At 42.4% G+C, this 72089-nt stretch overlaps 3 protein-coding genes across 7 annotated transcripts in view; 1 reads left to right on the top strand and 2 right to left on the bottom strand.

Moving 5' to 3' along the window:
• Nucleotides 1-37875: 37875 nt before the first annotated feature.
• Nucleotides 37876-43934, bottom strand: khdrbs1b (KH domain containing, RNA binding, signal transduction associated 1b). The gene is made up of 9 exons (XM_054764482.1): nt 43637-43934; nt 42791-42915; nt 42071-42187; nt 41661-41807; nt 39514-39635; nt 39212-39425; nt 38979-39046; nt 38629-38687; nt 37876-38544 (listed from the first exon to the last, which is right to left on the bottom strand). Exons 1-9 carry the CDS (start codon nt 43731-43733, stop codon nt 38438-38440), a joined length of 1056 nt encoding a protein of 351 aa, XP_054620457.1. The 5' UTR covers nt 43734-43934; the 3' UTR covers nt 37876-38437.
• A 13074-nt stretch (nt 43935-57008) lies between these two features.
• zgc:91944 (uncharacterized protein LOC436941 homolog) lies at nt 57009-66512 on the bottom strand. 3 transcript variants are annotated; one of them, XM_054763010.1, is made up of 11 exons: nt 66257-66512; nt 65598-65719; nt 63419-63857; nt 63097-63182; nt 62108-62218; nt 61472-61675; nt 61194-61350; nt 60692-60774; nt 58770-58865; nt 58587-58705; nt 57009-58516 (listed from the first exon to the last, which is right to left on the bottom strand). In XM_054763010.1, the coding sequence occupies exons 2-11, from the start codon at nt 65677-65679 to the stop codon at nt 58391-58393; spliced, it is 1503 nt and encodes a 500-aa protein (XP_054618985.1). In that variant the 5' UTR covers nt 65680-65719; nt 66257-66512; the 3' UTR covers nt 57009-58390. The 3 variants fall into 3 exon arrangements, with proteins under 3 accessions (XP_054618985.1, XP_054618986.1, XP_054618987.1); XM_054763011.1 differs by having other exon boundaries at nt 65598-66512; XM_054763012.1 differs by lacking the exon at nt 61472-61675 and having other exon boundaries at nt 66257-66511.
• Nucleotides 66002-72089, top strand: part of LOC129172865 (transmembrane protein 54-like) — a 33900-nt gene continuing 27812 nt past the window's right edge. For 2 of the 3 annotated variants that reach the window (XR_008567108.1, XM_054763018.1), the window contains exons 1-4: nt 67660-67778; nt 68364-68560; nt 70234-70293; nt 71120-71311. Coding sequence is in view for 2 of the 3 variants with exons in the window: in XM_054763018.1 (XP_054618993.1) it covers nt 67766-67778; nt 68364-68560; nt 70234-70293; nt 71120-71311 (462 nt within the window). In the remaining variant the exon portion in view is untranslated. Of the gene's footprint in view, nt 66376-67659; nt 67779-68363; nt 68561-70233; nt 70294-71119; nt 71312-72089 lie in introns of those variants that run through there. The other variant, XM_054763019.1, reaches the window with a different exon arrangement.

The following is a 72089-nucleotide window of genomic DNA, read 5'->3' as shown; positions in this document are numbered from 1 at the left end:
GTAATTTGCCATTTGGCTAGGAACTGGGCCGTCAGCTCGGGGCTAACTCTTCAGCTTCGGGCGCCGTGATAATCTCTCCCTTTGAAGGCCGGCCAATCCAATCCCATGGCTGACATCGCCAAGACGGACTCCACAATTCTGACCTTTATGTTGCGTCGGCTAATCTTTCTCTAGGAGAGATATTGGCAGCACGCTAAACAAGCTTACCCATCCTCCACGCGTCCACCCTCCCTTTTCTATGTTGTCATCTTCTTGCGGAAACACCCAAGGCCTTCTCTACCCCTTCTTCCTCACAATGCTGGGTTTTGGATAAATGCAGGAAAAGTCACAAAGCCCTCTTAGTCACTTGACATTTACCAAAAACCTGCTGTTTCTGCCGTTGGCTTAATGTTCAAGGTGTGTCCAAATGACTCTGCTCTGCTCTGTTCTGTTCCCAAGGAGCTTATGAGCATGGTCGTTTAGGGCTTTTCCACACCTTCAAATGACTTGCTTTAAAAGGTCCAGCTTGTACAATAGACGAAACGCAAACTTGCACTGACACACTTCCTGGAATCCATCCCATGTGAGAGGCAGAATTGAACTTGGAAACTAGGAACTAGGAACTAGGACACTAGGACACTAGGAACGAGGAAACACCAATCCCACCCAGCATAGAATGCAACATCACAACACAATACTACAGAGCCAGTTTACATAAAACTCTCATCATTATCTGATTTATGAAATCATCGGACTATTTTTTATAACTAATCATGCAAACAGCCTAATCTGATGCGTTTCATCGGATAACAGCTATAACGGCGCCTTGCAGGACTTCAAAAGAGAGCTGATAATGGAATGAAAGCAGGGTTTTTCAATTATTACGTTTCTGACGTGCATGTAACAGGTCAGACCCAATTATTGCAATTGTCAGTAATCCAATGTAAACAGGCTCCTAGTCTTCAATCTTGATGAGACAGTCCTCAACTGATCTGGAACCAACCTCTCTTAGTTACGTAGAGCAGCAAGAGAGGACAACCAAAATTGTAGACTCCAAGCCTTGTAGGGACAAAGTGTCTCAACGGTTGTTAGCAAGTTAGCAAAGAAGAGAGGAATTATGATGCTAGTCATCAAACAACTCTCGAGCAGCCAAGCTTTTTATTACAATCTACTTCAAAAATATTTGAGTCTTGAGGGGTCGTCCTATGGTCAGCGTCCTCTTATTTTGGGTCAGCTGCATTGTATCTTAGCAAGCAGTCATACAGAAACTGGAAGAGAGTTGCACAGCTGCCCAACGCCTAAATAACAAATCTGTCAAAGACTGAAGCATCGATAAAGACTGATCCTCTTGACCAGTGGCATTTTGTTTTGGCCTGTCAACCTCCCTGCCGCCGTCTCTTTCATCCCCACCAGACCAGACCCACACCGGGCGCGTGTGGCTCAACATGAGCTTGGAGACCTCCAATCTCCCGCTATTTGGCTACACGGGCCCAATCAACACTTAACTCCCACCCGGCTGAGAAGCAGCCGACTCTGAGGACAGGACTGGGTGTGATAGCAATATAAATAGCGGCAGAGAATGTGGGGGAAGAAACGAGGCAGGTCCTTAGTGAGAATCCTAAATTTACCCCGATGCTCTGTCAAGAGATCTGTGTCACATCCAAGCCCTGAGATACATACAATTTTAATACGAGAGACAATTTTAGCGGTGTCTCTAGCAGAAACACTGCTGTACATGATAAAGGTAAAAACAATAAATCAAATGTATCATGTTATATTACACCCCTGGGTATATGTCTTTTTTTCAATAATACTTTAAAATAGTTCTCCATTTTATCACACTGTCCTTGCTGACTACGCCTACTTCTCGGTAGAATACAATCAATCCAAAGCAGAGCAGTGATAAATGCAGCTTTTAACCAACGACCACATTGTGATAAATAAGCGCATAAGTAGACAGACACAGCAAAGTCCGTCTTGATACAATCGACAATGAAAACAGCATTATACTTTAACGACCTGAATCTGGAGAGAGTTTGACTTTAACATAACAACGCCTCACCATCTTCATGTTCCTATTAGGGCTGCCAAAAATAGCGCGTTAACGGCGGTAACTAATTCATTTCGTTAATTTTGTTAACATTTTTAACACACGCGCATCATGTCAAGCCACACCTCTGTTACGACGGCACACGAGGCACAGTGCCCCCACAGAGTCTGCCGCTCTTTTATGACTTTATTCTGGCCCGTACACCATATGTGTACCTGCAACTCACATGTCTCTGGCCCGCTCGTCCTGGGAACACTTCTTCACTTTAGACGACCGAGAGATGCATTCACGGACATTCCGAAAATCACAATATCTTTCAAATGCGTGTATGTGTGGTCTAAATAAAGAAAGACAGCAGGTGGATATTCTTGTCTCTCACTAACGTAACTTACTGCGCAAGTACAATTTGCTGCATTTAAGTTGCTCGGAAATCCCTGAAAATACCTCTACACTAAGTTAAGTTACGTGGTGTCTTTGAACGCAACCCTTCGTGGCTCATAATAACGCGATTGAAGTGATTCCGAATGATCTGCTGCTATTAAAGAGTCTAGCGTCAGGTAAATACATTTTCAGACATGCGTGGTACCTTTTAGCTTGATTTAAACTTTCACTTCATTTGGAGCTCTTAATACATACAAATATATATCATTGTGTCCTGCCACCACCATTTCACACACAGTGACAAATTAATCCTGATTAATTAATTTGAAAACGGTGATTAAAGTTGATTAAAATTTGTAATCATTTGACAGCCCTAGTTTGTATACTATGACATGTTTCTCAGCATTAGCAGAATATGCTAACAGCTAATAAGCTTCATTCAACAGCCCTCTACAAGTATTGGAACAGCGATGTCAATTGCTTTGAACTGAAAACTGAAAACATTTGGGTTTGACATCAAAAGATGAATATGAGGCGTGGGGCCCGTAGCCTGAAAGGAGGATTCAGACATCCAGGATAAACGACTGAGCTGAGCTCAACCAAACCAAAACAAGAGCGTCTAGTCTTAATTGGTTGCACGGTCCAGGCCAGCGTGCACAGACACGGATTAATCAAGCCGGCTGGAACCAATCCCAGATCGGTGCGCATACGCGGCTTCCTTAAATTGACCCCGCTATCGATCACAACGTCACTGATTCAGCATGGCAACGACAGCGGCGTACTTTCCCCCGTCGGAAGCGGAAATCCTCATAGCTTATGAGGTGGTAACAGACAAATAAAAAGAAAGGCAACACCCCCACGGTCATAAAACAGAGAGAAAGCGTGGCAAAGTATTGCAGGGGCGATCTGCAATACTTTGTGTGTAAGTAGTGCACAAATACACACTCACTGCTCCGCTGAAACCATCATAATTGAAATCCACATAGTTAATTAATGTTATGTTTGTTGATTGTTCAACACATCAGGAACGGCGGTGCACAGTAATATCTATCAACTCTTGATTGCTTTATTAGCACATCACCATTACACGCTCGTAGCTTCAATAGCGTGTACACGTTCGGTGATGGCAAACGTTGAAATCATGACAGTGGGTGTCATGGGTGTTGTACGCACGGGGAGAACATGCAAACTCCACACAGAGATGCCCAACGGAGATTCGAACCCGATCTCCTGTCTGTGTGGCCAACATGCAAACCACTAGGCCACTGTGCGGCTCACTGTTACACGTATGCATATTAAAAGTATCAATATCACAACAAACCTAAAGCTACTCTATTTTATTTGTTCCGCAATGTGTCCACACACATTTGGGTCACTTTTATAGTTGTGCATGCAAAGTAGGTAATAAATAAGCAAAACGGACAGCAAGAAGAGAAAAGCAGTTTTGCTGAAGCAGATTTAAGTGAATAAGTTGACACATGAGGGGTGAAACGGAGAGGCAGCAGTATTAGAGTAAGCTAATGTCGAGCAGCGGCAGTGGAAACTAAGACATCATTGTGAGCAGAGGGTCAAGCGAAATGATGACAGGAGAAAGTCCAGTCCAGTCCACTGTTGACTACCTGCATGCACACGCAACATTTGGACTTTTCACACAGCACTGGAGCCCACCAAAACAATGTTGATGCAATCAGAGCTAATTGTCCGCTAATGGCTCCCTTTCCACTTCCCTTCTCTAATTGGCTGGAGCACCATCTGCACACACACTCAGACTCACTGCTCGTGCAGGAACCATGTCCCGTATGCCTCGCAGTGAAAAACACCCACAACGGCCATCAGTTCCGCTCTCTAAAACACAGCAAATAAGAGCGTGACAGTCAAACAGGTACAGTTGCTACTGTTACGGTTATAACGCTAACCATATTATCATTTGTTGCCATAAATGTCCTCATGTTCGCCACTCAAATCTGCTGACAAGCCCGTTACTGCGCCATCTGATGGATCTCTCCTCCACAACTTCCTTTTTAGCTGACCTATCTTTATTCCCCGGGAATCTCTGCTGTTGTCTCATAAATCAGATTTGTTTTTCCTTCGTCACCTTGCAGGAAATCTTTTTTTGTGTCCACAGGCAGCCAAAGGTGAAAGGGATACAGCAGCAACAGTGCTTCAAGCTCGGCTGTTACCATGGCAACCACCTTTACCTGAGCTCACCTCAATTGGTGGGTTTTTCTTCCCACTGGATGTATAATAAGCCCTGGATGAAGTAGAAAGCCACGGTGGACAAGGAATATGTCCACAAAAACAAAAGAGGAGACGTGATGGAGCTCTGTCAATACGACTGAAAGTAAATCAACTTGTTTTTCCCAATCGAGCTGATGTGAGTAAACGCAACCACCGCCTCATTTCCTTGAAATAAAATCACTCGTTTGTCCCTATTGACAAAAAAAATGCAAGCTGCCTAAAATCGATCGCTACTGGACCTTTTAGGTTGTCTTAGAAGACGTTTTGCCTCTCATCGGAGCAGGCTTCATCAGTTCATCAAAAAGTCCTGTCAGACTAGAGCTGTCCTATCTAGTCTTTGAGCATGAGCTGATGAAGCCTGCTCGGATGAGAGGCGATACGTCCAGCTGTGATCGATTTCAGTCATTCACAGGCACTTATTTGAGTAGCAAGGAAAACAGTAAAATTGTTGAATTTTGCTGCATGCTTTGAATGGGGAAAAGGTAGTGACATCTGGTGGACAAATATACTCATTAAATATTGAAAGCCAGTAGTCCACATAGGAACCTTAACAAATGAGCAATGCAGTAGTTGATGTCAAAGGAAAACTGTACTTTAAAAAACAATTTTCATCCAAATCATCCACAATCCTAATGTGAAACATGAATACTGAATAACTACTTTTCTGGCGTAGTGACACCTCGCCACACCGCACAAGCTATTACAAAGGGTCACAGCATATACAGTATCGAAAACAAGCTTTTTGGAGGTGTTTTAATAGCGGGCTTTCTAGGCGGAGCAGGTGTGTCTCATTACGTGCATTATTTATCTGCCTCTTTTGAGCTGTTTTTATATCTTTACAAGAGACAGGAAAGAGCTGAGGCATTTGTGTTCATGTCTTGCATAAGGATTGTGGATGATGGGCAAAATTCCCAAAAAGCGCAGTTTTCCTTTAAGACAAACGTGGCACCAACAACGCCGTCGATGGTTTTCAATGGGACATTTTTAGTCATGAGGTAGAAATCTGTAACTTGCTGTGTTTGCTTTGCCAGTTCAGGCAAATTTAAGGGGAAATTTAATGAATGACCTGAAAATGAAATACTAGATGTCAAGATCAGTGTCGGGTCAGTAAATAATAAAAAGACCGTTTGGACCGTTTGGATGTCGTCTGGTTGAGTCTGCTTTCATTTTAGACAAAGTAGTTGTTTTTAGGCCAATAGGATGTATTTTTATACAGTGTTCACAGTCTTTTTATATTGCTAATAGTCTGGAAAAAAGCAATGTGCCCTTAACTACATACAGTATGTTTGTGTGCAGCAGGCTGTAGATTATTGTGCCACAGTGTTGTGTTGTGCACCTCATCCCCTGGTTGCGACAGGAGCAGATGTTAAAGCTCAGGCTGGCCGCGGGGCTTAAAACGCAACGCCCATCAAACGAAAACCATTTCTCCCCGTGGACAGCGGCTCTGCAGGCCAGTTTTGCGCTTCATCCAGCATTCTTTGTTCATCAGGAATCCTCTGCTGATGCCGGAGAAAAACCTGAAAAAACCCCAACAAAAAACGGGGCAAATGAGCCGCCCTAAACTGGGACAAATATGGCCACTTGCGCTACAAAGGATATTTTTGTAGATGTTGTCTCTCTTGTGCACATAGTCCGTCTGGCACTAGACCTTGGGAATAAATTGACTTGGGCTTCCTACGTAATACAAAAAGCTTTTACTCTGACAGACTCACCCACGTGTCGGTGTTCTGAGGATGTTCCCTTTTAAAAAATAGATTTCTTTGTAGACAGTTATACATTTTGTTATACATTTTGAACAGAATTTGCTATGTGTAGGCAGTTCCATCAAAACTGACTAGAAAGCCCGCATTTCGCAACTAAAAACTAAATGAACTGTAAATTCCTATTTAACATGTTCAGACGCGTCCATATATTACCAATTCACAGCGCACGTTATCTCAAGTCATGGGGAAGCAACCCCACACGAGCAAACACTTGGCAACGGAGGCAAGGAAAAAAACACGAATGTTATCAAATCATTTGTTGCTCTTGATTTTTGATGCGAAACTCGATTCGTTTTACTGACTGGACTTCTTATGAGTCACCCACTGGACAGGGTACTTGATTCACTCGTGCAGGAACTCGCACATGTGGAATAAGTTGTGAATCGGGTACCTGAGCCACTCGAATGACTTGTCACAGAGCGCATGCAGAGAAACCTGCGTGACTCGGGTACGGTACTCAATTCACAGGCGTCTAGCATCAGTGCGGTATCGCGTCTATGAGGAAGGGCACCTCTTCTCTCAAAAGTGCAGCAAACAAGTGAGGGAATGATAAATGTTTCTCACGTTTCTCACTGCTTGACTTTTGTTAGTGTATGTGCAAAATGATGACACTTTAACACTTGTTTCACTGCTGTTGCATCACGACCCGGAGAGGTGCAAGTCACAACCTTTCACAGGTGTGTAAATGTGGTGAAAAAGTTCCCTGGGACGACAGACCGGAGCCGTGCCCTAAATACGTCAGGAAATACAGTGACCTGATAGTAACGTTTGTACATTTAAGTGCAAACCTTTAGTTTCTTTGGCATAGCAAGTATGCTCATATGAATGCTGTGCTTGTACTGCAAGTATAAAGAGTAGTTTTAGGTTACAGTACAGTACAGAACATCAGCATACTGTAAGTGTAGGAAAAGCACACTTAGTAAAGAAACTCGGCCAAAATATGAATATATTTAAAAAAATAAATCTATAGAAAAAATAAATACAGTACAAATATAGAAATGAAAATAAATGTAAGTGTCTGAGTATCTGGAAAAGCATTACATAAAACTAATGTATTATTATTATTATTATTATTATTATTATTACTACCACTACTAGTATTGGTGTTATCGTCAATAATAATGGCCAACGCTGTGAAAAGTATACACATATCTGCAATAATAAATACAGTGGTACTTTGGTTAACGTTCGCCCCAGTTAACACGTTTTTCGGTTAACAACCAAAATGTTTGCTAAAATTTTGCCTTGGCTTGCATTCGCCTGCTTGTTTAGCATCCAAAATACTGTCTGGTTTGTTTATGGCGCCGAGACAAAATCTCGTAATACTTGCACGTGATCGCGCAATGCATTTTTGTTGCGCTGTAGAGAGATACACAACGTAACAAACACATGAACCACAAAGGTGATGGACCGTTCCGAGACAAGGGTGCAAGATCTCCGAATTTTATGGCTTAAAGAGAAGATCGCCGTCCATTCCAACTTACTCTAGCATGGCCGTGGCATCCCGAGTCAAACATAGCACACGTCACCACCTCGCTGGCGCACTTCCGTGGCATCACTGCCGTCAGCTGTTGTTTTTTTTGTCCATTTTCTATTTTAAACGGCAAGGTACACGTTTATTGGCTCTAGAATACTGATATTTAGTTTTATATATTTTTTACATTTTTGCAAATTGTGGTTTCAGCAGAATAATGTGTTTATTTTGTGTTATTTTGTTAATTGATGGTTTTGTGGTTTCCAACAAAAATAGGTAAAAGTGATGTTAAATGTTCAGTTCTCCATTCATTTGACATTTGTAATTATTTTTGCATCATTTTCTGCATGTAAAACTATAATTATTGTCTATTTTTTGTTAACATTTGTGGGTGTCTGGAACAGATTCATTGGATTTACATTATTTTCTAAGGGGAAAATTTGCTTTGGTTAGAGTCCGTTTTGGTTTGAGTCGGACCTTCTGGAATGGATTAATGACGTTAACCAAGGCACCACTGCATGTCATAGATACAAAACCACTTTTACGTGTCAGTACAAGTCAAGTGGCTTTAAGAAAATGTTTTTTAAAGTCTAGGGTCGCTAAAAAGTCAACTATAAGCATACCTGCTTATCTTTAGTTTAACATAAAAATATGCTGTACTCAAATAAAACTGAAGACGTTAAATCTTACAATCTTTCAAACTATGACACAACTTTCTGTTTTTTGCAGCCAAGGAAGCAGGAGTCCATGCACAACTTCAGTGCAACTTTTTGCTCCTCTACACAAACATGTCTAATTGTCAACATTTCAACAGCTACGTCCTCCTCGCTCTTGGCTTCCTCGTTATGACGATGACGATGGAAAGATAGGTGTGCGTCTGACAGACGGAAGGGAAAGAGAGAGAGAGTTAGACAGATTGCACGAGAAAAAAAAAAAGGTGGCGACGGGTTTCACCTAAAGCGCCTTCATTACCATGCATCTGTCAGCGTGCAGACGGAGGTCGTGCTGCCACTGGCATTGTGGGAGAGCGTTAAAGAGCATCAGCATCTTTTACCTCCGTCCTCCCCCTTCCAGCTCGCCCTCTCTCACACACATCAGCATGTCTGTCATCACCGAGGCTTGGTTGTCTGCAGATGCCGACACATTGCAGACAAGAGAAATGCATTATTGCTTTTCTCTGTGGCAATTTATCCAGCCGCTTGCGAGCCCGCCCCCAAACACACACGACTTCTAAAGACATGCACACAACAGGTAACAATTGGTACACCTGCACCCGATACATTGATTACTTAGCAATATGCTTATTACTGTGGTTGTAGTTTGAACTGATGTATTTTTGCTTACCATATTTAACAAGCAAAATTTGATTTAAAAAATACAATAGAATTTTAAACAATAATTAATAATTTAAGCTTTTTTTTTTACCTCTCTGCAAATGGAAATTATATAAATTTAAATTTTAAATTGCCTGAAAATGTGCAATCTTAATCACATATGGGAAAACATTTGACCTACTTTTGAAATAGAGAATTGTTTTGTAAGCATGTTGACCAACTGCATCACTGTGTGGTACGGCAGCACTCCAGCCATGGACTGCAAACGCCTGCAGAGAGTGGTTAAGACCGCTCAGAGGATCATTAGCACTCCACTGCCGTCTCTGCACAGCATCTACCACCGCCAGAGTCCACAGGAGAGCTGCTTCCATCATCAGTGGCCCCACCCACCCGCACCATGGACTGTTCACACTTCTGCCCTCAGGACGGAGGTACAGGAGTGTAAAATGCAGGACAACCCATCTAAACAACTCGTTCTACCCCACTGTCATTAGAACATCACACTACAGACACTTGAATACCAACCTGAATACTTGAAACGCTCTTTTTGCACAGCACACAGCTCTTTCATTTGTACATACCTTAATATTTATCTTGTTTATTTTACTTTTTACTATTCCCAAACTACTTCTACTATTTTTTATGCTGGTATTCTGAGTGGACAGCAAAGAATTTCATTGTACAGGGAAACGTGTTTCTTTACTGGGCACATGACAATAAACACTTGGCTTTGTGTGGAAATGAAACTGTAGATCAGTTGTAGGGATAGCACCAATTTGTGTTTTTTTCACAAGAGCTGTTATCTCTCCAAACACTCCGTCCTGATGGAGTGGATGTTTCGAAGCTTCATGCATCTAAACAGACCACTTGACCTGCCAGTGTGGTCAGGTGGTACACAGTAAAAAAAAAAGAAAAAAAAGGCCCATTCGATACGGTAGAACCTCTCTAAGAGACCTGTCGGTTTCCAGGCTTCAAGCACACTGACAGAAGGCTTTAAGGAGCTCTTTTAAAAGCCTCCACTGACTTCTGTAATGGAGAGACACTTGGACACACAGACAAAAACACAAGTGCAGCCTGTCACGAGTCCAATTGTACGGCGACGCACTAAAGAGCGCGGCTCCACAGACAGATGCAGCCTGGTCGGTGTGGGAGGATGGTGGAGAGAGGTGAGATGGGAAGTAGAGAGTGTGAACGAAGACGAACAGAGGGAGAGGAGAGTGTTTGTCACAGTACTGCTTTAAATTTACACGAGGCAAGACGATTATGCAACTTTTTAACATGATGCCGCCTCTGGCAAGCCCCCGGCTTGATGAGACCGCCCTGTGTATAAATGAAAAGAAAAACAGGCTTCGCTACACATCTTAAAATGCACCCTGGATCTCAAATATCCCAAATATCTGTCAGTCATCTACAAACATGGGAGCTGTACGTTTGATCATTTTGTTTTCCTTATGTAAATAGGCTAACCTAGCATGATCTGCTGTTAAAATGTGAGTGTAATGTTAGCACTGTTACTCACTCACTCACTACTTTAGCTATGCCAGAGTTGCTAACGTTTATGTTGCCTGTCCCACTCCTTCATGTTATGTTGCGATATGAGAAACATGACAGATATAATGTTGCACAAGTGCAGATTTACAGTGTCTATGGATCACTTTCCTGAAAGTGGTGCTGGAGCGGGTGCATCGAGGGGCATGACGCACAGACTACAGTGATCTGGAGCTACAATAAATGATACAGCGAGATACTGTATATTACAGTGATGCTTACATGTCATGTGCAAATTGGTTAGAAAGTAACTTGAAACTTTTAACTAGGTGGTCGAGCGGACAAACACAGCTCATTAGCATTAAAGTTACAGACACACAAATCGACGTGCTACCAGTGGGCCTTGCTAAAAGCACTTTTAAACTGTCTAAATTCCAGCATCAAGGCTAGATTTTGGACAACACACTTCCAATACACTATTTTGGAAAATAGTAAAATATGGGCCTATGAGCCTAAGGGCTCCCCGTACAGGTCAAGGTATGAGCATCGTTCTACATGATCACAGCCGGATGAATAAATATTGCAATTTTTATGTGTGTGTTGGACCTTGCTGTGACATTGGACTTTGATGATAACCTTGGCGCTTGGACAGGTAAAGAGCTACAAGTATAAGGCTGAGCTTCATCCTTCTAAAAGGCAGATTTTTAGACCCAGTTATTGCACTGGATCATGTTACACTGTGCATGTGTACCTAAAGTTGTAGAGAATGAGTCACTTCTCTGACATTGCCTTGCAGTTTGCTTGAGTCAGAGCGCACAAGGTCTTGCTAGACAATCAGGAGACAAATCTCCTTCCTCATTGGTTTCCTGTGTATAAAAAAACCAGCTGAAAGCAGCAAGTCATCTACGATAAGTTCCTCGCTGCAATGGGCATCCAAACAAACAACGCAAACATGCAATATTTATCCACACCGCCAGACCCACCTGCAGACGTGTTGATTGGTTTAGCTTGAGTAATGAACTCAATTGAGAGCACAAGTACAATTTAATTAGGGGGCCACGAGGATACTGCAACAAGATAAAACAACGCCTCGCTCCCGTTCCATCACTGCAATCTGATTTAATAATTACCCGTGGCAGTGGGGATTTTTATCTACCTCATCATGCAAATGCGCACACTGCAGGTTGATACCACAAGGTGGAGGTTTACCTTGTTTGTTATTGGAAAAAAGGACTCAGAGTGTGGGCTCAATGAGGGAACTAAGACCTAACGTCCCACTGTAATAACCAGCATCTGGCAGGGATTAGTGCCAGACTGTGCCTGAGCGCCGCACACAATCTCATGCGGCATTCTGTGCACTGACACGCGTGGCATGACTGTCAACATGGACCAAGGCTCCTCTAGCATCCCAGCTTGAAGACAACACAGCAGTCTCTTGTTTACATTTCCAACTATCGCAGCTCCCAGCAAGGCCGATCAATTGGATTTTGTACAAAGAAATGTTTTCATGTTATCAAAAAATAAATAAAATTGAACCTCAAAGCAAAAAAAAAAAAATTGGCCCACGGTAAGATTTTGCTAAATATTGCTGGAACTGTGCAGCAGCAGCAGTGAATCACCAGTGTTTGCTGCTCGTGGGTGGCAAGTGTAGTGCAGACAACATTGTTTGTTATTTCAAAAGCCTAGTGCAAAGCCCGCATGTATTCTCCCTGAAAGCAATTATTGCTGCAGATGATGCCACGTGTCCTCAAACATGGCAGTCTGTCAGATCCATGTGCATGCGTGCGTGCGTGCGTGTGTGTGTGTGTGTGTGTGTGGTCTACAGGGAAACTGGTAGAGTGTTGAAAAAATGTACAAAGAAAACAAAATTACTCAAATAATGGAATGTACATACTGTAAAAGCTTACTCTGACACCTCCATTCAATAGCCGCCGGGTGCGAGGTCTACAAAAGCAAATAACCATCGGGGTGTCCAATTAGCACCGGGTCAAAACGGCTTGGTATTAACAGATGTGGCTGTAGGTTTTTATAACAAGATGCAAGTAGCTGCATTTGAAGTATCATGAATGGTCCACATCCGGCTGCTTATTTACCTCTACATGCGCTCTAAAATGTTTGTTGCACTACTCAGATTGGTGTAAAACTTACGCATGGTACACTTGCCCCGTACTGTTGTTTACAATAAACCCCTCGGTGATATTAATGCTGGTTGAGCAGTTTTCTCCTACCGCTATTACAACATTGGTTCTATTGCTGCTGTGTTGTGCAGTATATATTACTTGTTCATAAATGACCATGTGATCCACATTCTCATCACGGCATGTCATAGTTAAGTAAGTAAACGATAGAGTGCTGCATGCTGAATGTATTGCAGCACAGTTCTACAGTACACCTTTGCAAACTACATTCAACATAACGACAATACTAGCAGTGTTAAATGAATTTCATCTCTGCATTATCTTTGATACAGCTCTTCCAATAGAGCCACGTCTTTTACAATCACTTCAGCATACTGTGGTGACTGGCAAAGCTGCGGAGCAAGGCTGAAACACAAATACCTCCACAAAACGGTGGAAAAATATTACTTCAATGCAAAACAGGCCGATTGTCCTCCCTAACTCTTGAGATACATTTTAACACTGGAACCTTGAGCAAACGTGTCAAAACTGTGCGGGTGTGAGGAAATTGTAACCACAAATGACGCATTCATGGAGCCCCTTTTCTACCTTCAAGGTATTTAAAGTGCTTTCACTACATTACCTCATTCAAGTACTCAAGTGGTGATGAAGGCGGATGCTGCCTTCACACACTAACAACACAGAATCAAGAGTTCGGTGAGGGCAGGTGGAAAAATTAGCACACCCCATCATGTATAAATGACATTTGTGCCGCCCCGTATGGATTGACCTGAAATGCTTTGGTAGACATGCAAGCATACGTGCAATACAGAAACAGTAATCCCTCATTTATCACTGTTAATTGGTTCTAGACCCGAGTGCGCTGAGTGACTTCCCACAAAGTGTGATTCCTTATTTATAAATCAAATATTTGCATAGTTAGAGCATAGAAAACCTGTTTATGACGTTCCAAATATGGACATGAAATAACCCCCCTATGGTCACCTTTACACTCGTATTACCCAATATGGTCGACATAGTAAGTGAATAAGGCATAAGACTTGGCCTCGTGTGGGTTGCTGTAAATGTGCTCCAGTGCTAGGGGAGCTGAGTGGGGAGCGGACAGGAGGTGAGGTCGGGGGTTCAGAGCTGAGTTTTAGTTTGGCATGGGTTACGGCCGCAGCAGTAGCTCGTGTTAGAGGTAACTGTGCCTGTTGTGAGATCATTGAAACCAGCAACAAAAGCCTGTTGTTCCGGCAATCAAGACTGGTGCTTGTGTGTCTCGCCAAACATTACAGCAACATTACTCACAAAACTTCTTTGAATGAGTCTTCTGAATGCCTGATATTTGTATTTTAGTTCATTGAGCTATTTTAAGGCTTGAAAATGCTTGATTTTGGCAAAAAATAAAAAATAAAATTAGCTTAAATATGCATTTTTTAAAATAATTTCAGTTTGTTTTATGCTGGCATGTTTTTCAAACTATTTTTTTTCAAAATTTGGCACACGTCAGTCCGCTCTCGATTCAACTAAACCCCTTAAATTTATAGTGTTTTTTTGTGGAGTTGCGTGAGAAAATTCAAGTCAATGTGACTTAATAACAGCGCCATCCTGTGGTGTATTTGTCAGAAAAATAATAGCACAAGAAACACTGCATGGGTGCATGTTATGACATATTTTCACCCTTTTGTGTGCAGTAGTTTGGGAGTAGAAGAGTTGGCTTACACATACAAACAATGGCTGCTTTGACTAAGGATGACAATCAACAAATCAAAGCAGACAAAATGGCATGTTGCACCAGATAACTTTCATGAAATCAATTTGTAATGTAAGAAAAATAACTTTAACCTTCAGCACGCTGTTAGGTTTCCCCGAGGTAACAACAGTTCAAATTCAGAGTGCCCAAAATCAATAGTCACTTGTGTTCACGGTGCGGAGATCAATCGTATTAAGTGTGATCAAAAAGGGTGTCAAATCACGCCCTGAGGCACACCATCTTCCGCTAAACACACACCTACCGTACGGCTAAAAGGTAAATTTAGCAGCCGCTGACGGAAATCCCGCTCCCAGTTTGAAATAGGCCCCACAATGGCGGCGTGGCTCAAGCTCCAGGCTAGATAAATGTGTCTGAACAGCGGGGAGCTGAGTAAAGACAGCGGCAGCAGAAGTGGCGGTTCATTTATGAACCATATGAGGATTTATGAGGCAATGAAGTGCAAAGGTTTGCTTTATTACGCTCCTGCCGACGAGGAAATGCGCACACGTCACTCTGAATGTTTCAACTCGTGTTTCCATTACGATTAAAACTCCCATTTCTGAAAAGCTCCCGTTTATCTTTATCTCTGTTTATTATTCAGCGAGGAACCGTTTCCTCTATTTGGTCAGTTGAGTGGTTTAAGAAAATTGCTCAACACAGGAAATTTCCCGCGTGAGTTTCCTGTATTTTCCATCCGTTTTGGACGCCTATATGCTGTCATTAACATGTAGCTCTGTGAGTGAGCCCAGTCAGGTGTGGAGAGAAAATCACGCTTATCTCCACAAATCATGTCAAGGAAAAAGGAATCTTGTGGTATGCTGTGTGCTGTGTGTGTGCTGTGTGTGGGTGTGTGTGTGAGTGTTTGTGTGGATGTGCTGTGGGACCCACAGTGTGAAAAGCGGTTTCTGCTGCTTCAGTGAATTATGATTGTGATCAGAACCTGCCTCACATGTGCGAATGAGGTCTCCGAGGAGGTGAGGCAAAGGTTACAAAGGATCGGATTGGGTCGGGTTGTTTGCGTAGTATATTTTGCGCGCAGTCACACGTGTCTTTTGACATGCGACAATCGCACAATAGCATCGACACAAAAACTTTCAACTCACTTTAAACAGGAGAAAAGGGGAAAAGGCGCCTTGTGGCGATCGATGAGCGAGAGAGGTGACTAACAAGGCAGGAGGTTGCTGAACGCCCCTCTGTGCTCACTATTAGAACCATTCATCAGCCAGCGGGTGACAGCGGTGAGAGTGGGATCACCTGACACCACAGCAAAGAACTGGACCTAACCTTGTACGTCCATAAAGCATGTAGAGCACCTCTTTGGAGTTTTAGCACTGGCAGCCTGTTAATGTTAAATGTTACGTTACAGTTATCTTGTCAAAAACCATAGAAATGAAACGCCCTCACCACATTGCAGTTCAAATTTCGCAGGTTCACTCTATCACGGCTATTAGACAGATACTTTAATAACCTCCAAGAGAAACTGACAATTCCTGCAGCTCTGCAAAAACATCATAATGAACTTAATCATCAAATAAAAAGAAACCAAGACATGAGAGATAAGAAAAATAAGAAAATAGAATCACAATAAATAAATAAATACGTCAACTTTGTAGTGCAATAATACATCATAAATAATAATAATAATACACAAAAAGGTAACAAGTCCAGTCCTGTGTGTGTTTTTATCTCTCCCACTCTGTTGTGTAAAAAACCCGCATGGCGTGGGGGAGGAATGATCTGCTCAGTCTTTTGGTGGAGCAGGACAGTGATAGTAATCTGCCACTGAGACTGCTCTTCTGTGGGGAGAAGATGCTGTGCATTAAACGATGCTGGTTGTCCATAATGGAAATGAGCGTCCTCAGTGTCCTTTGCTCTGCCACCGACGTCAGGCTGTGACAGAACCTGCCTTCCTCACCAGTTTGTCCAGGTGTGTGGCGTCCGTGAGTACACACTAAAACATTTGACTCAATAAGTCGCAACCCGAAGGTCTGATGTGCCTTCACCACAAGTAACAAGGAACATAAGCAGAGGTGCAAACGTTTTTCTGGTATTATTAAACCTGTAATCTGAGCAATCCGACGCATTAGCTCATCTAATGGCAGCTAATTATGTGGCGGGGTAAAAATGTTGTTTCTCTCAGAGGTCATTCTTGTCGTCGTCTCCCCGTGCAGAGAGCGGCTGCGTTTGTTTGTGTGTGCGCGCGATACAAAAAGGTAATTATTAGTGAGCGAGACTCTCATTAGAAACACATGCGTATCAGAGCGGTGCAGCAAGAGCAAGAAGAAAAATCTAATTATCGCCCTCTTCTCACCCCCACCCTTCCGCGACATCAATACTCCATTATAGTGGCTTGTCTCGGGGGCGCAGACCGACGCTGGACTACAACATGTAGATTACGCATAAACAAACAGGTGGGAGGCGTTAAGCCACAGAGAAGAAAGAATGGTTTGCAAAATCAGGATAACATGCATACATGACCCGTGTTTATTTAGCTGGCAACATCACACACCCCTGGATAAAGAGAGACGGCCATCTAATATGGGGCTGATACAAATTAGGATTGCTCAGCCTTGGCGGAGGTCCACGCTCCACTGAGTGCCATTCTAGCAATTTTTGCAGCCACAACAACACTCGGCGAGGGCTCTACTGCCAAGCTACAAACTGCCATCTTTGCCAAAGCACTTTTGTCGTCTTCTGCGGAACTTGTAAATGAGAAGTAGAGGGCAAACACCGTAGGAGGGATGAAGAAGTAGAAGAAGAAGAAGGCTCGTGGTGCCTTCAGTGTCGCTCCCACTCACAACTCAAGCGGAGCGACGGCAGGTGGGTGTTTTCCCGGGGAGGGCGGCACAGTCACTGGGGCGGGTAAAAAAATTTTTAAAACAGTTGGGGGGGGAGGTGTAAGTTATAATTCTGTGGCGGAGACGGTAGGGGAAAGAGGGAAGGGTTTGGCGTGGGAAGGATTTATTACATTCACTTCCATTAGTGTGTGTAATGGTGCTGAAAGGCTGGCACCGGTGGCCGCTATGGCGATGGGAGCTGAATTAAACAATCCCTGTTAGCCACTGCTGGCCATCAATGATCATATGAGGGACTTTTTTTTACTATATGTACACCTCTTAATCAATTAATAAATCAATCAGATTTTCAATCCTGATTTTTCCTCACAAAGACAGCCGTCATCTTGGAGGTGTTTGGTCTCGTTGTCATGCTGGAAAACTGCCATGTGGCGCAGTTTCCCAAGGGAGGGGATCGTGCTCTGCTTCAGTAAATGCTGGAATTCATGTTTCCCAGTGCCGGCAGCACTCATGCAGGCCCCATGCTTGCCCATCAGCAAGATACAACTATCTTGGTACTGGCTTGTGCTGCCAACTAGTATGGCTGTTATGGTACATGTATACATAACTTCATTTCTCGGTATGGAACCTTCGATTCGGGACAGATTCGTACTAATTTCACACTGGGTGCACATGGAAAGTGAAGAACAGGAAGGTAAACTAATACAGTGCAGCCTACGGCTTGCGGGAGCTATCCGATCGTGCCAAGCAAACGCCAGACCCTCTCCTGTTTCCTCCAGTTTGCCTTCCCATTGAAATATGTAAATGAATAAAGACAAGTGGCTAAAACGTAAGCAGTGTTTAGTCGAGAACACGGACAGCGCTACAAGCTGGAAGTATAAATGCGGCACATCAGGAGGCCCTCGGCATATTCTAAAAAGGAATATGAATTCATTTTTACATTACAGGTTGTTCTCGGATTACGTTGTTCAGAACTTCACCGTTTTGTGATACGTACGCACTCCCATTAATGACTTAATTTTGGTCCATAAACGCTGGACTCGCTCGAGAGCTGGTTTCAGCACGCGAGACACCGCACATGGGTACAAAGTGCGCCGCATTCACAGCTACACGGCGTGAATAGCATCACTTATTAATCTTTGCACTTCATTATGTCTACCAAGCGTAAGGCAGGCTCTTCTGGTGGAAGTGCGCTGAGAAAAAGAAAAGCCATCACCGTGAAAAGGAAAAAGGAGCATCATCAGAAGCTCAGAGAGGAGGAACGCCCACCAATATTGGCCGCATTTTTTATCTTAGCCATTCAACTGTGCCGTCTATCATTAAGGCTAAAGATCGTATCCTTCAGCATGTTAAAGCATCTGCTCCTATGAAAGCGACAGTGAAAACCAAGCAGCATGCTGGAAGACCAGAATCAATCCGGTATCCCAGTGAACCTTACGTCTCCTGCCTCTTCTACTTCCTCCTCCCAGTAAACCATGGGGATAAAAGTAGGTTGTTCTCATTCTATTACTGTTTCATTTCATTCTTGTATTTCATCTTTCTATTGCTGTACTGTATTCACTTCACATGTTCTGTGTACAATGTAAGTGACTTAGGAGTTCATTTAGTTAAGAATCGACTCCAAAACTCGATTTACATCACAGTCTAGGAACAGAACTCGTACGTAACCCGAGGACCACCTCTATTTGCCACCAACAACACAAAGCTAAGACGTGGTTTTGGTTTGGATTGGTTTTACGCAAAAGATTTGCATTTATTGGACAATTACGTACATTTTAAAAATCATTAAAGCCGTTTCCACAAAAGCTAAGCAGTTTTCATTTTCTTCTCTTCCTGTAGCAAAAATGAACTGAACCGTGACTTAATACCAAAATACCGTATGTGCCAAACCGTGATTATGGCGTATTTTCACTGGCTAGTCATCAATACTGCTATACAAGCTGTCCACTTACTATTCTTGAGGTATATCCAAGTGTCATTTCTATGGTATTGTCCCTTGAGAGTATGTACTGTAATAAAAAAAATGCTTGCTGAAATGTGAGATACTGTACATAAGTAACTTTCACGTAATGTAAGACAGGATACATACTAGTATATACTAGTATATACAGTATGTGCTTCCCTTCACACAAATAAGGCTAAAAGGGGGTTTGTTGTTGCTGAACTCCATTATTTATCGTTGTTTTTGGAACCTTATTCACTGATAAGACCTTGGGGCTCACTAGAAAATGGGCCCGAGTGAATTATGCAAGCCATCAGGCATTGGGATCAATAGGAGGTGCTGTAAGTCCAAGCTGCTCTACATATTGAATCAGTTGCCCATGTTGTTGGTGCATTCATTCTTTCTCCTCTTACAGCAGCCATCTATTAGATGTGTGCATCTTAAACACCTCACACAGCCTTCCTTGAGCCGGTGTGAGTGAGGACAGACTTTATGTTTAGAGCTGTGGTTATACAGCGAGTAGACCTCATCTTGTCGCTCCATTGTCTTGACTGGTGAACGGCGAGACAAGCGGGACCCTTTGAAGGCGGTGATTTAAAGGCCAAATGAGAACGACGGCGCTTTTTACATTTGGAGCAGCAGAAGGAAACATCAATCACAGGGAATGCATATTGGCTCGGAAATGCCAATGTGATATTTATGGTTTGGAGTTGCACTGTTTCAACACACTGAAGTTCATAAAAAGCTGCACACTCGGCCGATACTGGCATAAAAAGGACATGAGCGGGTGATGATGTCATGTGCGTCACACAGCAACAAGCTTAAATCATCCTTAAATACGCCTAATTTAATATCACACCAGAGAAAGAATGACTCAACGTCACACATGTCGTAAATATATAGGAATTATAATTTCACTGATTAGTCCCGAGTTTCATACTTTGCAATTTACTTTGTTTTTATACAGATGCTTGTGCCAGATCCAAACGGTGTCATTGTCAGCCTTCACAGGTGTGCAGTCAGAGCCAGCAACGCCTTCTCTGCTGGTCTAAACTGACCTACAACTTAAATTATTGTATTTCTTCCTTAAAACTGTATTAATTTATTCCCAAAAGTCTATGTGTGTCTCCTTGCTGCACTGCTTCCAGTACATGTATGTGTATGTTTCCGATTTCAGCTTCTATATCTTTCCATATCAATAAAATCCGCCCAGGGCCTTCAGAATCAGGATTGCTGGCCCATGTCACATACACACTATTAGTAATGGAGCTGTTTTTTTCAGATTCACCTCACAGTGTCAGTATTTTCCATTCTGGTTGACTTCAGAAAGCCTAACATAACCTAACATGAACAGCGTAGCACTTCTCCTCCCTTGTTAGTGAAAAAGCTACGTATTTGTGCTACTTATTCTAATGGTTATGTTTACCGAACCAAGTTGCACGAAGACAAATTTGATTGAGGACACAACGTCAGAGTAAACAGCTTGATATTATGAGGGCAGCATGATCAGAAAACACAAATGCTGCAAAGACAAAAATCCCGTCTGAAGATGACTGAAGTACACCAAAGAGAAAGAGGGGGAAGGGAAACAAGACGGGATGTCACTGATGAGGAGATTTAATGTGATGCTACGTCTTTCTGTGTCTTTTTCATGTGCTCCTCAACGCTGCGGAGCGTGGCAAGAACGGCTTTTACTTATTTATGGCCATGCATTGTGTGCCTGCGTGGGCTTTAGTAATATTCATTTAAGCTGCACGGCGAGAACACAAAGCCTGGTTTCTTCTCCTATGAAAGGGATGAAAGCACCGGAGCCTGTTATGGTCACCGACTCAAAGTTTCTCTCACGCTGCTTTGCCTCTTTTCTGTTATATTTTTAAAAATATGATCCTTTTTATTTCATTTCATGCACGGCCTCGAGGCAGGTCACCGCTGACGAGGCTGGGCGCTCTGAAGCAGAAGATCTCCAAAGTCAAAAGCATCTTTTCTTATTAAAAGGCTGCTGGTTTTCTGAAAAGCTTTTAATGTTCTAATGGTGCACAGCCCAAGTATGGAAATCATTACAATATTTAGCAGGAAATATGTTTTGTTCCAGAAAGGTGAAATGGCAAACTTATCTGTGGTACTGTGGCTTTGATTGGCAACGTCAGGCATTGGCTTAGACAACTTCCTTGTTTGTTTGCATACAATTGTTTACTACACAAAAACTTCAAGGTCCCACATTATAGTATTTTAAATAAGTCTCAGGGCCTCCACACTAGTGTGTTAGACGTGATGCTGCAATGTAGACAATTTAGTAAGCCCTACTGGCACCCCGCTATTGTGTGAGTGACTTTAGCTTTAATGCTCATCCACTTTTTACATATACACTGTAACGCAACATAATGGATGCCATAAATCACATACAACAACGTCACATTAAGGTGTGGGACAGGGGGACAAAAACGTCCAACACTAGCATGTGAGCTAAAGTGCAGTCACATTTTAACAGCAACATCATGCTAGGTTAGGAAGGAAAAACAACGTGCTCAAGCTTTCAGCTCCCCGCTGACAAATGATCGGAAGAAGAGCTCCAGGCTTTATTTTAAGATGTGTAGCGAAGCCTGGTATTTTAAAATCTGTCATGGCCGCATACAAGGGGCGGGTTCATCTAGCTAGGGGCGCGTCACATACATGAGGAAGTAGGGTCTTCCTTTCTAAGACCTCCACATCCTTGTACTGCACTGACACAAGTTTTTACATTTACTTTATTTTTAGCTTTTACAAGAGGTGAGTATGTAATTTAGGCCACTTTTTCCTGCTTTTGAAATCTGTTAGTTATCCGTCAGCTTAAGTTGCTAGTTACATTGCCATGTTTAGTCCCCCACCACCACCAACACAGCAATTATAAATATTATTGTTTATCAGCTACTAACGAGTGTGAATATGAGAAAATTCTCCCATTTCCTAAGCTATATAAAGTCCTTAAAATCCTCCTGGGGGGGTTATTATTACCTAACAAGGGAATCATTGATACGTACATGAAGCAACATTTAATATAGTTTACCGCTGAATACTCACATCTTTTGATGAAAAGCTTCATCCATTAAACTACAGCATTCTTCTCGGCTGTGCTGCTGTCAAGAGCCTCTGGCTGTCGACTTTTGGTAGTTTGGATTTAATTTTTTAAAACTGTTTCCCTCTTGCCTTCTACTCTTCCTCATGGGTTAGTCCCTAGGTCCCCAAAGTGGGGTACGCGTACCCCCAGGCGTACGCCAATCGCCATAGGGTGTACGTGAATAACAATGAAAAACAATTAGCGCTTAACACTCACAATTTCCGGGGGCACCTGAACGCCTCATAGCACAGAGCGCAAGGAAGGAAGGAGACAAGGCATGGAGCTCTTCCTTGCTCTGTGTGAGTTATATGAATACGTACGTTTGATGATGACGTTGTGCATTAAGAGTGTTTAATCTTAAAGGTTTCATTTATACTGATGTTCCAATCCCCACACTGAAAACCTATCAATGTATGTGCGTGCAAACGAGGCTTTATCGCTGCTTGTATGTATTTTTGTACTTTGGATGCTGCTTTATCATGTTTGTTCAAGTTCCTTTTCAAAAAATTAATATGCAGACTTAAATCATAGCCATTGCAAGTGGACAAAAGTGAAGCTCAAGTTAGACCCATTCAAAAGATGTGTAGGACGAGAACTTGAATACTTTGTTCAGCTTCTATCATATCTTTTATCAAAATTTGACCATTCAAAATACACATTTTTGAACCAGAATTACTTACTGTAAAATTAATTAACCCGTTAATCATGTTTAATATTTCAGCTGAATGAAAATTTTCAATGGTTTATGTTTTTTAAGTGTGCAGGGGTAGGGGGTACAAGGTTTCAAGTCAATGTCTGAAGACTGTTAAAGGTTTGGGTTAGTCCATTGCATGAGAACAGAGTGGGGGGAACAGTGGAAGGGCTCAGGACTAAAACAGTAATATGCACCTTAAATCAAAGAAATAAGTCAATAATCAAGTTTCTTATGAGATGTGTGGGGGCCCCAGGCAATTGCCTGTGTTTGCCTAGTGGTACGCCCCTGGATGTAATAAAAAACGGAAATTCCAAAGCGACCATTTGAGCACCTCCTCTCTTATAAGTGGAAAAACCAAATGAGATGGCTGATCAATTTTTCTCACATTTGGTGCTCATAAACAGGCTCCGGGGACACATATTACTGGTACAACAGCATAAAATCTCACTTTGCATAATAGATACCTTTAACCTATTTACACAAACCTTTTTGGGGCGGGGCAAAGCAAAACCAATTTTACTATGGTCTCAATTATCTGGACAGTAGATCCATTTTTTTGCTTATTAAAGCAAAAACACCAACAGTGGCAGATGCCAACTTTAAAATGTGCACTACCGCCACCTACAGAACTGGAGTGTAAAATGAAAGTTAGATGTCGACATGTACAGTATTCCACTAGACACCAGCATGTGGTGTGTTGAACAACAAATGAGACCATAGCCGACTCCATTCTAATTTCGCCCCTCTTCCATTTTATTCTGCCGACTGAAGCCTAATGATGTCCCTGGTGACGAGTGCTGCCTCGCTACCAGTCAGCCAGCACAGAGGCGCGTGCGTCGCGGGCCAGCAGCTGGTATGCTTTGCCCCAACTGAGTGTGCCTGACTTGAAGGGCATAAGTGGAGCAGATTGCAAGGAGGAGGAGACGAAACGGCACACGCCACGTCTTCATCTACGGCGCAGAAAGCCATTTCGCTCCCGTCTTCTCACCGCTTGCTGTTTTTTCCTCCGCTGTGTGCTCCTGCTTCCTGAGATTCATTACCTCCTTTGGTGCTGCTTTGTTGGAGGAAGCATCAGTGCTTTCATGGAAAGCGCCACGCCCCTGCTCGTACACGCTGCAAGATGACATCTACAACAAAAAGATGTCAGATTAGAGCAGCTAACAATGCGGTGCTTAGTTTGCAAGCATATTTCACTCATGTTAACCGCATGAGGCTACACTGCAGAGGCTTAACTACAGGGACTAATGGATGCGTGTTGGAATTTAAACTCACATCTGCTTTAAAACAAAAGACTAGAGTGCAGTTTCTAGTCTGGAATGAATAGTGTGACAACCACCGACAACCTATCGTACTCAAATGGTGACCCGCGGTCCAAATCTGGCACATTAATGACATCGGACGGGCCCGCGAGTTCATTTCAAACATTGGGAGCACTTGGGAACGCACTCACGTCTCACAGAGACTCTTTGACTAGTGCGTTTCTTTTTGTGCAGTAGTGCTCTTGCCATATAGAAGATCTTTGAAGAGCATTTTTGCTGTATGTCCTTAGAAACACCCGTGTTACTGTCGTATACAGTCACGCACACCCCTGGCATAGCGAGGATCTTTGACTAGCATTTTTGCAGTAGGTCCTGAGTGTTTTTAGTCATGTTACAACCGGCAGAGCATGAAAATGATGGCGTAGATCATTTCAAACAAACAAACACATTTGCTTTGATGAACTTTAACAAAAGTGGGTTGCGACTTAATGACGGCTGATCTTTAACAAGCATTTTTGCAGTAGCAAATTAGAACAACAGAACGCGCCTGTCATATGGAAGATCTTTCACGAGCAGTAGGTCCTCAAAGACAGCAAAGCACCCCTGGCATATAGAGGATCTTCGACTCGCATGTTTCCATTTTGTTACAATTAAAAGGGCGAGGGAGTAATTAATCTGTAATCTGTCATGCCTTGAGGACTCTTGACCAACATACTAGATGCACTCACAGCAGTGCGCATGCACACACATGCATAAAAAAGACATTAATGAGCAATTTGTACTGTGCATGCACTGATCTGAGACAAGCCCATTAATGCATTTACTGGCACAGAACGCTTGCCAGGCTGTTTGTTATATGACTCAGTCGAGTGTCTAATACAAGAGCCGCATCCAAAATTCATTGCAAAAACTACAATTTCAAGAAAGTAAGAGTCATACAAGACCAAATATGTTGTCCAGCAATTTTTACATGAGGCAAAATAATCTTATATTAAGAAAATATATCTAGCCAATTCTTATAAAGATATTTTTTGCCAGAAATTAGTCATTTCATGTTTTTAGATAAATATTGATTCTGAACTGCATGCTTCAGATGATGTCGTGTCGAGGTTTGTAGGTTGAAACTGTTTAGAGACAAAGCATTCGAAGATAAAGGGTTAACTGGGATTGTTGCTTTCCAAATAACAGCATTCATCGCCAATTCTGCAATGCCACACATTGTTATAATGCATTTTTTGTATATTAGTCATGGTTTGTATAATTGTGGCATGAAGGCCCAGGTACCAAATGCACCGCTCCCCACCGTTACCAAAGTCACAAGAGAAATATTCCAGTTATAAGAATCCTAGCCTAGCAAATTTTGCATACGCCACTGGCAGATTTTTATGCTTGAAATATAAAAAGTTGCCTCATTTTAAGATGATTTGTGCTTGTATCAAGTATGGCTGTTGCTGCCGCGTCCTGCCTTTAAAAAAAAATAACAATGCCCCTGAAGTATACAGCTCTCAGTATGATGATGTGTGCAACTGCAAACCGCAATTATTTAATTTTTTTTTTTAAATGAACACTTCTCTGCCAATGTAACTAGCATAAATATACACACACACACACTGTACAGCTCCCAATACAAATAGGCATGAGTGTAAGCTAATGAGCGTGTCAGAGACTATCTAAATAAAAACTTCAACTAGTGTCCCAGTTCCTCAGAATAACTCAAAGAGTAGAACTGTTCTCGCCGGAGCTGCTTTCTTCTAAAAATTGCCAAGTCGTCAAGGTTGTGCACACCAGAGGTTCCTACGGTTATGTTTTGACGTGCCTTTAAATGCTAATTAGCGTCAATATTAATAAATTGACATTTTCAGAGTTAGAACATAGATAATCAGTTTATGACTTTCTAAATATGGTTTTCACCATTATTAGAGCCCTGTAGATATGAAATAACACCCCTATAGTCACCTTTACACTCCTATTATTCTTTGCTTACAACACATTGCTAATGCACAGGCTACGGGATCACTGCAGGGACACAAGAGACGGCCACGGCTTTAAGCATAGCATAGCATAGCATCTGTCGGACATGACTGACTCCATGCAGTGTTAAGGTAATGTCTTATCAATGTAACATTACTGATGCCTAGTGACCAGAATACTACATGACAAAACAGCCATAAATAATTTTTTCAAAAAGCGTAAGGGAGTGATGTTTGTACCGTGACGTAGCAAGGGACGACTGGCGCGACAAACTTGCTAGGCTGGCAACACCAACTCCTCCTTCTCCATCTTCTTATTCGCTAGAATTTTTTATATATAAAAGTTGTATTTTATATTGTGTATGACTGTTGCTTGTTCTATGTCGAACTGAGCAGTCAGCACAGAGACGTACATACATTGCATTCAATTCCATTTCCGGTTCTACGGTTATCATCACCTTTCACCTCTTTGCCATCGGTGCTCTTCTGTTACGGCATAACACACACAAAACCCCCTGCAAAAAAAGCCAACGAAAAAGCAGATCAAATCCTTTAGATGCTCAATGCGGAGCTGAGGTCTCATGATGCAAGGTGAAACTGACATATTCTAGATATATATATTCTATAATTTGAGTGAAACTAGACGACCGTAACGGGACATTTGACTTGGGAGGTTCCACGGCAGGTTTTCATAATGCAAGGATTGTCAAACGGTACCCAAAATGGGAGCCTTTTTTTTACCTTTTTTGCCCTACGGTCACGGATAAATATAGCCCAGGCAAATGTTTAACCGCAAGATCCAAAGAAATGACACAAACAAGGATTGTGACGCTTGTCTACTTGTCCTGTGATTATGATTTAAAGACGAAACCTCGCATGCGGTGCATTTTTCGGGGAAAGGGCACGGAAATTGGAACACAATGACATTTGCTATAATGCACATGACATTTACTGTGTAATTCTGTCAGCGCGGACCTCCGAGCTTAGTTGAGATCTGTTCAAAGCTGTTATTCTTGACAGCAAAACGGCTAAGATCAGCATGAGTGTCGCTTGACAAAAAAAAAAAAAAAAAGTCTTCTAAAGGGGGATGGAAATGGCGATGCTCCGTAACAAGCTGATGACAAGCTTTCCACACAACACCCGACGCATTTATTTGGGCCAAAACAGGTTTGTGTGAGATTTGCACACACTTGTCACGACTCTTAAGCTCTCTTCAGAAATGAGAAGAAGGAAATAAACAGGTGAAATCAAACAACAGAGAAAAGCCAAAGGGGAGAACATGGAGGAACAAAAGGCCAAACCAGGAGAGAAAAGCAGTGGGGATGCGAGGGGTGGGCTGTGGATCAGCCTGGATGGTCAATAGCTGCTCCACCGTCACGTCTCCCGACCATGAAGTCCACCTACACCTTCCAGACGCTATTTAACATGAAAATTGATTTAAAGAGAAGCAGAGATGTCCGCAGGGGGACCCGGGGACAGGTGCCTGCAGTCATCCGGGAGAGAGGCTAATGAGAGGTGAGGGACCCAAACGGCGCTAACAAGGAAAGTCGGGAGAAGAGAGGCGTGAATTAGACAGGCCAGAAAAAGGAGGAAATGAAGTCAAACTGCAGGGAAAGAGTTGAAATGTTTTTATTTCTCCAGAAGAAACTAAATGAGGCTTCACGTGGGCGTCGAGCTGCTGCAGTCTGCGGGTCTTAACGGTGGTCAGCGCACGCAGAGACAAATCTTCACGCCAAATGTCTCAAAGTGAACTTTCAAATCTTAACATTTTTCTAAAAAGGAACCACTTTGGGAGTAATTCCAGGATGTGATAACCACTAGCTTTAAAGTCCCGTTAAATAAAAACATTCTTAAACCACATAATATTGGGAAAAACAACAAATGATTCTCGCCACTGTAAACATCAAATTCAATTTGTCATTACAAAATGACAGCTTGTGAGAATGGTCCATAACATGCATAAGAATAGCATATGAAAATCTCCTTAAAGCCGCTTTAGTTGGTCAGTAAAAGCTAAACTGACACAGGCCTATACCGTATTAATAATACATATTTTCTACTAATGTCACAATATTATACTGAGCAGCCAGGACAGAGAGGTGTGTCAAACGTTTTTCCCTACCTTGAAATAACCTCCATTTCCTGTTCTATGGTCATCATCACCTTTCGCGACTGCATTGCTCAAAAAACACACATACAAAAAGGCGAGCACAATTGGAGGGCACCAGGGAGCAATTCCAGGATGTGATATACAATTTACTAAAACAATTCTTAAACCAAATATATTTTTAAAATCAAATCAATACAATCATGCAATACACCACTTGCAGGTGCACTCAATGCACACCCCTCACTGTAAACATCAATTCGATCGGGTGACGTCGCAATGTCACTTTGAATCGCCAAACTAAGTAACAATGTTTCATATGTCTAGGAACAACAACAAAAAAACGAAGTCATAGGAAACCCACCTTAAATCGCCTTTTGTAGGTCAATAAAAGCTTCATTGACACAGGCATATAGCTGGACAGCTATGATGTTGTTTCACTAGCTAGCCGACGAAAAGCTAGCAAATCAGCCTGTGTGAGATAACGTTATTGGCAGGCATTAAAAAAACAAACATTGTGCGGTAAGTAACGTGTTTTTAAAATAATACGTTGTGATTCACATAGCTGCGTCATACAATTACCTCGTTTAGACTTGATTCGACCAGGTGCACATTTACAACAGCTACGTCCTGCTGCTTCACGCACTGTATTCTGGGAGTTGTAGTGATAAGATTAAATTATTTAATTTAATGTAACAACTAAAAATTCTTCTTCTAAATTCTTAATTATTACATTTTTTTAATGTGTATTTAAATATATTGCTATTTTATTATGGTGCGATATGATTATATGATCTTGTTAAAGTCACCAACTTAAGATAATTCAGTTCTATAAGTCCCACATTTTAAATTTCCAAATATTTAGTGATGTGTCTGAGAGCAATGTGATTAAAGCTGCAAACCGTGTTATTAGTACTTAGGGGAGCATAACAAAGCAAATTAATCTGAAAAACATCAAGGCAATGTTTCTCACTAATGTCAGTCACTGACATTTTTATTATCAAATAGCTGCAAAACCACAGTAGAGTACAGCATGTTAAATAAAAAGCCAGGGTTGTGTAGAATCTTCTTTGCCGCTTGTCCTCACTAGGGTCGCGGGGTTATGCTGCAGCCTATCCCAGCTGACTTTGGGTGAGAGGCAGGGTACACCCAATCGCAGGGCTCACATTCCTACCAATGGACAATTCAGAGTGCATATTTTTGGAATGTGGGAGGTAACCGGCAACTACGGGCAGAACATGCAAACTCCACACAGAGATGCCCAAATGGAGATTCAAACCCAGATCTTCCTGATCTCCTGACTGTGTGGCCAACATGCTAACCACAAGGCCATCATGGTTTCTCTCCCGCTTCATGCCTCTTGGGGGAATCGAACATGCAAAACTTGATGCACTGCAGCGCTTTCACAACTCATAATTTCAACTCGTGAGCTCTTTTCACAACCCTTTTAAGGCACCTTTCTGTAGTTGCGTCTCCCAAAAAATCTGCAACTTCATTATATTTGATGGCAATCAAAAGATACAAAGAGGATGCCACAAAGTCAGATTGCCCGCTTGCTGCACCAAAAAAAACGTTCCCTTATTATCATCCCTTCCCCTTCACTGTGTAGTGTGTAAGCCTACATTAAAGCAAAGGTTGGCTTCAGTCAGGCTTATTGATTGTATTGATCTGTGCTCAGAGGATTGGGAGAAATCAACACGAGAACATGAGGGAGTGCAATCAGGGCATCACTTTTAACAGGATTTGTCTGTTACGAATAGGCAGATTGTACACAGAATAGGCTCATTTTTGTACAGCATTTCTGTGGTATGCATGTTTATGTGTACTGTATATTGTTGTTGTAGCAATCTTCAATGTATTTTTGGTGTGTTTGGGTGCAGTGGAGGAGCCAGATTTCTGATTTGTGTTGAAAACTACGGTCTGGATCAGAGGTGGGCAATGGGCCAGAATTGGTTCAATAATGTCTGGCCCCATCCCGATCATGAGCACATAAAAGCAAATACTCTCTCTTGCTAGTGAGCGGCAGCAGGTCGATGTTTTTAAATCACCCACCCGATAACGCAAGATGACCGATGAACAGATAGGTTTCACTGTTGCATCTCACAGCAACTATGGTGTGTTCAAGGAGCACCGGGGTTTCAACGCTTGATGAGAAAACGTTATCGATGGCGCATGAAGACATCAACATGTAAAAACTGTCGGCTTGGCACAGGTGCAGTGCTACATGCATGCTGTACATTTTACCCGTATTATCACCTGTTTATAAATGATAGTAAAAAATTTGGTTTTGGGACGCCCCGCTTTTTGTATGATTCGGTTTTTGACTAAAGTGTTTGCCCGTAACAAACTAGTTAGTTTGCCCTGCACTGTGTCATTCTGCAAACTCGAGGGCCCAAACAAAGACGACACACTGTCCGCGCATTTTTCATTGCATGCAACTGCTAAATAACCTGCCACGGGGCCAAAGACAGATGCGCATGCCAGCAGTTTGATAGACTGATTAGAAGGAGAGAAACACTATTGAATTCAGTCCACGGCCACAATAAGATCCAGCCATTTGTGATTTATTAATTATTTTTGCATGGTTTTATTCATGTAAAACTGAAATTATTCTCTATAAAATGCATTTCTTGTTAATAGTTTTGGGTGTCTGGAACAAATTAACTGGATTTACATTATTTCCGATGGTGAAAATTGCTTTTCGCCTGACCTTTTGGAAGAAATTAATAATGAAAACCTAGGTAGCACTGTGAATGGGATGTGTTTTCTGAGGAAAAAACGGCCTATTTTCAGAGAAAAAAAAGATATACATGCATGCTTATATCCACATTTTTCACAAAAAATTCCACAAATGTTGAATAACAAGTATGCAGGGGTCTACTGTATATGGTTGCTGGGGTAACAAGGATCATGACTTACTGGGAAACCTTTCAGGATTTGAGTTTTAATCAGCAACTTTGAACAAACTGATGACCCTATGAGGGCCCACGTGGCATCATCCCAGCGTGTATTCCTAGATGTCTACTCTTGAAGGATCAAGGCCACTGGTATCATGTCACCATGACAACAGCGGCATCAAGATGTGACGCCGGGTGTCAACTGTCGCCATGCTGCGGGATGCGATGTTCCTCCCATGGTGTGAAGGTGTCAGGAGCAGAAGATGCCATCCAGCTGTCCGCTCCATCTCCACTTGCTTGTTTAACACATCCAACTCCACATCTCCAAAGCCTGCTGTCTTTCACCTTACTCCTCTTCCACTTGCTGCCATGTCGGCTATGACAGGAAACAGAAAGTGGGCCGACCAAGGCCTGTAGCCAACTTCATTGATCCTTCAACAAGCAACATTTACTTTATGCTCCTCCCTTGTGCCTGACACTTGATCGATTGAAAACAAAAGGAGACGGCTTGCATCACTTATCTTTCATTACATTATAGGAGAGGCAGGAATAATTATTTTCGACAGAGTAAAAAATGATGTCCAATAGATGGCACAACTAACTCTTTAACTACCTGCTCAATCCAATGGTTGACTATATTTTGCCTGACTATATTTCAATGAGAGGCGTGCCTAATAAACTGTTTATCAAGGATGTCCAAAGTGTGGCCTACAGCTCATTTTTTATTGGCTGAGGTTTCAGGGTGTCACAGGACACCCAACTCATGAGACAAGACAATTACCATTAATTTTAAGAAAATGTACGATGAAAAAAATTGACTGGACAAACTAACTTCATTTAACCGAGTCAAAAGCAAAGCAGGTGTGTTTGGAATTCTTATTGTACCACAAGTCGACGCATGACGATACTGTTAACATTTTCTTAGACCAAATAAACCACTTATTATATCATCATAATGCAGTATTTCCTTTTATATTTCCTCTTTCACTCTGTAAAGTTGCAGAATTGCCGTTCGCGATGTGTAATTTCTCACAGGCAATTCATACTTCCTGTCAAACGTTTGCAGCATTTCTTAAAATGCTGGCTTTTCAACGGTATTAAAGAGCAGCATTTCTTTTGCGATGACTTTCAGACCAGTGCACACCATTTTGCACTGTTCTGTTTATTTTGCCAACCAAACGGGACAAGGGCTGTGCATCTGCATGTGTAGTTCTTCCCAAATGGGAAAACTGACTCCCCCAAGTTTGTTTTGTTGCCTTTTATGTTGCTACCAATTTCAAATAAATTCAGCATACCGGCTCGTTGGTGTTGATGGGCTCACCTTGCTCATTATTCCTACACGGGGGGTATTTGGCTTTGCAAGCATCTTTTTCCCCCCTCTTAATTTCTACATTACCTTGCATTGCTCCTCACGAAGCTCCACTCTTTTGCGGTTTGTGTATGTTAGCAGCCCCACTCCCGCCACAGAGACAAAACTTTATGACAGACAAGAGGTCTCACTCTTTTGGCTGTGTGCTGAAAAAATGCACAAAGTAAAACCTCTTCCTGCCTGTTTGGAGGCAATGTACGAAGGCCGGCAAAATTATCGACTTCATATTCATTTATCATGTCATTATCACAAGTTTTTTTTTTATTTTGCGATATGACACGACACCTCTACTGAGGCTACAGTCTAACAATACAATGAAAGAAAATGACATGCACCTGCATTGTTGCTTAGAGCAATGGTTCTCCAACTCCTTACACCAACTGCCACTTCACGCTGGCACGTACCACAGTTTTTGCTACCACTGCTCAGTTTAGCTTCCAATAGTTGCTTGCGCTCTCAGTTAACTGGCTAATGAGGCAAGTTAAACATTTAATTTCAGCAAAGGAAGATTTTATTTGAATGCAATTGTAGGAAACCATTGGTTAATACATTTTTTAAAAGATTATTTCATAGATTCAAAAAAATTGAGTCCTGGATGTCCCTCCTGTTGGCACTTACCAAAAAAATAATTGTGTATAGAGGATCTAGGACTATTTTAGCAAAGGATCCTTAAAAACAGCAGAAATCTCCTGTTAAATAGATCTATGAGCATATGCTTCACACATGGTTTATATCCTGTGAGACACTCCTTTTAAATGTAATCTACATCTTACTTGTTTTGTTTGAGAATGCGAGTTTTGACCGCTAAGTAGCAGCAGCATCAATGATAATATCAAAAGGAATGAATGATAAATGGAGTGTTTTGTCCTTTTCCCTCCACATTAGCATAGTTGGACAAAAAGAGAGCAGCCCAGTGTTGGTATTGAGAGGGAGGGGAGGGGCGGTAGGGGGATTGGACATGCAAATGGAGCCCAGCATTAGCATGTGCTATGCTCAGGGGGGCTGAGATGTGTGGGAATGTCTGCTGAGACGCTGATTTGCACACCGCGGGCCTGCTGAAAGTCTCCGAGGCGGAGGTCTAATTTCACGTTGCGACAAGGCGCACCCCGGCGGAATGTTAAACAATTAAACACTTGAAATTCAGACGCCCCTTCATTTGGCAGCATAGGAATTAAAAACAATTTCACGGCTTCCTATATAACAAGAGATCTCATTTTACACCACATCAGAGTGGAACTATTACATTTCCGACGTCTTTGGTGGCAGAAAATTATGAAAAAGAGGAGAAATAGTTCATTATTAGTCTCTAGAGGTTCCAGGATGAGCCAGCTGAGAGCTTTGTCCTGCTTCCCCCCTAGTCTGAGCTTGGACCCTGTCCCCGAGCTACACCAGCTGGCTCCGGTGGGTCCACTTGGCGGCCGGCCCAGACTGTCGGCGGCTCCAGATCTGGGCCCCGAGCCACGACTTTACAAGGGGCCGCCTCCTGCGACGGTGAGCTGAAAAAAACAAAAACAAAAAAAAAAAAAAAAAGATGAGGACGAAGATGAGTCGACACACAAAATCCTGATTGAATACGTGCGATGGCGGGGGAAAATGCATTTGAAGCAGTGGCTGTGTTGTTTAATACTGCTCTTTATCCTAGCAGGCAGCAGGTATTCAACACTGGATGTTGACAAATGTATCAGTTTGGGCATTCAATCAGCTTTAAGATCGTAGGTCCACATTTTAATCAGACAAAAGCGAAAATCTCAACTGCTGCTTTGTTGCCATGAAAACAATTTGAAACCTAAAACTCATCACTAAGGCCAAACTAACCCAAAGAAGCTGAATGAAAAAGGCACTTTATATATTTGCACCAATACTTAATGGCTATAAAGAGTTTTTGTATAATCCTGCTCACTAACAAACAAAATACAAAGGCATCCAGTAGATATTGCTGTGCTATACGGTCAAAAATATATATCCCGATAACGATGTACGTCATGATTTACTTTTTTTTTTTTTAGAAACCCAAATGAAATGAAATTCTGTTATCATTTCTCATTTATAAAAACACATTTTATATATAAAAAAGTACAAGACAATTACCATAAATTCCAGAGCGCACCTGAATATAAGCCGCACCCACCAAGTGTAAAGAGGGGGAAAAAAAGGTGTGCATACGTATATAAGCTGCACTTGTCTATAAGCCTTGCAGTCCTACCTACACTCGATGTCCCCAGCTTCAAGACTGAATCTGCACTCTATGCATCATGGTAATTGCAGTTATTTTAGGCATAAATCAGTCACATCATTGTTGAATAGTTTTTACAGAATCACATGTGCAGGACTGCTTGCCATAGACCTGGTGCCTTTGGACGACGACTTGTTTGGTGTGTGGGGTTTGTATCATCATCTTGTGGTTTTGAGGTAACAGTACTTTGCCGCATTTGAACACTATCGCTACTGTTCTTCATGCCGTTCAAGTGACTTGAAAAGATTAGACGTGTTCAAGTCAATGGTCATGACTTGTTTTGCAGATCAGCGTTGTTTGGTTGGTGTCTGACTTTAATTCCAAACCAAAGCCAGTGTTTTGTTGGCTTAGCTTACAAACTAAGCAGTACAGTTTCTATCGTTCCAGTAGCCGAGCTAACCACAGAGCAGCCATTACAATTACGACTTATAGAGGATCATATTGTGTGGTAGACTATGTTGCACGGCCATATACATCACAATATCACACACCACTACCAGTAGAGTGCAGACCTCAGCCAAGGCCAACTGGATCAAATATTACATACTATTCCAGAGACCCAGCTTTTACACTTATTTGGAGAAAACAGAACACACTGTGGGTTGTAATTGTTGTCGCCCCTTATGCGTTGTGGTCAAAATGCTTTGGATAACAAAGATGCTCTCCCAAGTGAACTTTATTAACCAAGCAGTGCTCCTCTGACTCCAACTGTTCATTTAACTTTTTCCTGCCCTCCAGACAGGACATTGTGACTAATCCCTCCGACTGTTTCCATTTCTGGAATTGCCCGAGTCCCTTTTTGCTCGTCTCTCGTAAGGCGGCCTTGAGCAACGGCTGCTCATTAGTCACTTTCCCTGAGAAGACCACACTGACACAGGCGCAGCCGGTCTCGCCGAAGGCGAGCGGCGCCACACGCGCTTGTCAAGACGCCAGGTGACTTCGAAGCAACCGACCGACCCATCAGGGTACTACAGCTGCAGCGACAACAGGGTTACTCACACAGGACCGTGTACCTGCCACAGAAGAAGCAAGAAGGGGCTTGTGGTTGTAGAGAATTTGCAGTCAAAACCTCAGGGTGTCACACATGATACTGCTTGATAACTAGAAGGATCTACATCTTTCAAAATCCAACGAAATCCAATGCAAAATATTATAATAAATACACAATTACCAAATAAGCCTTTATTGCTAACTGAAGTATACAATAGAATCCTTTTGAAATTGTTTGGTAGATTTCGGTATCTTTTGGATTTGAGATCTTTGGGGTTTTAAAACTTTGACCTGATAGTACATTTTGGTTTCTTGATTTAGCATTATACGAGGGCAAAATATGTTAAAAAATACAAAATAGCACACTCAATCTATTCCAAGAAAGACTTTTTCCATAAAGGTCTTGTATTGACGTGGTACCTGTTTTGTCTAGCGAGTGCACTTTCAGGCATCATGATTAGAGCACATGTTGGTAATAAAGATGAGGGCATGCAAGAGCAGACTGATAGTGGTCCTTAATGGAAATGAAAGCGGGCGGAGCACCAACCTGAGGTTCACATGGTCTCACTCCATCAGTCTACTCTAGCGTCTCCGGGCACTCAGCGAGCGACCTAGACGGGCCTGGTAGGAGCAAAAAGCCCAAATCAATACTCGGCCTCTAGAACACTTGGGAGATACTTGATAAAGAACATGCAACATGGCTACGATATGCTCATGCAACTCAAGCGTTCAGCTCTGGTAACATTTTTAAGAAACATTACACAGTACAACTAAAATGGACTTAGATTTGGCTTTGTTCATTTCAGCATGAGTTGCATTAACACTAACCTGATTATTATTACTACTGCTATGATATTGGAAGTTGTTTTTTTTCTTACTTTTGAGTCTTTTTGTTATTGATTTTTTTCTTTTAAAAATGACTACGCATTTACCAGCAGGTTTAAGTCAAAGGCTAAACACACTACGAAATTAAACATTTAGGGTTAGGTTACCTTTACAGTGGAGTTGTCTAGGTTAAAAGCATCCTCTCCATTGCACTGCCATTACTGCCTAGACCTGAATGGTGGTTTGAATTCAGTTAATTTGCAGCGACTATGAAAGCAATTGTCATTAACGATTACGACCACAGGTAAGAGGATTGAAAAAGTCTTATACATACCCAGGCATTCAATGCTTTAGAACTCTATACACATTAGGAAGCTATCCGGGGTTATTTTAGAGGTCTTACCTCTGGGTCCTTTTTAAAAAGTATAGAAAGAGAGAGAGAGAATAAGTCGAGCTCTTTTGATAAGCCATCATTTCAGACATCATTTAGTAGAGTTAAAAGGCGTCAATGCATTCATTTAAGATTTAAAAAGCGCTTTTGAATGAGAAACAAAAAGAAAAACCCCTACATCTGACTGCCGACAGGAAACAAATAAAGCAAGTTACGTTTCATTAAAAAAAACAACTAAGCTTTATTGACAAACTGCTGCAAAACATCTTTTGGACAGATTTAGTAACCTATTTAGGCAAGCTTACACATGTAGCATAATGCATTTTATGGAGAGGGTACAGAGACTAGTGTGAAGAATAAGTACAGTTAGGAGCTTTTAAAATATGTACAAGAGTTGGGATTGAGCTGCAGGATCCCTTCTCTATTAAAAGAGACGACCCATGTGGAGATTTTTGTCCCAATCCTTCTTGTGCATGCAGTTTATCGACAATCAGATCACAACATGAAGACCTGAACTGTTTTTGAAGCATAACAGGAGGCCATTGCTTTAAATGAGTCTTAGTATGTACGTTTTACATGGTAAATCAAATTGAGGATATGAGGACAGTCCATCTCAACAGTGTCTATTAGGGCTATATTTCAAAACTCTAACAAGTACAATGACAAATATTGCTGCCTGAATCTAAATGAATCTTTTAGAGCTATTTAAAACAAAATCATCACACAGAGTGAATTCCATTAACTTTATCCTTCACTTCATTTTATATTTGCTTTTGTGTTTCTATATTACAGGTTTAAAAAGGTCTTTTATTCAACTACATTAACAGAATTTTGAAATGTAGCCTAAATGGGAATCTGCAACTGAACCTCGACAGATTCTTTGTTTAAAAAAACAACTAAAATGGATTCTTTAAGACAGGTGGAGTACGAGCCACTATTTCAACTTGAAATTACTATTACAAAACAGTCTTTTAAAAAAAACAATGCCAAGAAAGCCAGAGGGGTGGAAATGGTCAGAAAAACAGAAATAAAAGGGCGGGGAAAAGAAAAACCCTCTAACAGCCACTTTGGTTGCTTGTGTATAAGTGTGTGTGTTTTAGGGGAATGTGGGTTGATTATAGTCAAATCACACACAGAATTTCAGTCCCAATCTTGTAGAAAGTCCAATGTTAAAAATAAAAAACAAAAAAGAAACCAAAGCCAAAACGGACAATTACTTGTGTCGGGCTGCTTAAAGCGACAGCTGCCACTGACGACAGGTAACACTGTAAGGGGGGGGGCGGGGCTCGCTTCAGTACGCTCTGTATGGGTGATCCCTGTAAGGCGTCTTGGCACCTCTGGAAGAAGGCGGGGCTTTGCCTGGAGCTGCTCGCTGTGTCCCGTTCCAATTATCCTGGGCTGAAGGCCACACATGTACATCACAATTATATCAACGGTAATGCTGGTTCATCCATCAGACAAATAATAGTATGTATTTCTTACCATAAGTATCATATGACTGTGCAGATTCTCCGTGTCCGTAGTCGTAGTATTCTGGCTCTCTGGTGGGCCAACATAGGAAGGAGGAAGGGGAGAAAAAAACAGACTTTAATCTCAGGCAAACATCAAGTACCCATTGAGTGAAATGTCTAGGGGGATGCTAATTGGCTTCCGTGAGTGAGATCAAAGCTCCCGAGCAGCACAGCCAAGTACCATCCAGGCTGGTTTGGTGCAGAATTGGGGGAGAAAAAAAAAAAAAAAAAAAAAGAAGGCAGAATGCATGCTGGTCTTGGAGCCTATTTCAAGTGAAGGTAGCAGGTGAAAAAGCAGAGACAGAAGTGTGAGTCACTCACGCCTGCTGCTGACTGTAATAGCTGTCGTACGACTCGTAGGCCACCCCGTCATAGCTCTCTTCGTATCCCTGGAGAGGGGAAGGAACAAGAGGGAGAGTCTTGTGAGTCATGGATGTCAAGGCGTCCTCGCTGCCAGCACCAGACTGAAGCAATCATCCGTTTTCAGTATTTAAATACAAGTTTTATGGAAAAACAAAAACTAAACAAAACAGTATACACTCAACAGTACTTACATATTCCTCGTAGCTCTCGGCGGCTGCAGCAGGAGTGTGCTGGTGGGGTGGCATCCTCTGTGGGGGCCCGGCAGCTGGCGGCCTGGCACGGGCTGCTGCAACTCCCCTGGCAGATACAGCACCGGGCCCTCCTCGGCCCGGCAGGGCGCCCCTCATTGCGCCGCCTCTGGCTCCCCGGGTGGCGGCGGCTCCACGTGGCGGCATTCCCCTTCCCCTGGGAAACAGGTCAGGAGCGCATCCTTGGTTATAGTGTCAACAAACGCTGTCCTTGTGTCACCCTCAGTGCACACGTCTGTCATTACCTGTGCAGTCCTGGGGGGACGCCCCGTCCCCGCAGTCCTCTCCCTCTGCCTCCGTGCTCCTGGCCTCCGTTCAGGTAACTCATCTCCATGAATTGCTCCTGGCAGATATCATCAGTCACATCCTGTGTGTAGAGCAAAAAATGACAGAGTGATGCAGAGGAAGCAGTGACCAACAAGAAAGAAACCCTGTAGAGTGCAAACCCCGTATTGGGGTCCTGTGAAAAAATGTAGCGGCTCTGCAGCTTTACATTTAGGATGTATTCACACATGGGATATTATAACATGCTTGGGCACAGAGGGCACCTTACAGTGAAGCACTGTACACTGACTTGGCCTGAGAACAGTTCTAAGAGGTTGTTGTCCTGGGCTAAGGATTACTCACGCACAAGCACGTGCATGAGACCCAACCTCACTTATTAATCCTGCCTTGCATAATAGCTACTCTAAACATTTATAAAGTGAGGAAATGAAGTGACACCACCAAGTTCCATACAAAACGGTTGAGTACTTTTCAGTAATCCTGCAAACTAACAAATGTGCAAAGACAAAGCTTCTGTGGCGACATAAAGCCCTCCCTGTCTGTGTGACTGCATGAACAGAATACGTTATTCATTTCACACACACACAAAAAAGTTGAGTGGATTAGCAAGTCCCCTTTACAGAGAAGCACAAATCCCGCAACACAATCTGCCGTTTTCCTTTGGGGAGCAATTTAGAGCGCTGCCCTGTGACCCAATCAATTCTTTTCATGCACCCAACCTGCGCGTAAAATGGAGACAGAGCTCTAATGACTATGAAAAAGACAGAGCATCCTCAAATATGTGGCGCAGATGGCAGCTTTCAATTACTTACAGTGTGAGCCATTTGACTGATATCAAATTCAACTATGGCGACATGCAGTGACACTGCGCCGGCATCTAACAGGCCAGCTGGGTGACAGGTCTTTACACCCTCAAGGTGTTGGATGAGCTTGGTGAACACCCGGTAGAAATGATCAAATAAGCAGCGCTGTGTCACCAAAAACGACCTGCAGACACATGATTTGAGAGGCCATACTTTGCTTCATCCGCACCTCAAATCCTGCATGGAGGTGAGTGGACAAGCAGATATGCCATTAACAATTTAAAAACAACTCCAAACTGAAATGCATTAAATCATGCCTGGAATGCAAATTAAAGTAATAAAACCTGGCAGCTTTTCCCACAACACATTCCTCTCCTCCCTCCTCAAAATATTGCACCCTAATGAAATATGTGAGGCCTTCCGCAAACCCCACAGTGAAACATTGTTAGAGAACAAGTAGCATGAGCTCAAAGCAAATCAGGAACCTCAGCATAAAACCCATCCAGTAAGTGCAGGCAGCACAGCGTGAGCTTAAAATCACAGCTGTCTGAAAGTTAAACAACTCTACTAGACTAGACCCGACGATAGACAAACAGTGCCACCATTATTTCACACTGCTATTCTAGTGGGGGAATGGGCTTTGTTGTTACGTGCAGTGCTGAATCAACATTTGTGCTGTAAGCGACATTTAACACAACGGACACAAAGCATTTTAAAAACAGCCTGTGAGTGCAATCCTGACATTGTCATTGTGCCAGACATGAGTCAAGCAGCGGCCTATTAATGTTTACAGGCTGCCACGACTTTCTGTAGAAGTGAATTTGCGGAGGAAAAACCAGTCAAGGTCTCAAGAACAAGATTGAATCTGTGTGCGTTAACATTTTCTCCACAGCCATTCATCCGGTCTAATTCAAGCATGAAAGGTGTTGATGGAGGGATAAGAATGTATAAATATAATATATAATATAAGTATAAATACAAACAAATGACAGGACTGTGACAGGAGAAATGCGCTCTACAAGGATCCAACTGTAACTTTAGGGAGTTTAGCCAAATCACCATAAAATTCAGCAGACACCTTTAGGGGACTGAAAAGCACGTGGTAAAAAAAAAAAAAAAAAAAAAAAAAAAAAAAAAAAAAAACACACCAGTCATTGTCCATTTGACTAATGCTTACAAAACTGAGTATATCTGTATTCCATGTACCTAGCATGTCTCCCTAAGTATTTTTAGCCCAACCCATAGGGGGCGCCCCAAATATCATCTACAGTCATGTTCAAATGGAAGTTTTTAGCACAACTCACAGGGAACAGGAATTTCTTGACTTCTTCCATGGCGTGTGCCATGCGCAGGTAGGCGTCGGGCACAGGGGCAAACACCTCCACGAACACATGCAGCTCCATCGACAGGTGTGCATACTTTGGCTCGCCGCCGTTCCTTAGCTCCTCCTCCTTTAACACAGATAATGTTCATATTGAAAAATTTGAATACATGGGTAATTTCATTTCAGATGCAACCGGTAATGGCCTGATAATTACCTAAATTGGTGCACAACCTGTTAAAAAAAGACAGATGTGCAGTGACTAGGCTTTCGTAAGCTTTGCCATTAGCAAATTTTTTGCCAGATGTTTAATGGCTGCAGGAAACCCCGCCCACAAGTGTCCAGATGCCAAAAATGACTGTTGTATTTATTATTAATATTATTATTATATACCTTTGCTTTGTCTCTCATTGAGCCCTTGCCCAGCACAGAGATCTTTGCTCCGGTCTCCTCCTGCAGACGCTTGATGGTGTTTCCTTGGGGTCCCAGAATCTTGCCCACAAAGTTGAACTTGAGAAACAAGAACAAAGACAGGATAAGTCTTCCTGGCAATGAAAACAAAAGGCGGGAGGGGCTAGTAGCAATCACTGGCAAGGGTCTTGTTGCGCATCCTGCAGGCTTTAAGTAGCACATTGACCCAAGGAGAGGTCGATACGAGCCGCCGAGGGTTGTAATGCCGTCAGTGACTGGACGCTATCATCAGAGCGTTTAGCAACATGTGATTAAAAAGTGTCAATCTCCACCTGCGCTAGCTTTGAACTAGCTGATTGCTGCTGTGACGGTTGGGCCGAGGCTGTCAAATAAATTCCGAGAGTTATAAAAGTGGAGCATGGAAAGAAGAAATTCATTGCTGAGCCTATCTTCTTCCAGAAATGTAAAAATAACATAAAAATCGGTGTCTGTTACAGAATCCACTCAAGGTTACACATCAAATTTATGTGTTTAGTGCAATTCACAAAAAAAATGTACAAGCATCCACATAAACAGTCCCGGGTTAACATCCAGGTTAAGAAGAGTAATTTGAGACTCCAACTAACCTGGCGGCTGAGTGTAATTGAAACTTGACAGCAAGATAAATTGTCACAACAGTGAATAAAAGCACAGAAGACAAACCTTGGGGTACTGTTTGACAGGTATGAGGATTCGCTCCTTAAGTTTCATGTTCTTTGTTGCGAAAAGATCCAAGTACATGTCAGACTCGTCCTTCTTGGGTTCACCTTTTTGGATCCTGTCAATTTCTGGAAGGGGGAAAGAGTTGCGATTACAGACAGGGGCAGGCGTGCAGATTCTATCAATATCTATAATAAGACCTAATAAGATGAAAATTGTAAATACGCGCCAAAAAACAACGTAAAACAGCTTTTAAGATGGCGTGAACTTGCCCCATTATTCTCACTGGGGGTCGCAGAGGCTTTGTTCGTCTATTCTAATGGAAAAAATACCATTACTGCCGGTCTCGACCTGCATGTTACGGGTAAGTACGACTTACTATACAATTTCGTCGAATTTTAAGCTTTTAAGGGCATGGCTGTAATGGAGCCTAGATCAAAACAGGAAGAAAGAGTGATCCACACCCTATGAACTCGGGGCAACAAAGCCTGAGCGCAACGCAATACTGCTCGGTCTTCCTAACTTGAGCTCACTTGTAGAACCATTAAACCAAGAGACTCGAAAGTCACCGCGTGCGGATATACGTGTATATTTTGGGTGAAAACACATAACATAAGCGACAAAATTAGAGAGAAGACGACAAAAAACCAACGCGTGTTACGAAATGAGCAGGAAGTGAACATACAAATAAAGTTTTTTTTTTAAGTGTAGCTGTAATGGCCACGTAACTTCAAAGAACATCAACGCACGTGAACAGTGTTAAACATGGCGCTCAACTGATTTTTCAGACATTTATCAACACTTAAAACGACACAAAAAGGCTCACCAACACACCAAAGTCGCTTTTACCTGCGTTTAAAAGTTTCATGGCGTGCGTGAACGACGAGTCCAGACTGTCCTTTTCCGCCAACAGCTCAGGAAGATATTTGTTGTCGCCGTTCTCCATTTTGAGTTGAGAGATAAGAGGATGATTCTCTTCCGAGTTTTTAAAAAAAATCCAACAATGGTGGTTGAAAAAAGTAGTCCAGTTATGTAACTAGAGATTTAGTCTCAACAATGCCCGCTACTTTTTCGTCGCCGTACTTCGTTTGCTGGCCGTCCGTCCGTCCGCCCGCCGTGTCTTCTCCGACTGGAATGAGAGCAGAAGCGCCCAGTAAGATGACTCCAAAAGGCGGAAGTGACGTTATGTGATGTCACCATCCAAGCAACGCCCCTGCTGTTTCCTTCCTGAGGCGTCTTCAATTTTTTTTAAAAGCCTAAAATACTATTGTATCCTCTAAAAATAGCATTTTATAAGGTACGGATTGACGCAAAAGAGAATGATTGTGAACATTAAAAGTAGAATTATCGTGAACATTTTGTGTCAACACACCACAGGGCACATGAGTAGTCAACTAGTTTGTTTAATTTGATAGTTTTACTTGTAATGGTAATTCGATGATACAGAGTTCACTGATTAAAAGTCAAGCCTACAGATTACCCACACAGTTTTCTTCTACAATACACAAATTTTAGTGTGCTGACGATTTTTGCTGCAGATTTGTACATTGTGCATGGTAGAACCAGTAATTGCCACATTTTACACAGATAATCAGAATCACTTTGAGTCTGAATGAAATCATCCTTTCCAATCAAAACATCCTTCAAGATGCAGTCAATCATTAGTGCAAACAGGAAATTAAATGACTGTGTATTAGTTTATGTCAGCTAACTCTTCTACTTCTGAATCACTGCGCACGAAAGGGTGAAAACAGTCATAGACAATTTGTCTATTGTATGACTGAAAAGGCAAACCATGGCTCTTTTGCGTCTAATTTATTTCAAATGTGTAATCTAACTTTAAGAGAAACATGGTGCTTTGAACATAACGGAAGTTTTATTCCAGGCTCTTTACTGCCCCTCAGTGGCAGTGTTGATCATAACAGTGTGCTCCATCAAGCTCAAATTGGGTCCATCAGAGGAAGCCCTTTCTCAGTCCACACTCGCCCTTTTCCTCTCCACTAATATCGATTCCACACACTTAGTGAAAAGAGTGAGGGGAATGTCTGGAGCGGACCTTTCCGGGATTGATTTCTCTGGTCTGGATGCTCGTAATGAACCTGTCACGCCGTTGAGTGGCTCACACGAGAGGTCAGATGTTCAACTTGACCTAATGCATACAAAGTGAGCGCAGGCCATTGCTCATGTATTGTGTGTTCGCGGAGATATACTGTAGCATCTGGGCCGGCAGAGGCTGTGTGAACCTGCCGTAAAACCAGCAGGCCATTTGTCAGCATGCCGCTTGAGAGAAAACCATTACAATTAACCGCAGGTGCATCCGGGCGTGCATCTGCTCACAACAAATGAGCTTCAAAATTTGTCTGCAACAAACACGTATGGCAGGCCGGAGACCAGCTCAAGCTAGCAAGCAGCGCTGAGCGTAATCTATCTATGACCTGTTATTAGTATCCGATGGCTTGCAGGGCTGTCCTGACTCGTCTTGTCCATGACAGAATGCTTAGCCTGTGAGCTGAATTTCAAATGGGCTCATAAAAGGAAGCGTTACTCCTTGTGTCAGGTGGGGGAGCTCCAATTCGTTTGTTTGATTGTGCACTCGCTCGGCTGCTTAGGTGGACTCGTGATGTTAAAAGGTGCAGATGGAAGGTGGGTGTAATGGAAAATGATTATTATTAGGATTCCTTATTCATAAATGGAATGTTGTCATAGTTAGAGCACAGAAAACCTGTTTACAATCTTCTAAATACACTTTTTAACATTATTAGAGCCCTCTAGACATGAAATAACACCATTAAATTACACTCGTATTACCCATATAGTAGGCATAAAAAGTAAGACATTTAAGACATAAATAAGACCTGTGCTCATGTGTGTTGCTGTAAATGTGTTCCGGTGCTAGGGGAGCTTAGCGAGGGGCAGACAGGAAGTGACTTCGGGGGTTCAGAGTTGAGTTTTAGCTTAGCGTGGGATTCATATATTAGTGATTAATGTGTCTGAGATCATTCAAACCTGCAATAAAAGTCTGTTGTTCCGGGGATCAAGTCTGGCGCGTGTGTGTCTCACCAAACACGACAGTAACATTACTGACACCTAGCGACCAGTGTAGAACACTACATATCATTCACAGCATCTTTGAATATGTCTTCTGAATGCCTTATACTTGTATTTTAGCTTCTTTTAGCCACTATTATACTTGCAAATGCTTCATAAAAATATGTAAAATTTGCACAAATATGCATATCTTTCCCTAATAATAATCCAATCTCGACACAGCATAATTTATTCATTAATAACCATGATGGAGTGAAGCCGCGAAATTCAAATTCAAGGGCGAAGTGGCGAGGGATTGCTACATTATCATTCTATCCTGAAAAAATAATTCAGTTCAAATAAATCATGAAGACCCCAAAATAAAATCCTGAAATATGTCAACATGAATCATTTTATGAGTTTGTCATCCTGCTGGTGTGTGTGTGTGTGTGTGTGTGTGTGTGTGTGTGTGCATGCAGCATCACAATATTCCTGTAAAATAAAACAAGCGGGAGGCTGCAGTCTTCCCCCGCTGTAAGATATTCACGACCGATTTACGATGCGCGTCCGCGTTCATTGCGCCCAAATGAAAAGCCAATAAGGTGTTTATAGATACATATATAAATATATATATCCTCACATAATACCCTGTAGCTTGTTAAGATTTTATAACCATGGTCACCACTGGGAAATAGCTCCGGAGGCGGTTTGCATTCGAGCATATCAGTAAGCAAGTGAGTGTGAAGAAGGCGCCACATATGCTGTATAGTGAATTCTATCAGAAATACTTTATCATGTCTGTTTTCGTACCAAGTCACAGGAACACGCTGTTTTGTGCGTCTGCAGCTTTAATTCTAATGACCTGTGTTTGTCCGACAGAATGTGTGTGTCTCCAAGAAGCTCCTTTTTACACTTTTTTACTTTTTCTAATCGATGCCATACATCAACAACAACGCAATATGAAGGAGTGAGACACAAATGTTAGCATTACTACCATAGCCATGTGAGCTACAGTGCTAACATCACATTTTAAAAGCAACATTATGCTAGGTCAGCCTATTCAGTGAAGAAGAAAAAAAGATCAGACTTGCAGCTCCCATGTCTGATGGACAGATAGCGCTGGGCTTTATTTTGAGATGTGTAGTAAAGCCTGCTTGAGGTGATATCCATGAGGAAGGAGGTTTTTCCTTCATGTGCACGCACCTGATATGTCACCCTGTCTCTCTCTGCAGAATGAAAATCATCTTATTTAAAACCTCCTGTAATTACAAATGCATTAAAGCCTGTAAAGGTGGAGATCAGAGGCCTTTGTCGCGTGTTTAAAAGACACGTCAGGTTTCTCTATCCCCATTTCACCTGCTGGATTTACAAAAATAGTGCCATGCCTCATCCCATATTTCATTTCTTAATGGTGGCAAATGATATACATCCCTTCACAGGGCTGCTTCAAAGCTGTTTTGCTCTTAAGCTACAAAAGCAGGGGAGAGATACTGTATACTGTACAGCCTTTGCTTTGATCAACCTCCAGTATGTCTGGCTCTCCGAAAAGGACGCGCGCTCCCGCCAAAAGTTCTAATAATAATGATTCCAACAGGAAACCACAGAAAGGCATCATTACCCTTCATCATGAATGCACTCAGAGATATGCAATTTACCACCTCTTTGCTCCATAGCATATTTATAGGAATCCGTAATTCCATTTTCCTGTTCATTTAAGAACAATATCCAACTGGAGTCTGACTCAGCTTTTTTCACTCGCCGAGGATCTCAACATCGCGATGAATGTGGAACCTTCCATTTGTAAGGATAAGGATAAAGCTGAGCCAATATCCATATACGGTAAATGTGTACTGTTGAAATACATGTGCATGTGTTACTGTATATGTGCATGTGACAGCAGACGCTGGTGCATCACTTCATAACACATCAATGCACTACTGTGATTTTGTGGATTATTTGTGAGTCGTTGTGTTTACTGTGTACTTGTGCATGAGCAAGCACACCATGTGCTTTGACTTGGTGAACTATTTTGAGTCATCCTGTTCATTTATATTGTTCAAGGTTGCCGTGTTTGCGTGTTTGCGCATGAGAAAGCATACTGTGTACGTTGACCTTTTGGACTATTTTGAGTCACCACTTATATTGTTCCGGGTTGCAGTAATGATTAATGACTGGGGGAGGAACGATTGCATTAATCACATTAATCGCATTAATCACAGTGTTGCTCAACCGTGCTTGTGCATGAATAAGTATACCACGTACTTTGACTTTGTGGACTATTTGGAGTCATTGTGTTAATTCATATTGTTCAAGGAGGCAGTTACCATTAATAACTGGCGGGCGGAACAATCGCATTAATTCTAGAACACGTTGATGTTGCTACATGAGCAAGTTCAATGCCACTGGTCCAGCCAGCCCGCATTCTGCCTGGGCTCGAACAAGGGTCCGCAGAATGAGAGTCGAGAGCGCTATCCATCCATGTAAACTTGGTGTCCAGCGTGACTCTTGAGGCATCGGACAGTGAGGCTGACCAACGTACCTTCGCACAGCTGCACTAGCTGGCATCCGTTGCACAAGCAAACCTTGTACTTTGACTTTGTGGACTATTTTGAGTCATTGTGTTTATTTATATTGTTCAAGGTGGCGGTTGTCATTAATAACTGGAGAAATGAATGATTGTATTCATTCCAATCATTGTGCAACCGTGCATGTGTCAGTCATTCGAGTCAGGATTGTACTTGAGCAAGCACACTGTGCTTTGACTTTGTGGACTATTTGGAGTCATTGTTCATTATTTCACTATTACGATCGCATTAATTCCAGGACACGTTTATGATGCGCAACTGTGCTCGTGCATGTGCAAGCGCACGGTGTGCTTGGACTTTGTGGATTATTTTGAGCCATTCTGGTTGTTTCTACTATGCAAAGTGGCCAGCGGTTGTTAATAACTGGCAAGTGGAGCAATTGTATTGATTATGCAAGACGCGTATGTTGGGATCACATGCATTTGCACGTGCATTTGATTCTGATGCAGGTGGGATGACCATTCCGTTAACAGGAGAAAATAACATGACAATTTTATTGTGATATGGATGAAGGAGCTCTTGCTTGGCACATGTTCATATCGCAAACACATGACAAAGGCAAAGCTATCCATCATAACCCCTGAGGTGTTTTTGTCTTTTCACCCAGCAGGAACCCCACCTCTTTTCCTCGTCTTTCAGGATAATCAGGCTGGCTGTCAGGTCCTCCTCACGTCCAGGTTACAAGGTCCTACGCCGAGTGTCGAGTCCAATTTGTCTTCTTTGGCCTTTGAGTAAACGTATGCAGAAGCACAAACCCTGTGGAAACAGACTTTGGGGCGGGGGGGGGGGATTCACACAAAGACAAGGTGAGGCCTCCTGACTCGGACAACACAGAATCCAGACAGGTGGTCTGATGAGGTGTGATGTGGCCGCGAGTCTGCATTCTAAATGGACCCGCCTGAGGAAGCTGAAGCAGAAACGTTGTTGTTATTTGTGAGCAGGACTCTGCAGCAAACGTTTTTACTCGGATGGGAAATGGGCGAAGGAAGAATCCAGATTCTTTGGTAAGAAAGGGCCATTTTTTTAGAAATTTGCCAGAAAAATGCAGAAATCTGTATGACACAATTCAGGCACGTGGAAGACGTGCTTCTTATGAAAGTTCAACTTTACGTTTATGGAGAACTGGGGCGTGGCCGAAGAAGATCCAATTCAAATTTTGTATTTTTTCTGAAAGAAGGGGGCATTCATTCATTTTCTATGCCGTTTGTCCTCACTAGGGTCGCGTGGGAATGCTGGAGCCTATCCCAGCTGACTTTGGGTGAAAGGCGGGGTACACCAAACCGGTATATGGTCATAAATTTGTGTCTTGTAGTCTGACGGGGAAACGTCTTGCCATATTTGTGGGCAAATGCTTGACGAATTGACCTCAGGTGGCGGGGAATCGTCTTGACGGAGAAAAGACCATAATCCCACCAAACCCGGGGGAACATAAAGACACACAACCATTTACGCTCACATTCATGCTTATGGACAATTTCGAGTCTCCACTTCACCTAACATGCATATTTTTGGAATGTGGGAGGAAGCCGCACTACCCGGAGAACATGCGAACTCCACACGGAGGTGTTCCAACGGAGATACGAACCCACCATCTCTTGACTTGCTGAATACTGGGGCGTGGTGCGGCCCAGAAAGTGACATTTCTCTGACATTTGTCATTTTTTTCAATTCATAGGAAAAATGCAGTAAAATCAGGTGAGGATCTGGACAAAGGTGCCGATTTTCTTATGCTTTGGGCGGGTATCTTCCAAAGTGGTACTTGTCCCAATTTGGATGTTTCAGCCTTGGTGGAGGTTCTAGTTTTCTTTGTTAGCGCGATTATGCAAAAACCACTGAACAGTTATAAACAAAACTTGGTTGCGGAAGTATGAAATACTACTTGGTGAGGATCCAGATAAAGGTGCAGATTATTTTTTTGTAACCCTGGCAAGGTTGCAGCGTTTTGGTGACATATTTCGCTGACACTTTACAATAAGGTACACAAAAATGCAGTAGTTACTGAGGAACTAATGAAGAACTAATGAGTAACTAACGAGTAGTGGTTAGGGCTAGGGCTAGGTAGCTTCGTTCCTCATTAACTACTGTAATACCCATATTTCTTTTATCTATCTGCAGGAGGTGGGTGGATTTTAAAGGGAACATCTTGCTACTGGTTTGATGAGCATAATTCCTCCTTGGTCCAAGTGTGTGCTCTACTCCGTTATTTATTGTCTAGTTAATCATGTAATGTTCAATCTCCATTATGATTCCAATGAGACGTCCACCCGCCACCATTCTACTGTATCTCTTTCTCCCAGGCTGTGGTTGTGATTAGGACGAGTTGAAGAGTTAATAAGCGTATTAATTACCTGTGTAGGAGACCGAGCAGCTCACACGGCGAACTCACCCCTGGCTCTGTAGCCTCCCCTCTCCATATACGCACACGAACAAGTCACAGTTGTGTTCCAATGAGCCATCCAAGGTCGCTGTGCTTTCAACACCCCTCGCTTCATACTCTCGAAAGTCACACGGTAATGAGCTTAATTAGAATAATTCAAGGTTGGACAGGACAAGAGAGAGGGGCATAAAAAGAATGGAAAAAGAACAAGTGGATGCACCACATTCTGCAGTAATGATACAGCATATCATGCATTAGTACCACGCAGCAATGTCTCAGCTTTTTTGTTTCCCTGGGTGTGATTCTCAAATACATACACAACTAATTTAATCCCCCGTAGCAGCAAAGGTTTATTGTTTTATTCTAACTTCATTAAGCAGCAGAAAGATGAATTCATGCAGCGTGGCTGCTTTATCTTCATGCTGGTTTTGTGTCTCTGGCACTCTCATTTGCATTCACACCACACGGCCCAGCCCCTAAAAAATGACACAAGCCAGGTCGTAATGTAATGGCCCTTTTTTTTATTTTATTGAAAGTAATAATAGACGGAAGGGGCATATTTATACAAATGACCCGAAAGGGGCAATGTATAAAGAATTATGTGGCAACTGACGTTTCCTACACACACACACAGACACACACACACAGGAAGGAAAGCAAATACAAAATAAAAGTACTGTATGAACATTTTTCAACTCACTAAAATCCATTAAAATAAATACATTTTAAGTAAAGTACACTAAAATATATACAGTAGGTATTGTATTATATTTATATAAAAATGTAATTGAAATATAAAAAAATATTAGATTTCAGATTTACATTTTTTTTAAACACCTTTCAAATATTTTTCAATATATAAAAAATGTATATATTTCTAAATTTCATATAATATTTAAAATCATTGTTTCATTCATTAAATTGTATTTATATTACAATTTATTTCTTTAGTTATTTATTTCGGGTTAAGATTTAATAATTACTTTTATTGCAATTTTGTGAAATATTTTTTTAGATTGCTATTATAATCATTATTCGTATTTTATATTAAAAATAAAAGACAAAGATTTAAAAAGACTTTTAGATTATTTAATACATTTTAATATACATTTTAAATCTTTTCAAATTGAATATATTTCCAAATATACAGTAGATGGCACAGCGTTTACATTTTAATGACCAAAAACTTTAAATATATTTTAGATTCATTTTAAAATACATGCAACATAAATTGTAGAAATGTTTCTAACCAATCACGAATATCACAAAAACATTTTAATTGAAAATTTTAAATAAGCCTTTAATATGTTAAGATTCATTTTAAATGAAAAAAAAGTAATGATTTTTGCCTTATTTCATGACTTAACAAGAATAATAAATAAAATAAAATCAATTATTTAAAAGACAGCAAATATTTTTCTTTATACCTTCTTATTTTATCTGGATATGCAATAGTTTGTTATGTCAAAAAGCACGCAAAAGGCTGGATTCAGTCAAGATCATTTTTTGTAAGTCTTGGCAAGTTGCTGAAAGTTCAGAGAGCCAGGCGGGAAAAAGAGAGCGGGAGAATGTTAAAAAATGTGCAGAGGAGAGGTCTCTGAGGAGAGTTGCGCTGCTTTTATTTTAACCTGCTCGTGTTCATTGGAGACGTCATTACAGAAGAAAAAGAAGTGGGGGGGAAAGGTTCATTTTTGGAAATTCTTACAGTATCTGGTTGGGAGACAGATTCAGGCCACTGTGTGTGTGTGTGTGTGTGTGTTTCCCCCTTTTATTTACGTTTTGAAAAGAGGAAGTCGGTATAAAAGGTTATTTCTCATCTAGTGTCCCTCTTTCAAGGGCAAAGAGGCTGTGAGCCCGGTGCTGATGTGCCTAATTCTTACTTGCTTCCACCCTTCACAGGCCTGCCTTTATCTCCATCTGCGTGCACCTTCATTGTGACACTTAAAGGAGAGCTTGCAGTGAGACAAGACGGTGCAGTTAATAGATCGCCAAGGGTAGGAAATAAAGTGCTTGTAGGAATAAAATCAAAACAGGCCAAATCAGCAGAAAAGGCCAGTAATCAAAACACGTAGTAGCGACTGCGGCTGCTGCTGCTGTCCGAGCAGCCAAGCTATAAGCGCTGACAAATTGAATTGCTTACTTTTCATGCCACATGTGTCATTGGGCTTCTTGGGAGGTGGCTTAAAGAAGAAAAAAGGCAGCGGATGGCTTGTGTCGTCAGCACAAATAGGTGACGGGTCATGAATTCTGTTTTCAACTTGGGGGGGAAAAAACACTCTAAAAGGAAATGAATGATAGAAGAGCCACTTCGGTCACACTTCCTGCTAACATCGCTCCCCTCTGCAAAGCTATCAACGTTTAAAGACCCCTCACTCTATGTATGTCTGTGAGGACAGCATGGAGTGTCTACTACTGTCACAGTGCAACCTGAGCTAATATATGTGTTCCTTCTACAACCAGGCAAGAACTACTATTACAGTATAGCCAATATCCAAAACTTCCTTACTGTTTACTGATCACGCACAGCCGGTTGAGGGGGCCGTGTCTCTATGCAGCTCTGGGCGGTGGGGACCAACTTCAACAGAGTAGGCGTCCAAGAGGAGAAGAATGCAGATTTTCTCTGTACACAACTTGTGACTGATGGAGGATTTTAAAAGCCCCTGAAATAAGCAGAATAGGGCCCCCTTTTAACAAGACATGCAAAACAACAGGATGGCGACTCCTGTCAAAACACCTCTAAATCACAGGACAACCTGAGTTAATGTGTCAGTATAACGGCTACTTCTGCAAATTAGCTACACATGCAAAATAACAGGATGGTTGGTGACTTCCGTCAACACAACTAAAACACACGCTGCAACATGAGCTACTGTTTGTGTTCGTACTAGAACTACGCAGCTGATGGGGGCCCAGATGACTTAGTGAGGCATGCAAAATAATAGGATGGTGACTTCTGTCAACACACCTCTAACACGTGAAGCAACCGGAGCAACTAAATGTGTTCAGACTAGAACTAGGCAGTAGCACAACAACGGTGACTTAACTAGGCATGCAAAATGACAGGATGGTGTCTTCTGTCAACACACATCTAACTCAAATTGTAACCTGAGCTAATGTATGTGTTCTTAGAAGGACTAGGCAGCAGACGGCGGCTCAACAACTTAACTAGGCATGCAAAGTGACAGGATGGTGTCTTCTGTCAACACACATCCAGCTCACATTGTCAGTAGAGCTAATGTATGTGTTCTTAGTAGAACTGGGCAGCAGACGGCGGCTCAAAAGACATAGCGAGGCATGCAAAATGACAGGATGGTGACTTCTGTCAACACACCTCTAACACATGATGCAACCTGAGCTCATGTGTGTGATACAAACATTTCCCCTTCAAAACTATCAAAATGAATACAGCCTTTGTGCTCTCCTCAGTTTATAATGACAGGATGGTAACTTCTGTCAATACACCTGTAATTCACATTTTAAGTTGAGCTAATGTATGTGCTCTTACTAGAACTGGGCAGCAGACTGAGGCTCAGACGACTTAAATAGGCATGCAAAATGACAGGATTGTGACTTCTGTCAACACACGTCTAAAACATGATCCAACTTGAGCTAATGTGTTTGATACAAACATTTCCCCCACACATATATCAACATGTAAACACGCTTCACTCTCCACTCAGTCTGTGAGGACAGGATGATGACTTCTGTCAACACGCCGCTAACTCACGTTTCAAGTAGAGCTAACGTATGTGTTCTTACTAGATCCAGGCAGCAGACGGCGGCTCAAACAACTTAGCAAGGCATGCAAAATGACAGGACTGTGATTTCTGTCAATACACCTCCAACATGTGAAGCAACCTGAGCTCTTAAATGTGTTCTTACCAGACCTAGGCAGCAGAAGGTGGCTAGGACGACTTAGCTCGGCTTAAAAAATGATAGGATGGTGACTTCTGTCAACACACCTCTAAATCGGTGCAACCTGAGCGATGTGTGTGATACAAACAATTCCCCTTCACAGCTATCAACATGGAAACACCTTCACTCTCTGCTCGGTCAGTGAGGACAGGGTGGTGACTTCTGTCAGCGCACCTCTAACTGACTACCTGAACTAATGTATTAGCTAGGCATGCAAATTAACAGAATGATGACTTCTGTCAGCACACCTCTCATTCGAGAGGAAAAGTGTCTTTAAAATGTTATTTCATGACAAAAAGGGGTGCTCTGTGTATATTTCTGTCTGTTTATGAACGCAATAGTCCTCGAGGGTGAATGATTGTCCTCTCGCGTGACGCTTTACATCACGCCTCAGGCAAACCGCAATTCAGCAGTCTAATGTGATTCGAACGAGATCGACGCCGTAAACGATGACACAACGTGTTTTTTGGGGCTGCAAACAGTGTCACATCGCGCATGCACACATGGCTAATCTGCTGCTGGAGGCCATTGAACGCACCACATGCCTTTTACGCCATCACTGCAATTTATGGAGTTGGAGGCAAAAGTTCATTTGACTTGCTAATAATGGGGAGGATAGAACAAAAGATACAATCTACTGACATTAATTGAAAGCCTGCTGATGTGCGTTTTTGTATTCTTAAAATCGTGACAAAGCGACCAGGCATGGTGTCATCGTTTAGTCTTGTGTGTGCGCATGCATATGCATATTTATCCCTCCCTTGCATACATATTCAAAAGATCATCTCACAAGATGATTTGCTGGCTAATTAGCGGATTAAAAACATTTGGAGTATATTGCGGTGTCAGATTTGAGCCTCGAGGCCAAACTCTTGATTTTTTATCACAGTGGCATTATGAGATCAATGCGTCCATGATATGAGTCATAAAGTATGGTGGCTTTCTAAATGCCAAGTTTCCCCCCCAGAGAGCTGCATCGCAAGCTCTGTGCGCCATGCGCACTGCTCAACTGGAAATCACCTCAACACGTTGGAAGGCATTTTTCTCTTTTTTCGAAAGGGCAAATATGTTGGAAATGTGACAGATTGGCTCCCAGGATCCACGTACAGCATGCAGACACACAAACACACACGCGCGCGCAAAGATCACGAGAGCTGAAACCGTTTAAATGACCAAACGTTGTCTAGTGAGCACATTTGCAACGAAATTGGGCTTAACCGCCTCCTGTGACTACACGGCGGTGTCGTGCAGTTTTGCATCACACTAGTGCCATCTAGTGTTCTGAAATAGGCTGCAACTGGTGAGATACGGCGGGAATTACAAAAACAATTCCGTGTCAATAAAACAGAATAATGATACAAATAGTAACGTGTCAAGTTTGTATGTTGTCAAATAAATTCTGTACATTTATTGTAAAATATTCAGTTGCAACAAAAGTATGTCAACTTTTTACTTTGGTTTCAACTCTTAGAAGTTACAAAAATGACATTAAAATTATGAAACTTTTTTTTTTTTTTTTACAGAATTAGAGAATGTTCATTTTTTAGCTGAGTTTCACACTAATTTATTAAATAATTAATTACAGTAAATAGATTGACAACAAATGAAAAATATATTTACTAGAATTCCCGAATTATATTTTCCAAATTAGTAAAAAATGTAGTTTTTACTTAGAATTCATATTTAATTATTTTTATTGTATCATTCACACAAATTAATTAAAAGAAATTGATATTTTTTTTTTTAGATTAAACACAATAAATACATGTTACTTTGCCAATTATAATCCCTAAGGGCAATTATTTTTCTGTAAATTTGTAAACTTAAAAAGAGAAAAACTATGTTTTTTCTGCAAGAAAAAGTCAGGCAAAATAAACACATTAAAAACACATATTTACGATGCTAATAAATTAATAATAATAATAAATATATTAGCATGTTGGCCACACAGTCAGGAGATTGGGAAGACCTGGGTTCTAATCTCTGCTTGAACATCTCTGTGTGGAGTTTGCATGTTCTCAGGGTACTCTGGTTCCTCCCACATTCCAAAAACTATATGTGCCTATATGTCTATATGTGCCCTATGATTGGCTGGCAACCAGCCCAGGGTGTACCCCGCCTCTCGCCCGAAGTCAGCTGGGATAGGCTCCAGCATCCCCCGTAACCCTAGTGAGGATAAGCAGCAAGAAATTCCAAGGCAAACTGCACAGAAAAAAGCCACAAGAAGAACACAGCACTTACAAGCCCTCCAAACAGATGACTCTAATATCTTCCCTAGCATATGAAGTGGCGTTACAGCCAACAGACAATAAATAAGACGCAGCACGGCCATTGTTTACAATATTTTTATTGTTGCTCACTGTCAGATAAAAAGCAGATATCAAGGAGCATAACAATAATGATAATAATAATAATAATAATAATGGTCTTTTTCACCCCCCCCACTGACAAAAATGCTACAGGACAGTGTATCATGAAGGGTGACAAGAATGGCTTGTAACACATCCACCGTACAGAGCTATTCCTCTTTAGGAGTGTTGGCTAGTGTTGGACTGAGCATCATCATCATCATCCATACCTTTGGCATCAATTAAAGTATACTACAAGCATCTTTGTTCATTTCATGAACATTTTGGGGAGCAACTCCACAGAGGTTGTCTGCTAGTTCAAGTTTGATAATTCTACAGTATATATATATTGATTTCTTTTTTTTTGCTAATGTTAGTTTGAAGAAAAGCACCCATAAATGCTGTTTATCCTCTGGGTTATGTACACAAGCATATTATTATTATTAGAGTGAGATTCACTTTGAAGTGCAGTATGCGGAGCTGAAGCTTTTAGCTTATTCCAATAAGGAGGGAAGAGGACGCGTCATGATTTTCAATCACATTTACGTTTCTTTTAAAGAGAAGCTTCACAGGCTGACTTCAGCTTGAGAAAATGAGGTTAGATGAGGGGAAAAAAAAGCACAGAGAGCAGCATTGAGTTTGAACAAAGACATGATGGATAGTCCTCGCTTTGTTCTACTAATAAAAAAATGTATAAATAGAACATCCTGTTTGGATTGAGAGCAGATAAGATGAAACACACACACACACACACACACACACACACACATTTCTTCACCATCTTGATCCATCATTGTTGGATTCCCTGAGATTCCAGGCGTCCCTCAGGGCTTTGCAAACATTGATAGAGACTTGATCAGTCGACTCTGTGAGGTCAGAGGCCAGCACCAGAAAAATGACAGACATACACGCACGCACGCACACACATGCACGCACACCCACGCATGCATGCATGCAAACTAGACTTCTGATAGCGTCACCTGACCTGCAGGCTTGCGTCATATGACCACTCAGTGCCAAAAGAAAGCATGAAGCAAAGAATACAAATGTTTAAAATGGGTGAGGTATCCTTTAGGTAATTCTATGGAATTTAGGCTTCTTAATACCACCTTGGAATGCACTACATATTGATATATGTTCAAGTATATATTCATATTTGTACTGTATATTGCTGTTAACATAAGCGTGATAACTTTCGATAAATATGGCAGCCTCTTTCCCGTCAGCTTTTAGCACCCTTTGATTTATTTAAGGGTGTCTTCAGCCCCCCGAGGAGGAAGCAGACCCTTTTTTAATTGTTTTTTTTTTTTAAGTATTTTGATTAAAATTCAAACAAGATCACCAGTTTTGGTCACTCTTCATCCACAGTTTCCCTTTTTGGGTCCTCCTGTTTCTGTTCCAGCGCCTGGGGGGCGGGGCTTGGGAGGACATCGGGGGTCGCCCTCACAGAGGGGTCTTGTTGGGTGGAGGCCTCTTCCTAGCAGCAAAGGTGGCCTTAAATAAACAACACTTCAGTGTGCTCCTCATCGACTTCAGCGCCGACTTACCTGCTCTGAGAAGCTGTGATTGACCTGATCCGCAAACTCCTGCATCTCGGCCTCTTCCCCATTTGAGTGGCAGCTCGGACTCGGAACCTCGATGCCGTGGCTTTCCAAAATGGCGGCTTCTATACGTGCACATAAAACAGAGCATGTAAATATTCCCAGAGACTTGTCTCATAGGCTTCTCACCGATGTTTGCTCTCCTCTTCATCTCCTTGCGACGGTTAGCGAACCAGTTGTACACCTTCAAGGCCGTCACACGCTCAAACTCGGACAGCTTGCAACCTGAGAGGCGGGACAACAGAACACAAAGACATTCACAAGAAGAAAAACATTTTACTAGAATTCCCTGGGCCGAGCAGGCAGGCTGTGTACGGCAACAAAGACAACAAAAGAAGATGAAAGACCTTTCGCAGCATTATGCTAGAACAGTCTTGACGGCGCATGGTATGCTATTTACTGCAAGGTCAAATATTTAGGATGGCCACTTGCAGTGTTATGCTGGGACAGTCATGACTGTGCATGGTATGTGTACTGCTAGCCAACAGAAATTCAGGATACATTCATGTAGTATGCTGGAATAGTCATGACAATGCGTAGTATGCTGCAAAAACGGTTAAAAACGGTTGAGGACCATTTGCAATATCGTACTTGAATAGTCACAAGTGTATTGCAGGCTGTTTACTGCTTGGAATGACAAAATAAGGACGTATTTGGTTGGAGGTTATTTGAAGTAATACGGTGGATTAACCATGGCAGTGCATGGTATGCTCTTTGCTGCTGGGTAATAGAAATTCAAGATAGATTTGGTCTGGGGACATTTCCAGTATTGCGCTGGAAAAGCCATGACAGTGCATGGCATGCTGTTTGCGTCCATGAATTTGAAAATAAGGAGAGATTTAATTGAGGGTCAAATGCGGCATTTTGGTGAAGCACTTTGCACTTTGAATATCACAGCGTCACTCTTATCACAATTTTTTTTGACTGAATGAATAAATCATTGCTATTTTTTTTGGTTGTATCAGTAAAACATGCATATTTAAGCAAATGTTACATATTTTTGCCTAAATTAAGCATAAATACGCCTTAATTAACTGAATACAAATATAAGGCATTCAGAAGACGCATTCAGAGACTTTGCGATGATATGTAGTTTTCTACACTGGTCAGTAAAAGTGACACTGACGAGACAACAATGTACTCTCTGCGCTAACGTGTGAGTTTATATTATTTCTGTATTATATGTCTTATTTTCTCTTATTATGTCTACAGGTTTTCTATGGTCCAACTACAAAAATATTCCCTTTGAAGGACTCCGACTTTACGGAAATTCACTTATCGCGGCCGGGTCTGGAACTAATTAATCGCGGTAAACAAGGGATTACTGTACTAAGAATTTAGAAATTTGCGGGATTATGCTGGAATGTTGGCCACACAGTCAGGAGATCGGGAAGATTGGGATTCAAATCTCTGTTGGGCATCTCTGTGTGGTGTTTGCATGTTCTCCCCGTGCATGCTTGGGTGGGTTTTCTCCGGGTACTCCGGTTTCCTCCCACATTCCAAAAACATGCGTGTTAGGTGAACTGGAGACTCTAAATTGTCCATAGGTATGAATGTGAATGGTTACTCGTCTATATTAGTGCCCTGCGATTGGCTGGCGACCACTCCAGGGTGTACCCCGCCTCTCGCCCGAAGTCAGCTGGCATAGGCTCCAGCATACCCACGACCCTATTGAAAATAAGCGGCATAGAAGATGGATGGATGGATGGATGGTTGTGACAGTACATGGTATGCTGTTTGAGAAAATGAGGATACCTTGTACATTTTAGTTGAGGGTTATTTGGAGTATTACGGAATGGCCAGGACAGTGAATGGTATGCTGGTTGGGACACAACTGGATGAGGGGAGTTTGCATGGAATGCTGCTTGCCACAAGGAAATAGAAAATCAGGATAGAGGAGGAGAGTATAATGCATTGAAATAATCACAACTATTAGTTTTAATTCTACAAATACTCTCATACTGTATGTTCACTGGACCTCACACGGATCAAAAACAAGAGCGCGTGGACAACAATACACCCCCCACAGAGGTTTAAATGTCTCTTAGCACCTGGTTTCTGGATGACTGAGTTGCAGGCGTTGGCGATCTCCTCACGCTTTGCCTCGTCGGGATACTGGTTCTCCAGAAAGAAACTGTAAGAAATCACATTTAGGCTGTCTTACACAGACGTCCGTCCTTGGGTATGAACTAACTCCTTGGGCTTGGCACTGCAGTGGTGTTATGTAATGTGGTGGCACTGATGCTGCTGCTGCTGCTGGTGAGCGGGGAGTCCGAGTGCCCCGTGTGGTCTTATTATTGTGAGTACCCCTGGTACTTACTGCACGCTTCTAATGGACAAATCAATTGCACACAGTGGGTGGGACTGATGCTACTTTGTCAGCATCCTTCTGGGCAGCCGAGAGAGAAGTCGAGTGTGTTCCAGAGAAGCAGAGGTAATAAAAAAAAACTGCTTAATAAAAGTGAGCGCAAAGAGGCAGAAGCAGCTGGTCCCAAATGTACTGCACTAAAAGACATATAGAAGTAGTCATGTAGAAATAGAAGAGTCGCTCACCTCTCCATGATGGACTGACACTCCTTCCTCCAGGTGAACCTGCTTCCTCGACGCAGCCTCAACGGCGCACCGACGATGGTTGCCCTGTCACCGACCATGATACCCGTCCGCCAGTCCGGTTCCTCCTTGACCAATGATCGCATCGATAAAGTAGCGCCTGAAGGAGAGAAAGTCGTGATCTATGGCGAAATTGCGACTTCACAAGTCAGCACGATCAACATGGGCAGGCGTCCCCTGCTGTGACCCAGTTCCAGGGTGTGAGGGGGGTCCAGGGTTACCTGGCTGGGCTGCGGCAGTGTACCACGGCAGCAAATGCATCAGCAGCTCTCTCTGCCTGCTCCACAAGGGGTTGGAGTTGGGGTTGAGGTTGGTGTTTGGGTTGGGGAGGCTGCCACTCGCCCCCGCCACCAGACCGTCTCTGTCCCCTCCCCTGGCCCTGGGCGTGGGACTCACACTGTGCTGGCTTTCGCTCCACCTGGGCCCTTCAGTCGGGACAAAACCAAGGGGTCAGGCGGGCGGCAGAGTTGAGATCGCAGACAAATTAGGAGATTTTAATGCGCGTTTGCGAGTGTGCATGAGCCAATGAGAATCAACTGCTTCTTTGTGCCGTGTCAGCCAAGTGAATAGCAGCTTTAAAAGCGCTGCGGCCGCGTTGGATCGCAACCACTGCAGAGTTAGTATCAGCCCGTTTATAGGAGGGAAAACCAGCACCAGAGTACCTCCACTATCACAGTAAAGCTTGTGAGGGGTAAAGCAAAAGATGAAGGGAGAAAGAAGCAATGTGTGTGCGGGACATTTTTAGCCCAACTAAAGCGGTGTGCATCATCTTCCACATGCAGGAGGATGTAGAGAAAGGGTCGCAAGCTTCAAATTACAGTTCAAATTGAATAATGGGCCTTGTTATGGGTTATTACCTGGGTTATTTCTCTCCAGCAGGTACCAGCGGTAGAAAGCTCTGCGTTTGGAGTCACTCATCTCCAGGCCTTGCTGCAGCAGCCATTGGGAAATGTAACTCTGGCTGATGCCTGAGGAGACCAGGCAAAGAATGTCATCATGAACACCTTACAGGTGCCGTCTGCCTTGGTTAGGTACCGCATGGCGGTGATAAGCCTCAAAACTGTATAATCCACCCACTTCACATTAGCCATATTTACTGTCAGCTTACAATAGCGCTTTGGCAAAGTTTAGCTACTAACGTTAGCCGTTATCGAATGCCTAGCCTCTCATGACCACATAATGACTCCAAATTCATGGTCGTTTAACTGATACGGCTGTTGCATATGTTCACGCGTGATGGACGTATACGTGGATACCAGACAGCAGTGAGTGGAAGCCGTGCACGACAATCCTAAATTTTTACCAAGTTTAACTTCAAATTGTGACAAATATAGACATTTATTTGTTCAGTCTGTTCTTTTAGACAACTGTTGGTAACATCTGGTAGCTGGTGGTAGTGTTATATTTTTGGGGTTGGGGAAAAAAAAAAAAAAGTGTAGCCGAAAAGGGACAGCTACCCGACTCTGACCCCCAGACGTCACTTCCTGTCTGTCCGTCACTCAGCTCCCCTAGGGAACACATTTATAGCAACACACGAGAGCACGAGTCTTACTCACATCTTAAATGGCGTATTTACTCTTATTATTAACACGAGTGTAAAGGTAACTACAGGGGTGTTATTTGATGTCTAGATGGTTGTAATAACATTAAAAAAAACATATTTAGAAGGTTGTAAACAGGTTTTTTTATGCTCTAACTATGAAAACATTCTGTTTATAAATGAGGAATCCTACTTTGCGCAATTTCACTTATCACGGTCGCATCTGTAACCAATTAACTGCAACAAACGAGGGATTACTGTATACTATAGGACCTCTAATCCCAATTAGATAGTGACTTGTCTTACCTGTGACCTGTCCCACAATTGCCTGCGAGATCCTGCGGTTGTTGAGGAAGGTTTTGATCTCGTCTTTTACCAGGTTGCTATCCCTCCTGTGAAAGTTGAGAGAGGAACTTTTACACCGCAATACTAAACTTATTCAGTCAAAGTCTTTTTTTCCTAGCTATCCCAAAACACCTGACCTGAATTAACTACACTTGTGGAGGTACTGGCTGCAGCTCTGGGGAGCTCAGCTGCCATTACCTGATGTTATAATAGTCTTCGTCTGTTCTTTTATTCCCTCCCACTCATCCTCGCTCACTGCTAATTCCTCCCTGACCTTCCTCACCTCATGTATTCCTCCACCTTTTCCTCCAGGTCCCATTCCTCCTCCCCGACCATATCGTAGCTGAATGAGCGCTGCACGGCCACCGCGGGGGGGTAGAGGGGCGGAGGAGAGGCCTCAAAGCTGTTGCTGGGGGACAGGGCGGCGCCGTCTAACCCGGAGGTCTGCGTGGTGGCCGACGCCAGTGACATTGATGAGGTGGACGACGAAGAGGATGAAGTGGGAGCCGGGGCGGCCGTGGCGGGTGTGTTGTTGTTGTTGTTGGATGGAGCAGGGTGGGATTCACAGTGAGGTGCGCGGTGGTCCGGGTCGAGCCTCTCCAGAGACTCCAAAGCGTGGAGGATCTGAGGTTTGGTCATGCCTGAGAGGCGCAGACGCTGCAAGAGGTCAATCTGCTCGATGGTGTAGCGCGGTTCCACCTCGCAGCACTCCATCCTGGCATCTGTACACATTTGTTTATTAGACTGGTGCTTCTCACACTTTTTACACCAGTTACCACCTCACTTCTACCTCCACTTGCCATCAGCGTTTAGATTTGAATATGTGGCTTTTACTTGCAGGGAACTGGCTTGTGGCATATGAGGTGTTTTCCTTACCTATTATATTAGGGGGGCGTCAAGACCCCCCAACAGCAACTCCTCTAGCCCCTATTTTATGCACAACAGAAGTCATTTAAAAAGATACATTTCCGATTTCCGAGCCGGGTGTCATTTTATTACACAAACTAGAGTCGACAAATAACCTAACATGCATGTTTTTGGGATGTCGGAGGAAACTGGAGTACCCGCACACACGCGGAGAACATGCAAGCTCCACACAGAGAAAAACATTTAGGTGTAAGACACCGTGCTGCTTACACAAACTAAATAACCCTTATTTATTCCTAATAATAATCCACATTTTATCATCTTTTTTACACAACAGTATGTCATTTCTGTCTCGCCGCATTTACATTTCTCCCCTGCTTGCTGTATCTCACACGGCAATCACAACTATATGACACGACCTCATTAGAGTGAGCGTGCCGCAGGTTTAACTTCTTCTATTGATTTGTTTTACAAAAGGTGACTGTTATCAGTGTTTCCCAAACATTTATTTAGCTGTGGGGGCCTGCCATAAATACATTTGGCACTACCTGTTCGCCCTCGCTCATAAACACATTATAACGGGACTGTTTCTGAATGCAGCTTGTCGTTCCAACTACTGTAGATGGCATCGTAAGTCTGCTACTGAACACACCTCATACACGCCTGGTCTGGCAGGCAATAAGAAGCTGTAGCAGGAGGGATCGGTGTTGCCAACTTTGTCACTATATTTAGCGAGTATCCAGACCCCTGTTGATGCTGTTTTTCCAAAAAGCAACAAGCTTGTGTGCTTGTGGCATTCCCAAAAAAGGCAACCGGAGAATATTCCTTCGTATTGCTAAACATATTTGGTTCAGTTTTCATGTTTATTACTCACTTTTTGTCTCCCACACAACTGGGGAGGACCATTCTGTGACTCGACGAGGCTACGTGCATTTGTGATGGTGTTTGTCAAAAATTCCCCGCCCACGACCTCTCCCCAAAGCTGCATTGCATGGACATGCATACTGTTTCTTATCTTAATTTCAAATATGATTTTATTATAATTGGGAAAAAAACGTCTGTGTACCATTGGGTACAGTCTACGAACCACATGTGTACCGCAATTTGAGACTCTATGGATTTGACACAACTTTAGGTACACCTGCCCAATTGAATGCACAATTTTGATCGACTCTAACACCAAGGTGAAATTGTTCATTGTTAATGTTGTATACTTATTAGCGTGGTTGCAGTTTGCAGCGCATCATCTTGAAAGTTTTTTTCTAATGTTTTGCACAGTAGAAACATGTCTCAGAATGCTGCAGTGCAGTTCTGTGTTGAAACGATTATTATTATTAGATTGAGACTGAAAAAAGAAACATGAAAGAATCCATTCAAACGCTTCCTTTGACAGCATCTTGAAGGCTCTAAACAATGAGACAAGCCTATTACGTAACAGTAAAAACTTAACCAAAAGTAAATATTTAATCACTCATGGACAATAAATAATTCAATTCTGCATGTTTGTAGATAATCATAGATAGAGATAGTCGTTACGTTGCTTAATTCATCTTCCCGCAGGCATAGACCCAGCAACTCCCAGCCCGCTTGCTTACCTGACGGAGGGGGCGACAAGGAGAGGCGCCCCGGGAGTGGCTCTGTGCTTCGGGTCGCAACGGGGACACACCACTGTCGCATGGCTCAGCGGCTGGACTGCTCGGCGGCTCGGCTTGAACCTCTAACGGAGACAGCCACAGTGTCTTTGCGGTGGTTAAGGAGCTGATAGCATGCTGGCAAAACGACAGCTGATGATGACTTGCCGGAAGGCTAATTGGGCTAAGCTAACCCCGCTAACTCCGGCTGGTTCCCTAGAGCCTGCTCGGGGTACTATTAAGTTAGACATCATGAATTAAACAAAACACGGAAGTCGTTTCGCTTTGTTTCAAAATAAAAGCCATTTGAGTGTTGGTTGTTTAACTCATAAATGAATCTTTAGTTATATTTTGAAAGACAACGGAAACCAACTTGTTATTATTGACTCTTAGCAGACTGTCTCGTCTTGGCTAACTTATCGAAAACTTGCACATTGGGTGTTAAAAAGAAAGTATTACTCTCGTATAGGTAACAACCACAGGTAAATATGAGCATAAATAATGTATATCATTATAATGGCTGAGAATGGAGATTGTTACTGGCGAGTTAGCGACGAGCTAACCAGGCTAGCTAACCGCTAACTAGCAACCGGGATGGTCCCATGGCAGAAACCGTCTCTTACCTCCCCCTTGGCGGCTGTGGACAGACAGCTGCAGCCGGCTGGATGAAGACGGAGGGTGCTAGAAAGTGTCAACAAAGTGTCCGTGACCCAGGTCCTTTTGTCACTCCTTTTACACTCGGGTAAGGAGCAACCACCGCTGGGTCATATTGTCTTTGGGCTATGCAGCAATACAGTATGCAAATATTGTACAGTGCAAGCCAAGGAGTCTCAATTTATGACCCCCCCTCACCCGACAGCGATGCCGTCAAGAACGTCTGGATTGTTCGGACTTCCGGTTCTGATGTAAACATGACCTATGAAAAGAACACTTACAAACAAAACCAATGAAAACACTTAAAAATAAGTAGTCATCATCTACACATATACAAATACAGTATAATAATGCATTATGCAACTATGTAATGGGTGTTGTTGTACCCAATCTAATCTAACGTGAACCTATTTAAAGATAGCAGATAACCACTGTAAACATGCACAACAGCTGCATGCATGGATGCTTACATTGATTAAGAACGTCTAGAATTACAAAAAAAACACACAACGCTTAAGTTTTTCCTCTTTTGTGTAATACCGCTTGTCTCCACCAGGTGGCACCAAATACTCCATCAAACATTTCTTTTAATACGTTTTATCTAATCTTCAGTTTTGATTATGTTCTAATGTGTTTATACGGTATAATATTATTCTTTTCAGTGGAATTCCTTTATAGGATAATACACAATGAGGAAGTAACGTTAGCTCAAGCGATGTAAATGTAATAAAACATAATCAGCATTGAGCTTTGTTCTCTCACCGGAAGTAGTATGACCGTAACGAGTTTGTGCACACAAATGTTATTTTAACTGAAAATGTATTCATCGCTCGTTTGTTGACTTTTGCAGACCGAAGCCCCTCGTCACTACCTTTTCATAACCACTAAAAGCAGGTGCGGCGTCAACAAGTGCACCTGTGCTTACCTGCTACTTTAATTAACCACAGTCAATGACGACTTGGCATGGGGCTTTCAAAATAAAAGCACAGAATGCAGCTCACCTATACAAAAGTCACTGCTGCAGTGTGGGTTGTAAATAACCTGGTCGATAAAACACAAGTTATAGTCTTGACTGACCCTAAACTAGATTTATGATGTGATTTATGATGTTATGAAACTGACTCGCTTAAACAGCTCCACGGGGTTAAATTTTACACAATGGTTGACTACTTCTTGTTATTTTTGTATTTTTGATTTAATACAACGTTTGGAAAGCTTTTTATTTGAATTGATCACAAGTGTGTTTTAAGAAACAAGCGTAAACTAACATACTAACGCACACAGTAAGCTTCACTCACGTTTAAAAGCGCTGTCTGTAAATATCGGACATTTTATTGTGAAAACCGTGCCGTAGACATGCTGTGCTGCCTGACTGGCGTGTGGGACTTGTTTAGTTGGACGTGGAGAGGCCATGAGGTCTTTCTAATAACACTTTACGCTCGGGTGGGTCATTGTAAACGAATGGTGACTTAACAGAGATGGCCAGAACAGGTAATCATTATTTATACTTTATTTTTATTATTTAAACTTGTAAAAAAAAATTGGAAAAGTTTGCTTGGGTGTGGCTGGAGGTGATTAACTATGTGTAAACATTGTGTTTAAAAGTACCTACACCGATATGAGACGTTAGTAGTGGCATTTGGCACATTTGTAAGTAATACAGAGCGCTGTTGATGCCTTTTAAAGCATTTACGTTTAAGTTGTTTGTGAATATTCGCCAAATAATCTGACAAAACAAGAAACAAATGACTCATAGAAGACATTCTTTGATGCTGTCTTATGTGCTGCATCAATCAAAAGTGTGTCCAGTTGGGGATTGTATCAGACTAAAGTGCTATTTATGCACGTGTTTATTTTTCTTCTTTACTTTGTAGTTAAAATACCCATTTCAGAGCCATTTGTCAGTACAAGCTGTCCATGGGTTTATTAATGATTCATGGCAGCAACATCTGTGCTGTGTGTTTGACCTGGCTCCCGTGTCTCCAATCGATAGGACAGCGGGACGTTGGACCCGGAAAATGATGTCTGTGATGTAACGCTGCCTAAAAATCATTGCAACTGTCCTCCCCTCTCCAGGAGTGTGTTGTGCCAGCCTGGAGGATCCCAAGGCCCTGATGAAGATGGGTCTCAGCATGGTGCTGGTGGGTCACGTCAACTTCATGTTGGGAGCGCTGGTGCACGGCGTGGTGCTCAGGCACATCAACCTCCACAAGCAGGCCAGGGCCAGGGAGTACGCCATCTCCAACGTGGCGGCGCTCGCGTGTGGCCTGGTGGTGAGTATGTACAGATATTTTTCCAAAAGGATGGAATAATCGCTCTTGGACTGTTCTGGACTCCTGTGTTTCAATGCAAGTGTGAATAATGCCGGCCACAGCGGAGTTTCTTTTTAGGCTGTCGCTTTTTGGCGTTAATGATCTGGAGCGCATGAGAAAGTGGGAGGGACAACGCAGCTCAAGAGAACTGTTAACAACATGCATGACTTTGACACCGACAGCTGAGTAGCAACGCAGAGGAAGATACAGCTGCTTATCATGCTGAACATCAAGTGCAGCCACTGTCATCAGGAGGTTGCCCACAGCCACAGCTGTTAATGCCAATGTTCTAATTTGAGTCCCGGCGTTTTTATTTGCTTTTGTGCACCTGGCGACTATCAGAGACGCTGCAGTTAATTGAATATAGGCGTTAATTGGGGCGTGTACGGTAACAATGCATGCTTTTGTTTCAAGATTCAAGATTCAAGAGAGTTTTATTGTCATGTGCATAGTACAACAGCAGTTATACCATGCAATGAAAATCTTATTCTGTTCATTCTCCCAAGAAAAGAAAGAAAACAAATGAAAGAATAAGAAAATAAGAAACATAAACACATAAACATATATACCAATAAATTAAGCAACAACAACAGAAGAGACATTAATATAAATAAATAATACAAATAAATAAATAAAGTGCTATGAGTGTGTGCGTGTGTTGCGTGCGGCGTGTGCGAGTGCTTCGTTGAGGAGCCTGATGGCCTGTGGGTAAAAGCTGTTCGTCAGCCTTGTGGTCCTGGACTTCAAACTCCTGTAGCGTCTGCCTGACGGTAGGAGTGTGAATAATGAATGTTGTGGATGTGTGCTGTCCTTGATGAGGTTGTGTGTTCTTCGTAGGACTCTAGATGTATAAATGTCTTGCAGTGAGGGGAGGGCTGCCCCAACAATGTTCTGTGAGGTCTTGATCACCCGCTGGAGTGCCTTCCTATCACGTGTTGTACAGTTACCGTACCAAACAGTGATGGAGGCGGTAAGGACACTTTCGATGGTGCATCTGTAGAAGCAACTCAGGATTGTGGTGGACATGCCAAATTTCCTCAGTCTTCTCAGGAAGTACAGTCTCCTTTGGGACTTTTTCAGAATTTGTTGGGTGTTGTGAGACCAGGTGAGGTCCTCGCTGATGTGTGTGCCAAGGAACTTGAAGGTTTTCACCCTCTCCACCTCAGTCTCATCAATAAACAGGGGTCTATGCGGCTCCTTTTCCCTTGTTCTTGGGTCGATGATCATCTCTTTAGTCTTATCTGTATTGAGAAGGAGATTGTTATCACTTATATCATATTGTTGTTTGATTTGATTTCAACTTTTTCTGCAAGAAAAAGTCACACTACCCACGCAATTAGATTGTTGTTGTTACCGTCCCCAGTCAGTAGGGTGGCACATTTGCTTGGTACCTTGAGAGTGCTATGATATGCTGTGATGCATCAGCTATCACGCTAGTCTTCAATCCAGTTCAGTTAATCAGCAACTGTCAGCATTCACACCCAGTTTCTGTGGGTCACAGCACATGTTTGAAATGCTTTCGCAACTGTGGCCACGACACAAAGGGTTTCCTCTCGGTTTGCTTCGCTTTTTGCGAGGTGTTAATAAAACATATTTTTACGAGACAACAATGTTGTCTTTTTCTTTGCCTGCAGGGAATCGTGATGGGCATCCTGGCAATCGTCCTGTCCAAAAACAGGAGGAGGAGAGGCCTGGTTAGTAGCACATCTTTTATTGTACGGAAAGCTTTAAAAGAATATAAACAGGAAAGAATGTTCACTATGTTTTTCCAGTAATCTCTGTGTTTTATGACACTTTGCGCACTGTGTAGTATTCTCATGCTCTCGGATGCATGTGCATAGCTCGACAGTTTCCTTTTAATGACCTCCACCAGCACAGTTGTGTCTTCAAATGCATGCTTTTGTTTATTTTTGCGCACAACGTCTTGCCTACACTTTTTACCCATCCATTACACTTGGAAGGATGTTTTGAGGATAATCCACGGTTGATTGTGCCACGAACGTAACAAGAACCGCAACATCGCTATGCTTTATAATGAGCAAAACCTCAAACCTGGTGAATCTTGTCTTATTTGCACACACTGGGTAATGGTAAAAGTTTAATCCGGATCTGATCCAGATTGCCTGTTTACATTTGACATGTAAAATGAAATTTAGCACTTGCAAACTGCCAGATCTCAACAAATCAGGTTTTATTTAATCCGAAAGGAAAGCGAGACGGTTGCGTAGCATCTCTCGTCTTCACTGTCAGCAGTCAGGCTGCTCCGACGAGACTGGCCAGGTGCTAAACTGAAGCCAATATGTGAAACTTGTCCGGGTAAACCACGCCTTGTTTCCCTTTTGTTAGTCTGCACGATCGTGAAGTGGGTCGGGTTTGTCTTTTGTTAATTATGCAGCCATCACAGAGCATCAGTCTATTAATAAAGCCTTTGATCTCCTGATGAATAACGGTGTGTTTGAATGCTTTTACACTGTGCAGGTGTACCTAATGTAATGGCCTGTGTGTGTGTGTGTGCGGCAGACGTGGTCCCTCTTCAGTGTGAGCTTGGCTTCATCCCTCATGGCGGCCGCAGCTGCCGTCGGCCTCGTCGTGTCGGTCGTGAGGGCCATCATCCACGGCGGGCGGAGCCTCTTGACGCACTGCCGCTTCCCCGACGCCATCGGCTACTCCAGCATCACCAACGAGTGTCCTTTCGACCCCACGCGTATCTATGTGAGTTACGACCTCTCAGCTATGACCCCTGGCACTGTGGTATTGACAAAACACAACCTTTGGGCGCTAATGTTATGTTAACACATGCGTTGCTGTTAAATGGAAAAAAGAGCACAGCGCTCCTGTCTTATAGAGGATCTTTGACGAGCAGTAGGTCTTTAAAAACAGCAGCACGCTCCTGTCATATAGACTTGTGTTTTTACGGTTGATTCCTAAAAACAGCGGAAATCTTCCATCTTAGATTCTTACAAACATCAGAGTTCACCTAGCAGGAGCTTTGATGAGTGTTTTTGCAGTATATGCTTAAAAATAGCAGGGCTCCTCTATCATGTAGATTAGATTGTCTAACGTTTTGGCAATAGGTTCTTTAAAACAGCATTGTTCCTAAAAACTAGCGTTTTTTGTGCTGGATTCCCTAAAACGGCATGCTTTTTTCTTCTAGCAGTCTACAAACAGCAGAGTTCTTCTGTCTTATGTAGGCTCTTTGATGCACGTAGATCACATGTGTGAAACTCGTGCCCTGGAGGGCCGAGACGCTGCAGGTTTTCTTTCCAGCCAGTCACTAAAGCAGGTGATTTTAATGATCAACACTTTCAGTTTGAGGGAAGGAGTTCATCAATTAAATCACCTGCTGAAAAAACTGATTGGAGAGAAAACCTGCAGTGTCTCGGCCCTCCAGGGCACGAGTTTGACACCCCTGACGTAGATCCTTGCTGTAAAAACAGCAATACTGCTGTCACATAGAGGATTTTTCACTAGTGTTTTTGTGGAATATTCC

This window comes from Dunckerocampus dactyliophorus, chromosome 20, assembly GCF_027744805.1.
Source record: "Dunckerocampus dactyliophorus isolate RoL2022-P2 chromosome 20, RoL_Ddac_1.1, whole genome shotgun sequence".
Classification (NCBI taxonomy): domain Eukaryota; kingdom Metazoa; phylum Chordata; class Actinopteri; order Syngnathiformes; family Syngnathidae; genus Dunckerocampus; species Dunckerocampus dactyliophorus.
This window is presented reverse-complemented; position numbering and strand designations above follow the sequence as displayed.

Excerpts from the sequence above, each read along its gene's own strand:
- khdrbs1b (XM_054764482.1), bottom strand. The coding sequence starts at position 43,733 with ATGGAGAACGGCGACAACAAATATCTTCCTGAGCTGTTGGCGGAAAAG. Across the intron at positions 41,808-42,070 it reads CAATGAGAGACAAAGCAAAG|GAGGAGGAGCTAAGGAACGG; the intron begins GTATATAATAAT and ends TCTGTGTTAAAG. Across the intron at positions 38,688-38,978 it reads TATTACAGTCAGCAGCAGGC|AGAGCCAGAATACTACGACT; the intron begins GTGAGTGACTCA and ends TTGGCCCACCAG.
- zgc:91944 (XM_054763011.1), bottom strand. The coding sequence starts at position 65,679 with ATGCGACAGTGGTGTGTCCCCGTTGCGACCCGAAGCACAGAGCCACTC. Across the intron at positions 63,183-63,418 it reads AAGGTGGAGGAATACATGAG|GAGGGATAGCAACCTGGTAA; the intron begins GTGAGGAAGGTC and ends CAACTTTCACAG. Across the intron at positions 61,351-61,471 it reads CACTGCCGCAGCCCAGCCAG|GCGCTACTTTATCGATGCGA; the intron begins GTAACCCTGGAC and ends TCTCTCCTTCAG.